The 62185-nt window shown below is 38.6% G+C and overlaps 4 protein-coding genes across 8 annotated transcripts in view; all 4 read right to left on the bottom strand.

Annotated features, from left to right (window-relative positions):
• Window positions 1-15292: 15292 nt before the first annotated feature.
• On the bottom strand, window positions 15293-28495 carry LOC141613923 (disease resistance protein At4g27190-like). 4 transcript variants are annotated; one of them, XM_074432673.1, is made up of 6 exons: window positions 27596-28495; window positions 25300-25326; window positions 18348-19632; window positions 17498-17935; window positions 16205-17409; window positions 15293-15920 (listed from the first exon to the last, which is right to left on the bottom strand). In XM_074432673.1, exons 3-6 carry the CDS (start codon window positions 19617-19619, stop codon window positions 15797-15799), a joined length of 3039 nt encoding a protein of 1012 aa, XP_074288774.1. In that variant the 5' UTR covers window positions 19620-19632; window positions 25300-25326; window positions 27596-28495; the 3' UTR covers window positions 15293-15796. The 4 variants fall into 4 exon arrangements, with proteins under 4 accessions (XP_074288774.1, XP_074288770.1, XP_074288768.1 ...); XM_074432676.1 differs by lacking the exon at window positions 15293-15920 and having other exon boundaries at window positions 16205-16634; window positions 17243-17409; window positions 27596-28324; XM_074432669.1 differs by lacking the exons at window positions 25300-25326; window positions 27596-28495 and having other exon boundaries at window positions 15293-15691; window positions 15814-15920; window positions 18348-20457.
• Window positions 24537-30300, bottom strand: LOC141589708 (putative disease resistance protein At4g27220). Its single transcript, XM_074410338.1, has 4 exons — window positions 30198-30300; window positions 29734-29799; window positions 27596-28495; window positions 24537-24616 (listed from the first exon to the last, which is right to left on the bottom strand). Exons 1-4 carry the CDS (start codon window positions 30298-30300, stop codon window positions 24537-24539), a joined length of 1149 nt encoding a protein of 382 aa, XP_074266439.1.
• On the bottom strand, window positions 30244-33077 carry LOC141613938 (uncharacterized). Of its 2 annotated transcripts, XM_074432686.1 has the most exons (3): window positions 32864-33077; window positions 32160-32259; window positions 30317-31242 (listed from the first exon to the last, which is right to left on the bottom strand). In XM_074432686.1, exon 3 carries the CDS (start codon window positions 31195-31197, stop codon window positions 30460-30462), a length of 738 nt encoding a protein of 245 aa, XP_074288787.1. In that variant the 5' UTR covers window positions 31198-31242; window positions 32160-32259; window positions 32864-33077; the 3' UTR covers window positions 30317-30459. The 2 variants fall into 2 exon arrangements, with proteins under 2 accessions (XP_074288781.1, XP_074288787.1); XM_074432680.1 differs by lacking the exons at window positions 32160-32259; window positions 32864-33077 and having other exon boundaries at window positions 30244-30356; window positions 30473-32134.
• Window positions 33078-59712: 26635 nt separating this feature from the next.
• The window catches only part of LOC141589690 (sucrose transport protein SUC2-like), a 2783-nt gene continuing 310 nt past the window's right edge, over window positions 59713-62185 (bottom strand). Inside the window, exons 1-6 of the mRNA XM_074410324.1 lie at window positions 62046-62185; window positions 61159-61611; window positions 60350-60655; window positions 60130-60193; window positions 59978-60021; window positions 59713-59856 (exon numbers count right to left, since the gene is read on the bottom strand). The exon at window positions 62046-62185 is cut by the window's right edge and continues 310 nt beyond it. Coding sequence (XP_074266425.1) covers window positions 59713-59856; window positions 59978-60021; window positions 60130-60193; window positions 60350-60655; window positions 61159-61611; window positions 62046-62185 — 1151 coding nt within the window. The remainder of the gene's footprint in view (window positions 59857-59977; window positions 60022-60129; window positions 60194-60349; window positions 60656-61158; window positions 61612-62045) is intronic.

The raw sequence follows: 62185 nt of genomic DNA, 5'->3' as shown, positions 1-62185 counted from the left end.
TGACAATGGTATAGACCATAACTTCTCGGCTCCTAGAACCCCACAACAAAATGGTGTGGTTGAAAGGATGAATAGAACCCTTGAAGGAATGGCTAGAACAATGTTATTAACTAGTAAGTTGCCTAAGAACTTTTGGGCCGAAGCGGTAAATACCGCTTGCTACATTTATAATCGTGTCATGATAAGAAGTATTTTAAATAAAACTCCCTATGAATCATTACGTGGAAGAAAACCCAATATTTCATATTTTAGATGTTTTGGAAGCAAATGTTTTGTTCACAACAATGGTAAAAACAATTTGGGTAAGTTCGATCCACGAAGTGATGAAGGAGTATTTATTGGGTACTCCGATCATAGCAAGGCCTATAAAGTTTACAATAAACGAACCTTGTTAATTGAAGAAAGCATCCATGTCATTTTTGATGAATCTAGTGTGCTTGGACAGGTACAAAACATGGATGATGATGATGAGGATGAGGATGATGAATTTGAGATTGGTCTTGTTCGAAAAGACTTCGTGTTCACGGATGAAGAAGCTCCCAGCACTGAATTGCAACAGACACAGAGACTGTCGCCATCAAAGGAGAGCAACAACTCAGGGGGAACACGTAGTACTTCTGATTCCTCTCTGGAAGCAACAGACCCAACGACTGTTGCTTCTACCTCCAGAACTGAAGAAAACCAAAACAGTGAGGATGAAGAACCTTCCGGGCCAATGGAAACAATCCACGTGGATGATGCGGTGAGGGGGAACAAGAAACCTTTGTTCCAAAGAAGTGGAAACATCAAAGCTCTCATCCACTCACTAATCTCACAAGTGATCTCAACTCGGGAATTCGAACAAGATCATCCGTCAACCATCTCGCTCACCTCAATGAGTATTGTGCCCATAATGCCTTCCTATCTCAAATTGAGCCTTCAAATGTAACGTCGCCTTGACTGATGCGATGCAGATTGGGTGCTTGCCATGCAAGATGAGCTCAATCAATTCAAAAGAAATGAGGTATGGCACCTAGTCCCTAGACCGCCTAATCGTACCGTCATTGGTACTAGGTGGGTCTTTCGCAACAAGCTTGATGACTCGGGTGAAATCGTAAGGAACAAGGCTAGACTAGTGGTGCAAGGCTATAACCAACAAGAGGGTATTGATTACGATGAAACCTATGCACCGGTAGCTAGACTTGAGGCCATACGATTGCTTATAGCTTTTGCGGCTCACAAAGGTATTAAACTCTTCCAAATGGATGTCAAAACCGCTTTCTTAAATGGATATTTGGAAGAAGATGTCTTTGTAGAGCAACCACCGGGTTTTGAGAACAATGATTTGCCTAACCATGTTTTTAAATTAGACAAAGCTCTTTATGGTTTAAAACAAGCACCAAGATGTTGGTATGATAGATTGTCTAAATTCCTTATTGAAAATGGTTTTAAAAGAGGCTCCGTTGACAAAACATTGTTCTTGAAGCAACAGTCAGACGAACTGTTGGTTGTACAAGTATATGTTGATGACATTATATTTGGTGCAACAAATGAACTCCTTTACTTATATTTTTCGGAACTAATGAAATCGGAGTTTGAAATGAGCATGATGGGTGAGCTAGGATTCTTCCTTGGGCTCCAAATTAAGCAATCAAAGGATGGAATCATGATCCATCAACAAAAGTATATCAAAGAAATGCTTAAGAAATTTGGGATGACTAATGGTAAGCCTCATGATACACCTATGGTAGCCGGGTCCAAATTGGACAAAGATGAACTCGGTAAGAATGTTAGTGATAAGGTGTATGTTGGGGTTGGTGTCCTTAACAGTTAGTGCAAGGACTTATAAACCTCTAAAAGGATCAAAGGGCATACTTTGGTATTATTATCAGTTGATCCACGTTTATCAATAACGGTTGGCTTGCTAGATAAGTTTGACGTTATTGTCATACAGATGGCGGTGATCAACTGGTCCCTAAAAGTCACACCTATAGGATACGTTCGAGAGATGTGACGGTATGAAAATACTGTCATGTAGATGCCAAAATTGACTAACCAGTTAGTCCGAGTTATTTGACTAGTAATTAGTCAAATATGTGATGTTGAGATATTATATTTAATACGGATTAAATATCATGGGCTAAGGCGAATTAACCAGTTAATTCGTAAAATTAAATATAAGCGATTTATATTTAATTAAATGTATATTGAATGTAATTATACAATACTGTTTTTGTCGGACACGTATTAATAATTCAGCTAACCCGTATTATTAGCTGATGCCTTAATTTCCGATAACCGATAGCAGTTTATAATCAGACCGCGTCATATACATTTAGTCATTTGGGTACGGACTACGAGGTAAAATTAAGAGGAAGTGGAAGCCCACTTCCCCATGCATGCACTCGGTCCAGCCGAACCAAACAAAAGGAGAGGCTCCCTCTCCTTTTGACGGGATCATTCATTTGAAACAGAAATTAGGGTTTTGAAGAGTATTCTCCTCTGAAAAACCTGAGATCTCTCATCTCGACAAAACTCACATCAGTTCTCCCAATATTGCAAGGCAATCGGAGAACACTGTTCTAGCACAAGGGCATATCTCGGACAAGGTCTTGGGTGCAACAATTAGGAGGGGATCTGGTTTGATTCCTGTTCTTTACGCCGTTCATCAAGGACCCGAGGTTGATTTCTTGTTCCTTATCGTTTTTATGTTTTATGACAATATTCACATGTAAATTTTACGTTATAGTCCTACAATTAAAGGGGTAGTATACGGATATTAACCCACAAGTGGTATCAGAGCGAGGCCACGTAAATTTTTATATGTGTTTTTCATCAAACGATTGTTGAAAACGATGAATTTTGGTTAAAAAAAAAAAAAAATTGTCTCGGCAGCCATATTTTTACTCGGCAGAAATTTTTTTTTTATTGCTGCGTTTTTGGTTGTTTTGGGAACCGTGTCTTGTTTACACGATTGCTCTTGTTGTTGTTTTGTCTCGAAAACCAAACCGTGCCATGTTTTACACGGCTGTTTTGTTTCAAATTTCTTGTTGTTTTTACATGTTGTTATTTTATACGGAGATTATAGCAACATGTCAAGATTTTGTCAATTGTTAGATATTGTTTTCAATCAGTTTTGATCAAAATTGCGTTCATTTTGTCTCGCCAAAACTGTTTCACGAGGGTTTTGAAGTTTCAGCCATATAAGCATTCGATCGAGCGTATTTCTACTCGATCGAGTGCTGTTCTGTCTTGTTTTTGCTCGATCGAGTCCCTGTTGTACTCGATCGACCCTGTTTTAAAAAACTTTTGCTCGATCGAGTCCCCGTTGTACTCGATCGACCCTTTCAAAACCCTCCGCTCGATCGAGTTGTCCTCGTACTCGATCGAGTAGATTTGCTGATATAGGTACTCGATCGACCTCCAGGTTAGTCGATCGAGCACCTCTGATTAGCATACCTCTCGATCGACTTGCGATTCGATCGATCGAGCCCTCTGTCCCCCGTCCTCGATCGAGCACTTATGTCCCTGGATCGAGGGATTTAAATCTTTAACACTTTGAAAATTTGTTTCTTTTGATTTAAATTTTCTTTTGGCTTAAATATGTACTTTATACGGATATAGTACACTCGCTTAATAGTGAATTGATTCACTCACGTACCATATAGTTGTTTTAAAGCGTCTTTAAAATGACGGATTATAATGGATTAAAATTAAATGATAGAAGCGGTTTTATCACATGAATTTTAATCATTAAAAGGTGGTTTGGATAAATTTAACATAATTACGGAATTATGTCACGAATGAATTTGTTTTTAGTTGATGCATTTTATTTATCGTTATTTATGAATGCCGTGAATGCCTTTTTATTACGTATTTAATTTTTACAATTGATTGTAACTTAGTGTGGCCTTAGTAGAACGTGTTACCGTAATGATGGAACACGGTCTTGGTTGTATTTTGAGATCTCGCATCTCCGTTTTGGATTTTTCACTTGTAATTACAGTTTTAATTAGAATGTAAATAGGTTTATATTTGTAATTTTAAATTGTAATTTTTGAGAAGACCAAAGATGGAGACCAGATGCTCACTCCCGCTACTTGGATCAAGATGGAACATCAAGACAAGCTTTTCGGGTCCAACGGTGGATTCCAAAGTTGTATTTTGTTCTTTTACTAGGATAGGCCACACTAGGAAATTTTTATTTACGTATTGCATTCCTTTATTTATTTTTCGCAACGATTATTTGCATCATATTCCGCCTAAAAACCAAACCACCTATAATTTATTGCATGAAAACTGACACATGTAGAGGTCACGAGTTAGTTTTCATTGACATTCTCATGTCACACGTTTTAAGCCATCATCCAAATAAATTCATTCACGACAGACGCTAGTTATTCGTTCACTTAAAATGAATTATAATTTTGTTGATGGGATCTTCCTCGTATAAACTAAAATTGAGAACGGTCTTTATAGGTCAAACTCCAATAAGTCCCTTCTTCGTCGGTAGGCATACTATGACCCCTTCTACGTCGGGTAAGTTGGAACCGATTGACCTATTTTATCTCAACACTATGGTCACTCGTACGATCCTGTGATCATGGTGGACTATAGATAGGATTTACGGAAATCTATCGACCAAGAGTTCTTCCGGAAGAATTAGCTAAACAGTTGGCTTATCAATTTACAGAAATTGAGTCTTGGGATCACTTGTATCATTCTTGAGGGAGATCAATTATGCAAGTGCGAGAGTCTACATGTTTAAAATGAATTTTAAAATAGACTTAAATCACCTCGATGAGTTGCTTATTTCGTTTTGTTTTTATTCTTTTTCAGTGTAGATCACGATTTTAAACTGCTAAACATCAAATGGCTGGTTCAAGTGATAACCCAATGCCAAGTGCCACATTGGACCGTGAGTCCTGGCTTAGGATCTTCATGAGTCGGATGAATCGGTCTACTCGATCAAGAATGACGGATCCAACTTCGCGGGATCGGGAGGCGGATTACGGAATCTGCCGCTGCGACGGAAGCTCGGATATCTGCTTGAGCCCATGCCGTTAAACCCAGGCCCCACGGCTGGAATAAACGAGATCGACAAGTATAACGATTTCGCTTTAGAAGCGGGTGCGGTAAAGAACGTACTTATTTTTGCAATGGAACCCAATTTGCAGAAACGCTTCATAGCCCAAGGTGCAAACAAGATTTTCACCACGCTCACTAAGGAATTCTCGAAAGCACCGAGAATCGTGACCTATGAGCATACCACTCGCTTCTTTGATGCGAGACTCCGGAAGGGCCAACCGGTTAGCCCACACATTCTCGGCATGATTGAGAATGTCGAGAAACTGGAGACCTTTAATCGTAACATCGGCGAGAATATTGTTATCGACCGTATTCTTCACTCACTCCACGATGGTTATTCGCAATTCAGAGCGAATTACTATATGAATGATTTGAAGAAAACTCCCCATGAATTGCACTCCCTCCTCGTACGGACGAGAAGGACATGAAGTCCGGTGGGAGTTCGAAACAGGATGTTCTCGTTGTGTCAAACAAAGGGAAAGGTAAGGGCAAAGCTCCGGCAAACCTAACAAGAGGTAAGGCGAAGTTCAAGAAGTCGGGTTCGGGGAAGAGTGGTCCTGGTGAGGCGAGCAACTCATCGGGCATGACAAAGAGCAAGAGTGAAAACATGGAATGCCATCATTGCCACAAGTCTGGGCATTGGAGACGCACATGTCCTGTTTATCATGAGGACTTAAAGGCAGGTCGTGTTAAACCCGTTGGTATGTCTTCTCTCTCTTCTACTTTTATTCATATGATTGAGATTAACCACGCAAGTTACGGAACTTGGGTACTTGATACTTGTTGTGGTTCTCATCTGTGTAATCATGTGCGGGGGCTCCGAAACATCGAACCCCTCGTAAAGGGTGAGGTGGACCTGCGTGTTGGGAATGGAGCAAGAGTAGCTGCCATCTCCAAGGGGACATATGTGATCCAGCTTCCAAGCGGATTTGAGTTGTCATTATATGATTGCTATTATGTACCTAGTCTTTCCAAAAACATTATTTCGGTTTAAGCGCTTGATAAACTTGGTTTTTCATTTGTAATAGAAAACAATGCTTGCATTTTCTCATTACACGATATGATTTACTGACAAGGCGCTTTCCATGAACGGAATTTATGTTTTAGATCAGACCTCGGAAATATTACACGTAATGAATAAAAAGTTAAAGGTTGGTGACAAAGATCAAACGTATCTATGGCACTCGCCGTATGGGACACATTAATGAGAAACGCGTAAAACACTCATCAAACATGGAGCTATCTCGGCCTTTGATTTTCAATCATTTGGCACGTGTGAATCATGTCTCATCGGTAAGATGACTCGGATTTCCTTCAAAGGTGTTGGAATGCGCGCTGCTGACCTATTAGGGATCATACACACGGATGTATGTGGTCCTATGTCAATCACCGCACGAGAAGGCTATAGGTATTTCATCACTTTCACGGACGATTTGAGTAGATATGGCTATGTCTACTTAATGAAGCACAAAAGTGAATCCTTTGAGAAATTCAAGGAATACCAAAATAGGGGTATGAGAACCTATTAGGTAGAAAGATTAAAACACTGCGTTCGGATCGTGGTGGCGAGTATCTTTCTCACGAATTTGATCAACACCTAAAGGACTTGTGGGATTGCCCTACGCTTAACTCCACCTGGAACACCTCAGCTGAATGGTGTGTCCGAACGGAGAAATCGAACACTACTTGATATGGTTCGATCCATGATGAGTCACACGGTTTTACTTGATTCATTATGGGGTTATGCTCTTTTGTCGGCCGCTCTAATACTTAACAAAGTCCGTCTAAATCTGTTGACAAGACTCCATATGAACTATGGAAGGGAACGGTCCCTAACTTGTCCTTTATACGGGTTTGGGGCTGCGAGGCTTATGTCAAGTGGAGACCTGAAGATAAGCTCGGCCCGCGATCGGTCAAGACATACTTTATAGGTTATCCTAAAGGATCACGTGGTCATTACTTCTTTTCGCCAACCGAACAACGTGTTTTTGTTGCGGCTAGTGCGACATTCTTAGAGAAAGAATTTCTCGAGAATGCAAAGAGTGATAGAACCTTCGACCTGTCGGAGATTCCAGAACCAAACACCGAGCAACCATTGGAGGAACCTATTCCTTCAATCCCGGCTGCGGTGAACATTCCTGAGGAACCTAGGAGGTCGGGTAGAGTCTCTATTCCTCCAGACAGATACATTGGTATGGTCGAGGAACATGATATAGATGACGTTCTACTCTTAACGAGTAGTGAACCCGCAACCTATAAAGGTGCCATGACCGATTCGACTCAAAGCTATGGCTTGAGGCCATGCAATCCGAGATGGACTCCATGTATGAGAACAACGTGTGGGATCTTGTTGACTTACCCGCTAAGGTTCGTCCCCTTCAATGCAAATGGCTTTACAAGATAAAGCATTCTGTGGAAGGTCAACAAGATATCTACAAAGCACGACTAGTTGCTAAAGGTTTCACCCAAGTGCCAGGTTTGCACTACGATGAGATTTTTGCACCCGTAGTCATGTTGCGTTCCATCCGGATTATCTTAGCGATTGCCGCTTTTCATGACTATGAAATTTGGCAAATGGACGTGAAAACCGCCTTCTTAAACGGCTTTTTGGAGGAAGAGTTGTACATGGTACAACCCGAAGGGTTCATCGATCCAAAGACATCCTAAGAAAGTGTGCAAGCTTAAGCGTTCCATTTATGGACTTAAGCAAGCATCAAGGAGTTGGAATCATCGCTTCGACCAAGTGATAAAAGAAAATGGATTCACTCGATCGATTCGAGGAACCATGTCTATATATCAAGTCGAGTGGGAGCAAGATTGTCTTCCTAATATTGTATGTTGACGACATACTCCCGATTGGGAATGACATACCTCTCTTAACTTCGGTGAAAGTATGGTTGAAAAACCATTTCCGGATGAAAGATCTGGGAGAGGCGCAAAGAATTCTGGGCATCCGTATCTATCGAGATAGATCACGTCGGATGTTATCTCTCGGTCGAGTCTTACATAGACAAAGTCCTAGAGAGATTCAAAGATGACTAACTCCAAGAAGGGGTTCCTTCCTATGGCTCCAGGGGTGCATTTGAGCAAGTCTCAGGCACCAGAGACACCGGAAGAGAAAGAGCGCATGACACGGATTCCTTATGCTTCGGCTATAGGATCAATCATGTATGCCATGATATGCACACGTCCGGACGTGGCATATGCATTGAGTATGACAAGTCGATTCCAACAAAGAACCAGGTGAACCACATTGGTTGGCTGTCAAGAACATTCTTAAGTACCTCCGGAGGACTAAAGATTGGGCATTGACTTATGGAGGCGATCAAAAGCTATGCGCAACCGGTTACGCATATGCTAGCTTCCAAACGGATCGAGATGACTCGAAATCTCAGTCTGGATTCGTTTTTACTCTTAATGGCGCCGATCAGTGGAAGAGTTCGAAACAAACTGTTACATGAGAGATTCTACGACCGAGTCCGAGTACTATGCCGCGTCTGAAGCTACAAAGGAAGCGATATGGATGCGTCAATTCTTACATGGGCTCTCTGTAGTGCCTAGTTCGAATGACCCGATCACCATCTATTGCGATAATAGTGGTGCCATCTTCCAAGCTAAGGAGCCAAAGTCTAGCAACAAGTCTAGACATGTACAACGGAAAGCTCATCTAATCCGGGATTACGTGGAGCAAAAGACAGTAGTGATAGAAAAGATTGCTACAGATGACAACATAGCAGATCCTCTCACTAAAGCATTACGACAAGATAAGCATGAAGGGCACGTTAATTCCATGGGAATTAAACGTGTTCCTAAGTTGTAGTACTCTTTTATGGATCAGATTCATTCTCCTTTGTACTCTATACGACATCATCGTTTTGATATTTTATATATATATATTTTGTTTTTCATGTGGAATTGTACGACGATTTTGAACACCACAAAGTGAACTGAACAAACATCATATATTGTTAGTCCTTAATTGCCCACATGAGCTGATAACTCTGGCAATTATTTTGTGACGTTGGTTGATGGTGGGTTCAACGAGCCATAAGTCAACCGGTTGACTGACCAATCACAGAGGCGATTTATACGGATATTTCGTAGGACACCATTGTGACATCGACGTGGAGTCCTAAATGTTTTATAACATTCGTTGCCCGATCGTGGATAGGACTTCCATGGTGATCCTTAGAGTCGATTCTTTTGACTATCGACTGTCTCTTGAGACTAAGGCAGATTTTGGGTGACTTTGGTTTTTTTCTCACGGTCATCCGTAACAGGGGGCCAAGTAGATTTTTTCTGGGTCATTTCATGCTGTGCTTAGATCGGAAGGAGTTCGAGTTGAAGGAAATATTCAGCCTTTATCAGGTACTCGATATTTCTCGGGGCCACTCGAGGAGTCAGAATCGAAATGCATGGCCATGCTCGGATACGGATTCGTTTTATCAGTTAAGTTACTCTCTAGTCGGGGAAACCACTCTAGATACAGATCGATTGTAAAATACGACCTTTGCGGATCCAGATCTGCAAATTGTTTTACATTGAGTGGGAGAAATTTTTAAATGAATATGAGAATCGGTTATCGCACATACACTTGTACGGACAAGTGGGAGTTTGTTGGAGCTTGTGTCCTCCGGTTAGTGCGGATAACGTCATTGCACATGCACTTGTACGGACAAGTGGGAGCTTGTTGGGGTTGGTGTCCTTAACAATTAGTGCAAGGACTTATAAACCTCTAAAAGGATCAAAGGGCATACTTTGGTATTATTATCCGTTGATCCACGTTTATCAATAACGGTTGGCTTGCTAGATAAGTTTGACGTTATTGTCATACGGATGGCGGTGATCAACTGGTCCCTAAAAGTCACACCTATAGGATACGTTCGAGAGATGTGACGGTATGAAAATACTGTCATGTAGATGCCAAAATTGACTAACCAATTAGTCCGAGTTATTTGACTAGTAATTAGTCAAATATGTGATGTTGAGATATTATATTTAATACGGATTAAATATCATGGGCTAAGGCGAATTAACTAGTTAATTCGTAAAATTAAATATAAGCGATTTATATTTAATTAAATGTATATTGAATGTAATTATACAATACTGTTTTTTGTCGGACACGTATTAATAATTCACTAACCCGTATTATTAGCGATGCCTTAATTTCCGATAACCGATAGCGATTTATAATCGGACCGCGTCATATACATTTAGTCATTTGGGTACGGACTACGAGGTAAAATTAAGAGGAAGTGGAAGCCCACTTCCCCATGCATGCACTCGGTCCAGCCGAACCAAACAAAAGGAGAGGCTCCCTCTCCTTTTGACGGGATCATTCATTTGAAACAGAAATTAGGGTTTTGAAGAGTATTCTCCTCTGAAAAACCTGAGATCTCTCATCTCGACAAAACTCACATCAGTTCTCCCAATATTGCAAGGCAATCGGAGAACACTGTTCTAGCACAAGGGCATATCTCGGACAAGGTCTTGGGTGCAACAATTAGGAGGGGATCTGGTTTGATTCCTGTTCTTTACGCCGTTCATCAAGGACCCGAGGTTGATTTCTTGTTCCTTATCGTTTTTATGTTTTATGACAATATTCACATGTAAATTTTACGTTATAGTCCTACAATTAAAGGGGTAGTATACGGATATTAACCCACAGTGTATAGAGGTATGATAGGCTCACTTCTTTACTTGACCGCAAGTCGTCCCGACATTCTCTTTAGTGTATGCTTATGTGCTAGGTTCCAAGCAAATCCGAAAGAATCACATTTCAAAGCCGTTAAACGAATTCTTCGGTATTTGATTGGAACCCAAAATCTTTACCTATGGTACCCCTTATATTGTCCTTTTGATCTTATAGGCTTTTCGGATGCGGACTATGCGGGGTGCACGGTGGATAGAAAGAGTACCTCCGGAATTGCAACGTTCTTGGGTCCTTGCTTGACTTCTTGGGCCTCAAAGAAACAAAACACGGTAGCTCTTTCTACGGCCGAAAGTGAGTACGTTAGCGCGGCACATTGTTGTTCTCAACTCCTTTGGGTAAAACAACAACTCTTGGATTTTGGTATTATTTTTGACTCCATTCCTTTAATGTGTGATAATACGAGTGCAATAAATATTTCCAAAAATCCTATTCAACACTCTAAAACCAAGCATATTGATATTCGTCACCATTTTATTCGTGATCATGTGGAAAAAGGACATATTAAACTTATCTTTTGCAAAACCGAAAATCAAATTGCCGATATTTTTACTAAGCCACTTGCAAGAGAACATTTTGAGAAATTTAGACTTGAAATTGGGTTAATTAATAGCTTGTGATTTTTAGTATGAGTTTTACAAAATTCCTTAATTGATTAAATTAAAATTGGATATATGTTATTAAGTGTTCTAAGTGCATTGACATCATGTTTGGACCAAAAATTGACACCGTATTTGTGAGTCGGTAATCACTCAACCTCATATCTAAATTTACGTTTATTATATGCTACCTTGCGTTTTTATTTCGAGTGATTGAATTTGTCTAGATGGGCCAACTACCTCACTTACCTCATTAAATGGGCCATTAAACTCCCTCAACCCATCGCCTATGCCTACCCGTCCAAACCTTCCAACCCAAAATCCATTCATCTCTTCATCTCCCTACACTTACCATATCACCTACTTTAACCCACCATGGTCAAGACGTCATTCAATACCCCTATACCCATCAAACCCGTGAAAATGACCTCTCACCACTGTCCCAAGCTCCTCCACCGAGACCGTGACTGTGAATGTCGATGAAATTAAAGAAACTCCAATTGATTTGAATGAGAATCCGACTAAGTCTACCGATTCCGTTCCGATTCCGGCAAGGAAAGCTAACTAAAGAAAGGAGAAAGCTACTTCATCGTCGCAAAGGTCTATGTTCTACATATGTATCAAGAAATGATCGGGAAGTTGGTTAGAAAACGGAGATAGATGAAATTAAAAATTGAAGTTGGTTGAAAAAAAAAAAAAAAAAAAAAAAAAAAAAAAAAAAAAAAAAAAAAAAAAAACGGGAAGGCAATATGTGAAATGTCAAAGTGATTATTGGAAACGAGATAGATGAAATTGAAAAATGCGACGGTCTTGAGAAAAGAAGGAAAGCAAAAATTTGGAAGAAATTGAAAGGAAGTCACAGTGTATGCCACTGTTGCTATGCTCAAAGGTCAAGATCAAATTTGTCAAGAATTTTCATGAAATGAGAGCAACATATAAGAAGTTGATGTTCCCCCATCACATGTCGTGTACTAAGGAAAATATGAGAAGTTGATGCTCTTTCATCATATGTTGAGAAGGTATATCGATGCATACCTTGGTGGTTTCAATATAACAAAATCCAATGCAACAGTTGAGATGACTGTGACTCGGCCCTTCATTGTCAAACCTCCACCTTTTTCAATCCTCTTCATTATCCTCCAAAATGATGACCAAACTTCCGCACCCTAAATTTGCCCATTATCACACTTGTCTTTTGCCTTACATTTTTTGTCCCACCTCGTTGTGCCCTCCTAAGACTATTTTCTTTACTTGTTATTTTGATGCTTGGTGGTGTACTTTAAACTTTATTTAGCCGTGGTGAACTTTGATTAACTTATGTTTAATCTTTGTTTATGTTGACCTTGTTACCTTGTTACAATTACATGTGTCTTTTTGTGTTTTCTTGTGAAATATCTGCACTCTAATGCCTTTGACATCCCTATCCGTTTGATGATGTCAAGAGGGGGAAAAAGGTAAACTCATGCTTTGAATCTCTTTGCTTATTGATTAAACTAATGTCTTGTCTAACCTTCTTAGCTTGATTCTTGTTTTGGGGCAATGTAAAATTGTCATAGTAGTTTGATTCTAGCTTTTGCCTTAGGTAAGGTAATATTGTCCCTTCTCTATCATTTGATCTTGCTTGCTTAAAATCTTGAATTAAGGTGTTTACATTGCTTATACATTCGTTTGGGGCTTGTCATCATCAAAGGGGGAATTTGTTGGGTTCCTTATGTTGATGATAACATGCCCACTTGATTTGTGTATTCTTAGTTTACCTTTTCAGGATTAATGATGTAATCAAGCTTGGATTAAGAAGTGTTGAAGTTGTTAATCATCCATTGTAATAAGTCATGTGTCATCTAATGTACAAGCAAGAAAGTAGAGTATATTAGAGTAATAGAAACAGTCCAGACGACTGTTGCTTTCACACGCAAAACAAATTTGTTTGGATTATGCCACAACTCGAGAAACTTGAAGTCCCTTTTATCTTTCAAAAGCTTTCACGTGATTATCATTTTTCAAAGATAAAAATCAGATTTTTATTAAGGAGGTAGTATTCTTTAAAGAGTGGTTTGAATTATTTCAAAATGTTTCCTCTTTATGCAAATTCAATCCTTTGGTCTTTAAGAAAAGAAGAAATGCTTTTTGCCATATTTGTGTTTACTTGTCATCATGTGACTTGTCTCACATCCTTTGTTTTCTGATTTTGCATGAGCATTTAAGGTTATCCTTCAAACCTTCTTTCTCTTTTCTTACCTTTGCAAAAGACCCCTTTTTGGTGCAAGTTTTGGGTGGTTGCAAATGGTCTTCACATGTGAGGTCTTTGACCCTTCAAAACCCTAGCAACCCCCTCACTCACCTCCTCTATATAAACCGTGTGCCTCCTTCATAAATCCCCAAGACTTTTCTGAATTAATTCTTCCAACTTTGCAAATCATTTTCAAAGCTTTAAAATCGTGTTTGTTTGCAAAATCCTTTAAAAGTCTTCAAGTGTCTTTCGGTTTCTACGATCGTGGCTATCTTGTTGCTTTTCTATACTAAACTCTCTTGCTTAAAAGTGTTGATCTTGTAAAAGTTGTCCACCTCTATTCTTTGTTAAGAATGTGTTAGTGGAAACTTGATCCTTTACATTTTAAGTGTGTTAGTAGAGTTTAGGACGGAGTAGTCTTTAACTCTTGACAACCGGAGTAGGTTGTGAGTTGGCAACCGGAGTAGGTTGTGAGTATTGAGTTCTAGGACGGAGTAGTCCTTTAAACTCTTGGCAATCGGAGTAGATTGCGAGTTAGCTTGTCATAAGAACGGAGTAGTTCTTGTACTAGCTTTGCAACCGGAGTAGGTTGGCGTCTTTTATTACAAGGGTCTTTTAGTTGTCGGAGTAGATCACTAAAGGAAAGTAATAAAAAGGTAGATTGGACGTAGGCACTTGAGTATTTGCCGAACCAATTCAAAAATCTCGTGTTCATTGCTTTCTCTTTATTTCCGCTGCTTTTACTTTGTTTGTTTTGTTTCGCTTAAACTTAGAAGTAACAGTTCATCATACTGTCGCATTTGGTCTCAGTCATACTTCACAAATCGAGACAAATAGATACGATCGAAACGATTGTTGCTTTCATACTTGAAAGAAACATTCATCGTGATACTTGTTCAATCTTTCAATATTATTCTAAGTATCCTCTAAATCTCTTTTGTTCACTTAACTTACTTTAATTCAATAAAGTTGAAGTTAAAATTTTTTAAAAGAGTACCTAATTCACCCCCTCCCCCTCTTAGGTACTTGAATCCATAAACTCAACAACTTGATTTATAGTACCCTACTGACTAGGGCTGAGTAAAAAGTTCGCTTATCTGAACAAATTTGATATCCGATCTGAATTCAATCCAAACTTTTGAATATTCGATCCGAAATCTTTAGTTTTTGGATCGGATATTGATATTAGAATTAAAACATTTGAATATCTGATTCGATTCTAAACTATATTTTTTTACTAGTATTAACCAAATGGTAAGTTCTACTGTAAAACATTTGATTTAACTTTTGATAATTATTAATTAGACTCGACGAGTTACAAAATGTGAGATCTTAATGTCACAGTAATAAATTTTATAGACTTCTACTTGAGACGATCTCTCATGTTAAAAGCCTAAAAGCATTCTACAAGTCGAAAACTATATTCCATCATCAGTTATTATTGTTTGTGACGAAAAGCTACTTATGACATCTATAGGAGGGCCTAAGGCAGTCATAAGCAGCAGACAGTAATTTTCATATACTGCACACATAGGTAAAGCAATTTTTACATCAGGAATGCAACCTACCTTCTCCAACCAATAATACGGCATAAGTGCATAACTGATAGACTAGTCTTGCTATTTGGTCGCAAACAAGACGGGCATGATTTATGGCACTGCAAACTCTTTACAACCAGACTACTAGAAACCTGGTTTATAACGACACTTTACTATGGCAATTGCAGTGCTAAATAGAACGGTATTTGCCTATGCCGCTAAACCCCTTGTGACGCTTATTATTTACGTCGGTAGGAGTAAAACAAAAGCAAAGTTTGCCTTATGGTATTGATAAAAAGCGAAGTTTTGAAAGCATAATTGAACAGAAATTAAAAGAGCATGCTAGTAATTACGGAGTATATTCTTCCTTGGATATTACGAGTTCATTCCTGAATTTATTCACTGTCTTCACAATCTTCTTCCTATTTTGAGTATTTTCCTTGGCTTTTTTTACCCCTTCGACGAAGAATCTCCTTCAGTTATTCCATGCTTTGTTCTTCTTGCGCAGCTCCTCCAGCTCTTCATCTCCATCATGGTTTGCGTCCTGGGATCAACGGCAGATTTAGGGGGGCTAGCAAGGGCGCTCGTCCCCATTGGCAAATGAAAATGTCGCAAGCTTCACTTAAAATTTTCGATATTTTTTTCGAGTTTATTCTATTGCATTACTTATTCGTTCCAGCTGGAATTTTTCGCCCTTCTTCAACTCAACTCCCGACACCACCACTGCTTGGGATTCATCACTCAAGTTATATAATACTCCAGCTTGGTAATATCTGTTTGAGATATGAGACAAATGAACATGCTAATTAACATGAGACTTTAATATGTATTGATAGGAAAACAAAATTTCTAGACTTTTTCATGGCAATCAATTTAATTAAGTACTCATAATATTAAGTTTTAAACTATTTATTGACTTTTGATTATTGGATTAGCTTAGACTTTAATTGAGATGGTCAATAACAATATAAGGAGTGTTCTACGTAGTGTATCTAGAGAGTGTAAAAATATAAGCCTGGAATTTGAAAGAAATATAAATAATAATAAGAAAATATACCCTATGGAGTGGGGCAGGTTCGCCAACATATATTGGAGCTCCTCATTTGCACACTTAGAATAGTCCTTGTAGTCAACTTCCAATTCACATAGTTGGGGAGCTTCCGTTCCTCCTAATGAGAAGGATTTCATCCCATCACACCGGTTAATAGAAACAATATCCAAGGACGGCAATTCCACCATATCATTATTGTTTGGATCTCCGCGTAAAAACCACTTCATTTCGGGGCAATTGTATAGAGTCACGTGATGCAATTTGGGCACAACTAAAGGCTCGGAGGAAAATGACAACAACCTCGAACAATTACTAATCACCACCATCTCTAAAAATGGCAGTTCTCGAACTTCATTCCTTTTTTCATAGAGAAAACACTGTATACTTGGACACTCTTCTAGCTTCACTTCTTTTAGTTTTGGAGCTATAAAGAATCCTGACCAAAATGATTCGATATTACCGCAAGAGCACAATTCAATACTTTCAAGTGATGGAAATTGTATTCCAATGTTTGGTTTGGAGGCAAACTTGGTGATATTCAATGAATCTAACTTTAGGATCTTAAGGCAAGGGAAACTATAAACCCTTTCTTCTCCGTCACCAACTAGCTCATCCTTGATTATTACTTCTATGTTTGCACATGATCTAATCTCGAGACTTTTGAGTAGTTGTAGTTGTTCTTTACCCTTGACGAATAAATCAGCTGAAAATACATATTTCCAACTTAGTTTACTAATGGATAGGGTGTGAATATTTTTGAGTAAATGCAGGGGCAAAATCTTCAGTTTTGGCATACTATGTAATCTTATTTCTATTAGACGTTCACATAAGGATACACCAACACCATCGTCTTCGCTGTCAAACAATTGTTCCAATGACTCACAACCAACAACAGAAAGGTTTTTTATGTTTGGAAGTTGTGAATATGTGCAGAAGACCTCTCCATTTACTGCTAAAACTGAGAATAGGGATATGATATTATCGAAATCATTGACTTCCAAATGGGATAATTTATGAGACACGGAGTGAGGAATGGACACCAACCCCTGGACGTTACCAAGTCTTAATATTTGCAAGTTTGGAACAGGGTTTAATGAGATGCTACCGCTTTCACTTTCTCCTTGCACAACTGATGAAGACCAATTCCATAGCCTCAAAACTTTGTTTGACACACCCTGTACGTCCAGTTCCTCTAGGCATGGAAACTCGACCTGCACATTAATAAGGAGTAATTTTTAGTTTATCAGATATGAGTTTATATATATTTTCTCATTCATTTATCACTAATGAGAATACTACCTTATCAGAGAATAAGGTGGTTGAGTTTTCCGAACCGTCAAAATTAGTGAAATTACCGATTGCTGACAAACGCAATAATTTCAAATTAGGGAACTTAAGATTATAACTTCCTCTATAGAACCTTTCAATTGTCTTGGAATTCTTCAAAGAAAGCTGTTTCAATTTGGGAAAATCAATAGCTTTTTCAAGAATTCCGTCCCCTTCTGTCTCTTTGCTTATGACTTCTTGTAAACTGTCACAGTGATTTATCTCCAGCTCTTCAAGTTGGACAAGTGCAGCAAATATAGATGGAGACCCTAAGCTCCGCAACTCTCCACACACTTTAATATGTACAGCCTTCAAATTCTGAAAGCCAGAAACGTAACATGCCGGACTCCACAGCATCACAATTGTGTTATTAAACGTCAACTCCAAACTCTCAAGAGATGTATATTTGCTCTGTGGCACATGTTAAAGATCACTTGTTAGATTTAATAAGGAAAATCTTCTCTGTTTTTACAAACGGAGTACGACTACCGAATACCAGTTAAATTTTGTAAAATGAATTTGACTTAAAAAATATTGCATTTTTTTGGTTTATGCCATTTCTTATTTTCTAGCATATGTTTTTTTATATCAATAATACTTTTATCTAGATGATATAAATCAATAAATTCCATTCTCTTTTATGTACAAATCCGACCAATTAACTTGGATATGCAGTTTTTTGCAGCCAAAACATATTTTCCTCTTTACAAGTTACCTTGTTTTTCTTCAATATTATGTTCACTCATTGATCCTTTATTTTACAAGGAGTATATTTTTTTGTATGAAATAATTGTAATCTAATTTGCATATTTCATCGACTTACCTCTGCATTGAAGAGAGCAAACTCCTCATTGCCTGATTGCCCCAGCATGCTGGATAGACTATCAACCACGCGTAGGTGAAGTGATTTCAAACAAGGAAACATATCGACTTCTGTCTCGTTTTTTGCATCCTTATAAGCAACGAATTTCAATGATCGACATCCATTAACAGAAACCTCATTCAACTTGAGCAAAACGGAAGTCAAAGACAACCCACATTCCAACTTGGACAAACCAATTAAAGTGAGGCGACGGAGATTAGAGAATATTCTTACTGAAACTTTTCCATCCCATATCATCTCTAAGTTGTCCATATTTTGTAGCTCCAAGTTCTCCAGATTTTCAAAGGCCTTTGACTCCTTCTGTTCATCAAAGCCGATTAGAAATTTCACCTTACAACTGTCAACTTTCAAATACTTTAAGTCCTTAAAACCGTCCTCGTCCAACTCAGGGACAATATTCTTGGTGAGCCTACGACAATCACTTAGTACCAAACACTCGGCTTTTTTTAACAACGCTCTTAACCCGCAGTTTGGACTTGGATCTATATCAATCAGCTCCAAAACATAACGGAACACAGGTAATTCTTCATGACTTCTGTCATATTTGCGAATACGTAATTTGAACTTCCCCAGTTGCTCGATCAGCTCGCCATTATTTATGGTTAACAATTGTTTAGTCTTGGATACCTCCATTTCAAGAACATTCAAGTGAGACAAAGTGTCTAGCTCACTTCCACTTGCCTTATTAGACCCCCCTCCATCGTCAACTTCGGTATTTGAGGATGCCCAATCATCAAAACCATTGAGCATGTAAAGACCTTCTAAATTAGATAAACGAGATAAGATATTAGTAGGAATCCTTTTCATACCCTTGCACCCTTCTATATCCAGCAACCGAAGATTGTACAACTCCCCAATTTCAACAGCTAACTCCTCCAAACTTGATCCGCGCAAGCTCAAAACAAGAAGGTTTACCAACTTACCAATCAATTTAACATCCCTCAACTTGCAGTGGTGTAAATGCAATGTTTTGAGACGATGCAATTGTCCCATTGATTCTGGTAACCCCAGATTAAAGTTTATATTTGACAAACTTAAAACCTTCAGATTCTCCATTCCCTCAAAAAAATTAGAAAGTAGAGTTGTTAAGGATACATCGCCTTTCAATAACAAGATTTCAAGCATAGGAGCCTTCACTCCACTCAACCGAGAAAAATCATGGCCAGACATTAATGATATGGCTGTGATCTTTTCAAACGTCTCCTCACACATCCACCGAGGGATACTTTTGTAATGCACTTCAGGGAATAATTCCGGAAAATGATTACAAACAGCAAGATCACAGGAGCTCAAAACAGAGACTCGGATGAAGAAGACGAAGTTTTATTGAATTCTCTAGAAAACAGTTACAATGAAGATGGTTACAATGTAACAGAATTTCTAAGAATTACAGAGAGAGAAAATGTAATGTGAATTGTGTAAAAATTAGAAGTGATTTCCTAAAATGTAACAAACTCATTTATATACTATTTTCTTCTAACAAACTGTAACAAACTTTGACTTTATTAAACCGCCTTTGACTGCTGACGTGGACAGCTTCCCAAACGAGTCTGTTGCAATTCACTCCCCTTATTCAGAAACTTGTCCTCAAGTTTCATTCAAATTAAAATCAGGAAATTTCTTCACAAAATCGTCATACAATTCCCAGGTAGCATCTTCTTTGCTGCCATTTGACCAGTGTATGAGCAGGTAGACTTCATAACCCATTCCCTTTTTAGTCATCTTCCTTTCCAGCACAGCTAGAGGCTCAGCCCTTAACTGCAAGTTATCATCTAGTACAGGCAAGGTGGTTGCAGTAGGGTTAGGACCAAAATGTTTCCTTAATTGAGAAATGTGAAACACAGGGTGAACTTTGGCTTGCTCAGGGAGATCAAGTTTATAGGCTACCTCCCCAATTCTAGCCGTTACTTGAAAGGGTCCAAAGTACCTTGGTGCAAGTTTGTGACAAGATCTGTACACTACTGATTGTTGTCTGTAGGGTTGCAACTTAACATATACCCAATCCCCTACTGTAAACACAACATCAGTTCTCCTCCTGTCACTCTGAGCCTTCATACGATCCTGAGCCCTTTGTAAGTGAAATTTCAGCATACTGATGCATTCCTCTCTAGCCTTCAAACTTCTCACAAACCGCCACATTGCTATCCCCAGTAATGTAAGGAATATGCAGATGTGGGGGTTGCCCAAACACCACCTCAAAAGGAGTAGTCCCAATGGAAGTGTGAAAGTTGCTATTGTACCACCACTGTGCTAATGGAATCCATCGAGCCCGGTTCTTAGGATTCTCACCGTCATGCATCCGAGGTAAGTTTCCAAACATTTGTTGACCACTTCAGACTGCCCATCAGTCTGTGGATGGTAGGCAGTGGACATCAACAACCCAACTTGCTGGCATTTGAAAAGCTCCTTCCAAAAATTACTCAAGAAGATTTTATCTCTATCACTTACTATAGTCTTAGGAGTTCCATGTATCTTGAACACCTGCTCGAAGTATACTTTGGCTACAGTCTTGGCATCAAAAGGATGGCTCAACAATAAGAAATGAGCATACTTGCTTAATCTGTCCACCACTACTAAAATGGTATCTTTTCCCTGAGATTTTGGCAATCCTTCTATGAAATCCATAGAGATGTCCATCCAAATAGCTTTGTGGTATGGGTAGAGGTTGCAGCAACCTGCTGGAGCCCTCGTAGTGGCTTGTTTCTCTGGCATACTCCACATTGTCTAACCCAATTCCTCACATCTTTTTTTAAATTCTTCCAATAAAATAATGCAGATATCCTCTTCTGAGTTACATGTACTCCAGAGTGTCCTCCCATAGAAGTCTCATGCATTAAAGACAAAATTTCTTGCCTCACTGTTACATCAGGTCCCACTACCAATTTTCCCTTCCTGGTCAACTGCTCATTTTGCCAACTGAATTTAGAACCAGAGACTGGATTGTCTTTCAATTCCTGGATCAACTGTTGGCAAAGCGGTTTCTCGCCAACTACCATACACTTTATGCAATAAATCGCCCTTATCTCGTGTGATGGTAATGGCCATCAATTCTCCACCAGAAATCCTAGACAAAGAATCTGCCACTGTGTTCTCCTTCCCTTTCCTATAAGTGACTTCATAATCCAATCCAAGTAGTTTAGGCAAACATTTGCTTTGGAATGGTGTAGTGATTTTTTGCTCTAACAAGTATTTAAGGCTAAAGTGATCTGTTTTGATCACAAAGTGCCTGCCCAACAAGTAAGGCCTCCATTTCTCTACTGCCAAGATTACAGCAAGTAGCTCCTTCTCATAGGTAGATAGTGCTATATGCTTTTCAGATAGAGATTTGCTCAGAAAAGCAATGGGATGCCCTTTTTGTGACAGTACTGCTCCAATGCCTTTATCACTTGCATCTGTCTCTACCTCAAATGGCTCCTGAAAGTTAGGTAAGGCCAGTACAGGGGCCTGACTCATAGCCTTCTGCAGGTCCTGGAAAGCTTTAGTGGTCTGTTCACTCCACTTGAATCCATTTTTTCTCAACAAATTTGTTAGAGGTTTGCTAATGACCCCATAATGTTTAATGAACTTCCTGTAATAACCTGTCAGTCCCAAAAAACCCCTTAATTCTTTCACATTCTTGGGTATAGGCCACTCCATCATAGCCCTTACTTTAGATGGATCAGTTGCTACTCCTTTCTCAGAAATTACATGGCCAAGATAATCAATTTCTGATACTCCAAAAACACACTTACTCCTCTTAGCAAATAAGGTGTGCTTCCTCAGGATTTGTAAGGCTACTTTCACATGCTCCTTATGACTTTCCACAGTAGGACTATATATGAGAATATCATCAAAGAATACCAAAATAAATTTCCTCAAATATTCCCTAAATATAGAATTCATCAAACTTTGAAAAGTGGAGGGGGCATTGGTTAACCCAAATGGCATTACCAAAAACTCATAATGCCCTTCATGAGTTCTAAAGGCAGTTTTATTCACATCTGCTTCATTCATTCTGATTTGCCAGTAACCCGCCCTAAGATCAATTTTGGAGAAGATTACTGACCCTTGTAATTCATCTAAAAGCTCATCAATTATGGGTATGGGAAATTTGTCTTTAATAGTATGTTTATTTAGCTCCCTATAGTCTACACACAGCCTCCATGATCCATCTTTTTTCTTTACCAACACCACAGGGGAAGAGAAAGGGCTCTGACTGTGCTGAACTACCCCATTCTCCAGCATTTCCTTAGTAATTTGTTCTATTGCATCCTTCTGAATCACAGGGTACCTATATGGTCTTACATTAATGGGAGAAGTACCAGGTTTCAGATGTATGTTGTGATCATGAGCTCTATGGGGTGGAAGGGTTTTAGGTTCTTCAAACACATCACTGAATTCATTCAGAACTCCTTCTAATACTTCTGAACTGTTCAGCTGACATATATCAGAGTGTTCTTTATCTGCTGAGAGAACTTGTAAGGCAAAAATTTGACCACCCTTGCACCCTTTCTTCATTCTTTCTCCTCTCATCCAAAAACAATTCCCTCCTTTTAATCCTCTCAATACTACCTTTTTCCCTTTATAATAAAAATCCATCCTTAATTCTTTGAAATCCCAGTTCACTGTCCCAAGAGAAGCTAGCCATTGCACTCCTAACACCATTTCACACGCACCCAAGGGTACCACCATGACATCAGCATTAAACTCAACCCCATGTAACTGCCACTTAAAACTTTTGCACACCTTAGTGGTGAGAATCTTCTCACCATTAGCTACTGAGACCTCTAAGGGGTAAGAGGTAGACATCCTACACCCTAACCTCCTAGCCACCTCTTCATCAATAAAATTGTGGGTGCTACCAGAGTCAATCAAAACATGAATTTCCTGATTCCTGACCTTCCCTGTCACCCTCATGGTTTGAAAAGAATTGTGTCCAGCCATTGCATTCAAAGAAATTAATGGTTGTTCCTCCACAGACTGCTCTTCACTACCTTCACTGCCTGCCTGGACTACTTCCAACACCTCCTCGTCCTCAATTTCACTTTCACCAACAACTTCTTCCCCTTCTTCTAAGGGAATTACCTGAATTCTATAAAGTTTCCCTTTACACACATGTCCTGCAGAATATTGCTCATCACAGTAAAAACATAAATTCTTCTTCCTCCTTTCCTCCACATCCACGGGTAAAGGGCCTCTATTTCTACTGTTTCCCCTAAATGGCACAAAATTACTATTGTTTTTCTGGGGAAACTGAAGGTTCTGTGTGTTTCTGTAATTATTCCTATTGTCATTTCTCTGGTAGTCATAATTTGTAGGTCGAAATGGTGCCTGGTATGAGCTGTACCCAGATTTGGTCACCACATTTCTCTCAGCAGTTTTATCCACTACCATTTTAGACACATTTTTATTAGCAGAAATGGACTCCTCCTGCAGTCTAGCATACTCTACTGCTTCTGCTAGTGACACGGGTTTAAAAGCTTTAACAAAGGGCTTCACAGTAGCCTTCAAACCTCCAATGAAACTATCCAAAAAGTATTGGTCTGGCAACAACCTATTTCTTTGCAACATTAACCCTTTAAGGTTTTCAAAACTGTCAAGATAATTCTCCAAAGATCCTACTTGGGTTAGTTTATTAAACTCCTCAACTATGTTACTGTCAATGGCCTCCTTGAATCTGATGCAAAGATCCATAGAAAAATCATCCCATTCAACATTTGCTCTTACTGCCATATAACTTTGCACCCATGATTCAGCTTTGCCCACAACATATAATGAAGCTAAATCCGCTTTCTTATCATTAGGTACTTTGCACAATTCGAAATACCTATTGCATTTCTTGACCCATAACCTAGCATTATTACCATCAAATTGGGGAAATTCAATCTTAGGGTTGAAATTGAAATTTCTAGGGTTTTGAGGTATACCTTCCCGATTTCCAGGTTCTTCTGTCCTACGATTAGTAGTGACAGTAGCTTGAAGAGTCTGTAACAGTTGTTCAATCCTCGTGTTTTGTTCTTTCATCAAACCCATGGAATCTTCAATTACCCTGATACGCTCCTCCATTTGCGACTGTAATTGATTAATGGTGAGTTTAGCCAGCTTCTTGAACTTCCTCGAACCCAAACCTCAAGCTTTAATGGTGAAATCTCAAGCTTCATCCAGGTCAACAATGGCGGAAAGTTTCTCAGAAGACAGGATTAACCGTCTCTGATACCACTTGTAATGCACTTCAGGGAATAATTCCGGAAAATGATTACAAACAGCAAGATCACAGGAGCTCAAAACAGAGACTCGGATGAAGAAGACGAAGTTTTATTGAATTCTCTAGAAAACAGTTACAATGAAGATGGTTACAATGTAATGAATTTCTAAGAATTACGAGAGAGAAAAATGTAATGTGAATTGTGTAAAAATTAGAAGTGATTTCCTAAAATGTAACAAACTCATTTATATACTATTTTCTTCTAACAAACTGTAACAAACTTTGACTTTATTAAACCGCCTTTGACTGCTGACGTGGACAGCTTCCCAAACGAGTCTGTTGCAATTCGATCAAATGGGGGGTTGATGTGGGATTTATATAGGGCAAGGGCTCTACCACCCTTTGAGCTAGCTTTTGGGGTGGGTTCTCCTTTGTCCTATATCAGTGGTATCAGAGCCGACCTCGGAGTGGGTGGCCTACGGAGTGGGTGGCCTGGAAAAGCCAGCCGTGACCCAACGTAGCCGTGACCCAACGAGGACGTTGGTCCTGAAGAAGGGACGAATGTTACAGGACTGTGCCATTGCATGGTATGGGACATGAGTCCCACATCGATCAAATGGGGGGTTGATGTGGGATTTATATAGGGCAAGGGCTCTACCACCCTTTGAGCTAGCTTTTGGGGTGGGTTCTCCTTTGTCCTATATCAACTTTCAACTATGGTTCTGCGGTCTTTGCCTGCCAAGTGGTAGGAAAAATAGTATGCATAAGTGTAGGGATAGCAACACAATTCTCACATTATAAGAAACCCACTACACCATTAATATGAGGTCTTTTGAAAAGAAGCCCAGAAACAAAACCACGCAGGGTTGACCCAAAGCGTATCATACTAATGAAAACAATAATAATGAAGGACAATGCATGATAAGGTGTTAGTCGACGATGTACTGTAATTCAGAACACACTACCGAAAATGTAAAAGAAAAATCATAAATTATATTTAGAATTTACGCCAACCCCTTTGGGAAAGAAATGTAAAATGTCGAGTAAAATTTTAACCAAAACTAAATCATTTAATATAATACGTGATCAATAGATTCTACTCGTATATGGCATCTGATTTAATGACACTTTGCACTTGAGAAAAAGGATAAAAATATAATATTGAAGGATGTATAAAATATAAATCATGATTTGTAGGACATCAAGATGATGACATAAAATTGAGCGAGTAATCAAATTTATCCATATAGACGTTGTATTACTAATGACCTTCGTAATGTATGCACGATATGGATAGAGTCCCAATTATTATTATCGTCTTACTTTTATCTAGACCTGGCAAACAATCAGGTCGTGTCGTGTTAGTGTCACATGTAAACAGGTCACGAACCCTTCAACCTAAACCCGACCCAATTAAATCTCGTGTCATGTTCCACTTAGATAAATGGGTCATCAATCCTCACCGTAACCCAAACCCGTTAATTTTGTGTCGGGTTCGTATCGGGTCATTGTTTGCCAGCTCTATTCTTATCACATACTCCGTAATATTTTTCATTACGCTTTTGTATAAATATACTCTATTCTTTACAAAGAAAAACATTTTAAAAAACTAATTTGATCATACAAAAACATGTGCATACAATGACCGGAATATAAACATATGTATACTAATTTGATTATAAAGAGGTTAAGTAACAAAGACTTATTTGTTCAATAGTTTATCTTTTTACTTTTACTAGTCTCCAGGAGATAACTCTCCAATCCTATGAATTAAGGTTTGTCTATGTACTCTCTCAAATGATCTAAAAGTGATTAAATTTGAAATACCCAGGGTTAAAAAAATTGTTATACAAGATCTAATATAAAGAGCACGAGTAGTTTATATCAAGAGTTCCACAATTAGAAATTTCACCATTTCAGCCGTAACCAAATCTTGTGCGTGAAGAACCATGATTAACCAAGCGTTTAATTGTAAATTTAAGAGCTTTGTTGTAAAGTTTTCAAGTTTCTTTAAATAATTTTTTCTCTCAAAAAATTACTTCCTCCGTCCCGGTTAATATTAATCAATTTCCTTTTTTTTGGTTTATCCGTCAATTGTTATCTATTTCCGTTTTTGGCCTATTGGTCTCCCTTTAGACGAGCCATTTTGTTTTGAAACAATAAGAACGGATTTTAAAATCATTTTATAGCTAAATGTGACCACTTTAAAAAAATAAGTTACCATGTGTAACATTACTTGGACCATTGTGGTTAAATTTTAACCTAAAGTCACAAAACCGGTCTTATTTGTTTGAGACGGAATCAGTTGTATGGAACATAATTTGCGCTTTTTGTGGGTCTCTTCATGTGGAAGTGGAGGTGAGTATTTTGTGTGGTCCAAAAGCATTCTCACAATATTTCCTTCATCTTTGTGTCAAAAAGGGTCCTACGATACTTAGGGTGTGTTTGGATTGAGGGACTTGGAGGGAAAGGGAGGGGAGGAAATTGGAAGGATGAGAAATCCATTGTTTGGTTAGCAAAATGAAGGTAGAGGGATTTGGAAGTGAGGGAAAATAGATCCCTCCATTTCCCTCCTACAAGGCAAATTATTTCCCCACCAACATAGGCAAGATTTGGAGAGAAAATCATCTCCTCCATTCTCCCTCCCCTCCCCTTCCCTTCCTTTCTCTTTCCTCCTTCCCCCTCCCTTTCCTTTCCCTCCTTTTTTCCTATCCAAACAAGGCCTTAAGAGGCACTAGTGACTACGGTATCTTGTACCAGCCATGCTCAACCCCACGCTGGTTGCTTACTCGGACAGCGATTAGGGAGGTTCTGCTCATGATATAAAAAGTACTTCATAATATGCTTTTACTCTAGGATCGGTAGTGCTTTAGGGATTTCAAAAAAGCAAGAAGTCGTAGCGTAATCTACTGCAAAGGTCGAATATGTCTGTTAATCAAGCCAAATGGTTGAGAAAGATACTTTAAAAACATAGAAATTAAGTTGGTAGTAAATGTAAGGTTACCTTTATCAATATATGAGATAGCAGATGCACGAACAAGATCATGAATCTTCATTTCCCCATCTGAATCACCTTTTGATAACAATGACGATGAAATAAGTTCATTAGCCCATGTATTTGCTTGCTCTATGGCTTCTGAAAGGCCGTTGAAACTTTGAAATAAATCCAACCCAATGCCATATCTCATCAAGTCGTCCACTGTAACAGCTGAATCCAATGGAGATAAACAAGCAAGAGACAAAAATATTTTTTTTTCTTCAATATCTATAAGCTTGTAACTTGTTTCGAGAATTGAGTACGTCTCACGATACTCACTGCTAACTTGAGATGAGATAGGCTTTTCTGTCGTCTCTGCAAAATGACACCACATTGCCATATTTTTACCCCTTAATGCACTTGCTGTTGTGGCAATTGCAAGAGGTAACCCACCACACTTCCTCAATAATCTATCCGCGACGGGTTTAAACTCTCCACCATCAACTTTCTTTTCAATTTGGTTTTCAAAGAGATTTAAAGCTTCTCTTTCGTTTAATAAACCCACCTTAAATATATTAACTTCTAGGACATCCATGAACCTACACACCTGTTTTTCTCTTGTTATAATCAAGAGTTTACAATAGAAATCTTTAGTACTTTCGCGAGGAATCCCGACTTCATCTAACTTAAGTTTTTTCCATACGTTGTCAAGGATTATGAGTATATTCTCTGATTTCAGTTTATTGTAAAGAATGCGGGCTCTTTGAGCAACAGTGTGCATATCATTCAACGTTAAGCCAATTCCTACAGCAATTTGATTTTGAATGCCTTTCATATTTGGAGCATCAGAAACTTCTACGATTACCCTTTTGTCAAATAAATCACTAGCTCTTTTATGGGCAACTTCTTTTGCTAACGTTGTTTTTCCTGCATCACCCACCCATATTAGCTGAGATTAGTTACCACTGAAATACAAAATTTAAACACTGTAACTAAGTGCACAAAGTGCCAAAATTGTATCAGTACAAACTACAAACTTAAACACACCTAGAATTTTACTAAGCGCATGGACTCTAATCCGTTCAATTTTACCTCCTATATTGATCATGAAAATTGAAAAGTGGAAAAAAATTCGACAACCGGAGATCTTTTGGGTGGCTAATTCTTCCGACTATTACTTTTGAGCCTCATTTTGGAATCTCATGGCTTAAAGGTAGCCGTGGATTCACTATTTTGGGAGTGTTAAGAGAAATGACATCCTTTTGGTTATGTTGAAAGAATGAGAGGTAGTATTTTCTTTTGGGTTTTTTTGGTTAAAAACTACCTTATATTTATGGGTATTTGTAAAAAGACTACCTTATGTTATTTTTTTTTGTTTTAGACTATCTTTGTTTTCTCATTTTTTTGGTCAAAAACTACCTGTGCTGAAAATATGGTGAGTTTTGGCCGATTTAGCGACATTAACCTATCTCATATGACTTTGCTAACATCAAACAACAATGATCAACCGCGCCCAAACCCACAATTTAATCTCACATAAGCAAAATTATGTTTTCACATTTCAATATATAATAACTACAAACATGCTAAAGTTAACTGTAAGCACATTACGACTTCCCAAAATTGTGCCTAAGCAAGATTAAAACCATAAAAGAGTTAAGGGAGATAGGTTTAAGCCGTCAAACTCACCAAATTTGTTTAGATTCTTAGCGTAGGTAGTTATTGACCAAGAATAAAGAAAACAAAGTAGTAGAAAACAAAAAAAATAAAGTAAGGTAGTCTTTTTACAATTACCCTAGTTTTAGAAAAAGAAAAACCTTTTCTTTAAGGAGAAAGAAACACGGAAAAAAAAACATGGTTTCGGCAATAAAATGAGAAATCTTTTTGATACATTTTTACTTTCTTTAACATAATTATTATTTTTAAAAACCGAAAACCGAAAATAAAAAGGGTATGATGGAATCTCAGCCAAAGAATTCACATCCATGTTCGGCTCTCTACACCAATGGATTCATATACAGATCCGCAAAATCAATATATTGAGATCCTGGATCGAATTTGGATCTAGGGATACTAGATCCATTGGTTCTGACTTATTGCCATACCTAACCATCATACTAGCCCTACCTCAACCCCTCCGAGCCACCACACCTACTCAACCTTACCTGAGTTGGATTCCCTCCGAACAAGCACCCACCACCCACCACTATTCAACATGGCACCTCTTGAATCTAAAAACAAATTCCAATCCAATCTATAACAAAAGTAAAGGTAGAGGGTGGTGACGCGTACGAGGAGAGATCAAAGTAGGAGGGACATAAAAAAGGAGCGGCGAAAGTGCAACTATGTTATTGTCGGAGAAACTAAAGAAACAATGACAACCACAAGCGATCATCAAAATGTATGGGCTTAGGACAACTCTCTATTTTATCATCTATAAAAATTGACCCATGATCGGAACCTAAAATCAAACGTAAAACTAGCCGCCTAAGTTGGACCAAGATCTACCGGACCCTTGAACCGGTCTATAAATCTAAAAAAAATAGCGGAAAATGTATACTTGAAGCATATTAAATAAATTTTAAATTAAAAAAAAAAAATTAAAAAAGAAAATCAAAACTTGACTTACCGCAACCGCCCATGCCATATACACCAACAAAGTTAATTTGACCATCTTTTAAAGCAACCAATATTTTCCTCATAACTGCTTCTCTTGATTCCAAGCCCTCCATGAAGTCCCCAGGAATATTTTCGAGTTCATCGTCTCTTACATTTCTAGTCACAGGATCTGGAAAACATTCATGAATCAAATACTTGATAGCCTTGACCATAGTTAGAGCCATTACACTCATATCATGCCGATGATGGTAAACTTGGAATCGAACGACACACTAGCCACAGTACCTGTGTGATTTGTCGTTCTTTTCAACCTGCTCCGACACGATACTCTTGCTCAAAGCATCCATGACTTCCAACCCCAACATTGCACCATCTGGGAGACCCTTTTTGAAGTTCTCATCATCCAGAAAGGCCGTCAAGCTCCCCATACATTTACGCCAACTTGCAACTTTCTCTTTGATGAAACTTTCATTAACTGGTTGGACATCCTCATTATGTTTAGGGAGCAGTAATTCCTCTTCACCATGATCACTATGATCAGCCTCCTTCCGAACGATACCCTCCGCTTTACTCAAAATCTTGGCCATCTCCTCGCCGTCTTTCCTGAGCTTCTCGAGATCATCAGTGTTCAACACTTTAATAACAACAACAGCCGTGTCATCCCTTTTTACAAACTTCTTAAATTCCTCAGCAATATCCCGCATAACATCGCTGGCTATCTTGGCGACTTTCTTGAAATCAGCATCCTCTTCCTCATCACCTTCTCCAGCATCAACGACCTCTTGATTGCACTTCTTCTTCACCACACGGACAACAATGTCGAAAATCTCTCTATCATTATCCCACAACTTCTTCAAAACACGATGTTCTAACATTTTCACCACAATTGCAGCCACCCTTTCCTCTTTCATGAGCTTTTTCATTTCTTCCCTCTCAATCAACTTTATCAAACTATTCCGCCAATTTGCAGTTTCTCTTGTCATCACCTCCAAATTCTGCTTGCCTTTCATCACTTTTGCATCAATGTCCAGCTTCTTCGCACATAAAATTTTCAGCTGATCCAGCAGACCATCCATGTTATCATCATAACTATTGATGAACTTCACATAGTTTGTTATTTTATCAATAACCAAAGTCTTAACAGGCCCTGCCACAACTTTTACGGCTTCTACTATCACCCCCGACATTGTTATTGTTACTCTCCTGACACACGCGCGCACACACACACACACACACTATTTGTTTGTTTTTTATTTGTATTTAGCTGAAATAACTTCCAAGATTAGAAAATACAATGCACAACACACTCGAGGAACTAAAAGCTAAAATTTCAAAGAATCGACAAAGATTTAAACTTATAAAAGCAATTAGGTTGAAAAAAATTAAGAATCATAGGACTAGAACAAAAGCAATTAATTTCTCTCACTCTCTTTCAACTTTTCAAATTCTTTATGTCTAGAGAGTTGGTGTTGCAAGATTTAAATAGAGTACAGAATGCCCATTTGTTAGTATATACTCATATTAAAAATCTCAAGTGGCTGGAAATTTATACTATATGACCAGATTGAATCTACTTTACTTATGATTGACACAGCTGATTGTCAGTAACTGGAGACATGTGCATTGTGGAGTATTCACACGAAACGAACAGTTAATTAATCAAATAAGTACATACTCCGTAGTTGTCATCGTTAAGGAAGATGCATTTGCTCCAGTTAGATCCAACGATTAATATAGTACATTAGTACGCATTCATATTGACTTCTGAAGCGAAGGGATAAACAAGTAAGTACTCATGTGACGGAGCATTAATTAGCATTGTTGACTTTACGAAACTCATGTAACGGTGGATTAAAATAATAAAAATTGCAGATAATTTAATAGGAAGTATTGATCAGAAAGGACGAAAATCATGTAACAAGGAAATGTAGACTGTAATTTAAAAACCAATTAAAAGCAGTAGAGTTGGTACCTAGAAGCAAACAAGATTAATCATGGAAGCTTAATTCCACCTTAATCGGCATTGATTGAAGTAGCCAAATATACACATGGTTCCTGCTGTTAGGTCAGTCCTGCACGTAAAGTAATTCATCGGAGACTTCTGAGTGCAGACTAATACACGAAGTCCACTGAAACAGTAACATAACAGCCCAGTTAAACCCTCAATCATAAGATTTTTGAAGGTAGATCATGTTAGGACGACCTCGGATATACAAAGCACAGGTGGTCACAGTTCGGTAATAAAGAGACTTGTACTCCGTATTAGAGACCGGGTTAAACAGTCAGTCAGTCGGACAAATCGTGGTTGCCTACCATGACGCGTTGGTGAGTCCAATATCGCGACTTGTTATTTACCAGTCCTATAAGCTTTATCAGTAAAATACTGGCCAGGCTATATTTGACAACCGTTACATTGGACAGTATCGATGAATTGATGTGACCGTCGATCATTTGTTTACCTTTTATTACAATAACCGCACAATCATTTGTTTAACTTTTATTACAATAACCGCACAATAGAGGTAAACTGAGATGGAGCAAACGCCAATTCATGGGACGGGGGGTTAAAGTAATGGAAGTTGTAGATAATTAAACAATGCGACAATGATCAAATAAAATAAAAAATTGTAGACTAATTCAACTTAAAAAAGCAATAATTGAAAACATTAGAATTACCTAAAAGTGATTAAGATTAATCATGGAAGCTTAACTCCGCCATAACCGGCGTTGATTGAGAGAAGTGACGTCTTTCCATTGAAGTAGCCATTGAAAACATTGCAACGGAGGATTCATGATTGAAAATGATAAATTAGGGATTTTTGAAGAAGCCATTGCAGAATTTTCTCTCGCGGAAATGGAGTTGGAACTTGGAACACTCGGAAGTGTTGGACTTGGAACCTTGAAGAAATATAATTGAACCGATTCTTCTTTTAAGACCGGTTATGTCCGAATTAATTCAGAGACCACTTAATTTAATGGTCCTACTTTTTCACATATGAATTTTACTCTTTTACATACGATTTTTACGATTTGACCCTTGTTTTTTTTTTTTTTTTTTTTCTCATCTCCCTCATTCAATACCAAATACAACTCATCCACCCACCCATCAACAACCACCCACGCCCTCCCTCCCAACCTCACTCTCCCCTCCCCGCTCAACGTTAACAACCTTCATCGTAAAATTGATTAAATTCCTTGGAGTTATTAGGGTTTTTTGGGTAAAATTTTTCACTTCAACCATGAATTCAATCAACCAATTTTCCGTAAAATCCTACATTACAATGGAAATAAAACGTTGACATCAATATCGATAGATTTGTGAAAGTGTTGAACATTATTGAATTGGATACGAGGTATAATGTCAATGAACATTACTGAATGAGAATTGGTAGTCTCCTTGCTCCTTGTGATCCAATCCTTAAAAGTACAACGAATCTTGTTCACTTGGAAGGTAATTAAACTTACATCAATTATATAATTATGTTGATAATTGATGTTGATGTGAAGTTTAGCCTCCTTGCCTTAAAACTTGAAACTTTTGACTTTCGTAACTTTTGATTTGATTTTTTCGATGTTTATCAATGTTCGATTGTTGGATTATGGTGGAATTTCTTTTAGTTGTGAATTAACATGAAATATAGTAAATCTAAGTTGATTGTTCTCCTTTAACTGTGACCTAGAAGTTAGATGATGCAATTCTTGACACTGAAAGAGTATTGAAAGGTTCCGAGGGAAAAGAGGAAAAACTTTCTTTACTCTAAAACTCGAGGATCGAAAAGTGTAGTGTACATTATGTTAATAATATTACTGTATCTTCGTAGTTTATACTCCGTATCTTGTATATTCTATAATGTCTACGCCTTTCCTAATTCGTGTTTATTTGTATTTCCTTAGGTTGTTATATTCGTTTCTTGTATCTTAGGTTTTCCTAAATAGCATTGTTTGTATTTGTATAAATACCTTGATAATTCATCAATAATATTCAAGCTTTTCTAAACCTTACATGGTATCGAGCCTCACGATCGCAAACAAACCTCTCTTCTGCCCTAATTTTTTCGGCCTCCATGGCACCTCATGATCAAGTTATCCCTAATGCCAATAATCCAAACACACCGTTTATCCTCGTCAACTTTGCTAGTTGCGATAAGCTTACCCCTCTCAACTACATGTCCTGGAAGATTCAAATTGAATCTCTTCTGTTTGGGTACGATTTGCTCAAATACCTCGATGGCACATACTCTTGCCCACCCGAAACCATTGAAAACACTACCACCAAGAAAACCACTGCCAATCCCGCCTTTCTCACCTGGAAAAGACAAGACAAACTACTGTTTGGAGCCCTTGTCGGCACAATTTCCCCTGACATCTCCTCCCTCATTATTCTGGCTACCTCTACCCGTGAAGCTTGGACCGTCCTAGCCAAGACTTATGCCAACCCGTCCCGTGGCCACATCCTTCAAATCAAAGACAACCTCAATAACCTCTCCAAAGGTGACAAGACCGTCACATAATATATGCAATCCATCAAAGTTTACACCGACAAACTATCCCTCCTTGGTAAGCCCATGGACCCTGAAGACATTATTGCCAAAGTACTTCGCGGCCTCGACTTCAACACCTATCGCCCCGTCATTGAAGCCGTCAAAGCCCGTGATGAACTCATCTCTTTTGACTCCCTTCATGAAAAATTACTCAATCATGAACTCACTGAGACTCAAAACCCACCCCCTACTTCCCCTGCTTACTCCCCTGCCTCTGCCTATGCTGCTAATTACCGAGGCAGTTGACACGTCTGTCGCGTACCTGTCAAAAATACCAACTGGCTCTAACTAATATAGCTAGGGAAGTCGGGTCGAATCCACAGAGAGGTAGGAATATGTCAGCTAAATCTAAGTTCGTCAAGGTAACCAAATTGGGGTTTATAAATGTGATTGTCTAAACTAACAGGAAATAAGGGAAAGAGAAAAGAGGGAAGGAAATAAACAGATAAAGAGAGATAGCTAAGACAAACGGTTCACCATAATCATCCGGTCAAGTAATCTAGGTCTCAAGTCAATGCAAATGCGGTCTAAGGGGTAGTGAACGTCACCTTTCGGTCCTTAATTCACCCTAAAGTGTAAACAGCTTAACTTTCGCCCTCACTGCAATACTCTATTGTTCGCTACTAGTCTACCTTTTCCAACCTTTCGGTCCAGGTCAAGGATCACTAAGAATTATAGGTCTAATTGCGTCGACTCAATTAGAAAGATACAATTAATTGTAGCATTTAACCAACAAAGACCGTACCGGCATTAACCTAATAAATCGATTACTCTCCCTTCATATTATGGATCCCCTACAGCCTTAGCCAAGGGAAATTAGCTACTCATTGCCATTGAATTAACAATAACGATTAACAGATAATTGGAATTAAACATTATGACAACTAATTAAGATTGATTCAAGCAATTAATAAGGAGAAGAAGAATTAAAACAGTAAATAGAATTAAGAATAAAATTAGAATGATAATACCAATCGCGAGATCCAAATCCGAGTAGTAAAGTGTAAAGGAAGAGTAAATCCAAAGAACAGTCACAAGCACTAGAGTAGAAACGAATGTAGCAGTCGAAGAGAAGAGAACATAACGTAGTTCACTCTCTCTGTCTTATACTAGAAATCCATCCTAAACCTAATCTATGGACTAATTACAAAAGCCCATAATATGATTAGGCGGAAATCAGCTAAAGCACACGAAACCCCTCGATCGAGTAGGAGCAATCTACTCGATCGAACAAAATCATCATAAAATCACTCGATCGAGTGAGAACAACCTCTCGATCGAGCACTCCTTGCAAAAACTCCTCGATCGACCCCTCAAACTGCTCGATCGACCAATCTTGAGTGTGTAGAGCATTCGATCGAGTAGAAAACCACTCGATCGAGCTATTTAGGCACGTTAAACTTGAAATGCTTCCCGAACTCAGCTCACGTGTCTTCCAAGTGTTAGATTTCCAAGCTCCGGCTCCTTATTTCCCATGAATGCATACAATTAGGACAATTAAGGCTCGATTTAGCTCCTCTTCGGTCAATTCCTGCAGATTACAATAAACGGACCAAAGTAGAATATTCGGGGGTATTTGTAGCCAGATGCCACATAAAAAGTACAGAAATGCGTGTAAAAATGAGGTAAAAACCTTATATAAAAGACACGCATCAAATCTCCCCAAACCAAACCTTTGCTTGTCCCCAAGCAAATATGAATGCAACTAAGAAACAACAACGGAACGGGACCAACGCATCAGCTACAAATCACCAACTAAAACCAATTTAATGCAACAAAATGACAAAGTGGCAAATAAGAAGTGCAAACGAGTTAAATCAATGTTTCAAACTTACTGAACCGTCGACCTTGCAAGACTCAAAGATGTCGGACTCTCACGAGTCGCTCGTCACTCAAAATTAGGTACAAGGTGAGTATATATGTGAAAGATAGAAAGAAGTAGGACACTCACTTAACTAGACCTATAAGAACATGCATGCAGTTAACATGAATAAAGTCTCTACAACCATACATACGCATTCCAACCAAACTAGTGACCAAGACACATGCCGAGGACTTACATTTGGGTAAGTGAGGTAATGGGTAAGAAGGGGCTAAAATGAATTCGGATATGTGAAGTTAATAGCCAGGCTAGCAACAACGGATCCAAATATAAACTGCGTCCCAACTTCGTACTCAACAGCAAGATGAAACGGTGCAAAATCATGCACTAAGCTCACGAAACACCGAAAATCGTCAACTCCCCATAAAATATAGATAAGACATGGGAGTGTGAATCATTATACAATTCTCATTCTTTTTCATATGTGATTTTTCCTTCTTTTTCTTGTTCTTTTCGCCCCTTTTTTTTCATTCTTTTTTTTCGTTTCATTTTTCTTTTTCAATAATTCAACAATTTTTTTTCTTTTCCTTCAATTCTTCCACCATCTTCTAAAATCAGATGAAATAACCATATTGCAGCAAAACATTCCAAGAATTACTCGTTACTAGCTCAGCTAGGGTAGGAAGTATTATAGAAAGTAGTTGACAGGAGAAAAAGGCAATTTGGCTATGTGAGGCTCATGGGTAGAATGAAATAAAGGGGACTGCCTCTCCTAACATGTGTCACCATCCACAGACCGAATGCATACAGGTATTCAGAAGACTAGACTCATGCTTATGCAAATTGATGTTACATGCCTTAAAGAGAGTACTACTCACATCCTAAATGAAACCGGTCATGAATGTCACCAGTTTATAAAGCTCTAACCTCATAATGTAATGTAGCTTGCCGACATAAAGAATTAAGTCTATTCGTTCAGATAAGAGAGAAACAAAAACTCGTAGATTATGCACATAATCATGCCAACTAAGTGTCAAGAAAATGCAGGGCTCAAGTAAGGGTTTAAAGTAGCGTCGCAGTTCAAACGTTCCGACTCAAATTAAACATGAAATTTTTGAAATTTTTGAATTTTTGTGATTTTTATATGATTTTTGAATTAATTAAAACAACAATGCATGCGGAAATAAATAAACGTGCAAGTAAAAATGCAAGAAAACATGCAGAACAGATATGGATGCATACCTCCCCAAACCAAACCGTACAATTCCCTCATTGTACCAAGAATAGGGAAAGAGATGCAAACTAAGGGGAAAAGGATAAACGGAGTTGGAAAACTTACAAAACGTCATAAGGAGGGACCTCCCCAAACCGACCATGAACATGGGAGGTCAAGAAAAGTCAAGCAGTGGCTCCATAGACATAAAACAGCGGCTGGAGGTCATAACCTACTCGATCGAGCACTTGGAACAGCTCGATCGAGTGAACTGCTGCATGGAAGGGCTCGATCGAGTGAAAAACCACTCGATCGAGTAGGAGTGAATTTGGTTCTGGTCGATCGAGGAGAATATCACTCGATCGAGTGAAAGCTGCCTCAAAAAGTGCTCGATCGAGCACAATACCATTCGATCGAGTACTTTGACCTACAAAACACGCATAAAAAGCAAGAAAACAACGTAGCAAGTTCATAAAACAATGTCTAGAGTTCAACTTTAAGCTAAAGGAAAATAAATAGTTCAACAGAAGTGCAATAAAACAGTCCGGGCTGCCTCCCGGAGAGCGCTGGTTTAAGAGGTCCCGCACGACCTTTCTGTCATCAATTTACTGGCGCGTCGAGCTCGTCGAAGCGCAATACTTCGACACGATTGTCTGCTTCGCTGGCCTCGTGGTAATGTTTCACATAATGGCCATTCACCTTGATTCTGTGACCCTCGGAATCTTCAAGCTCCACGGATCCAAATTTGGTGACAGCTGTCACCGTATAAGGACCACTCCATCTGGACTTCACTTGCCAGAAATAATCTCAACCGGGCATTGAACAATGAAACCTTTTGCCCAACATGAAACTCACGAGGTAAGATTCTCTTGTCATGCCATCTCTTCGTCTTTTCTTTGTAAATCCGCGAGCTGTCATAGGCATTAAGCCTAAACTCTTCCAATTCATCTAGCTGCAAAAGACGATTCTCACCACACAACTTAGGATCATAATTAAGCTCACGAATTGCCCACCAGGCCTTACATTCCAATTCAACAGGCAAATGACACGATTTCCCATAAACTAGCCTATAAGGTGATGCACCAATAGGTGTCTTAAAGGCAGTTCTGTAAGCCCACAAGGTATCATCTAGCTTAAGACTCCAGTCTTTCCGTGATTTAGAAACTACCTTAGACAAGATCTCTTTCAACTCGCGATTAGAGACCTCTACCTGACCACTAGTTTGGGGGTGATACCCCAAGCCACGCCGGTGTTAGACACCAACTCTAGACAGTATGGAAGTTAGTTTCTTTTCTTTAAAATGCATCCCCCCTGATACTGTCGTTTTGTACCAAAAATAAAATACCTAGATTACTGCTAACAGAAGTCAGCGGTAAGTAGGGTCGATCTCCACAGGGAGGCTAAGTTGCTAAATATCTGTCTAATTTGGTCTGTCGGATGTCACAGTGTGGGGGTTTTGAAAGTGATATTCTAAACTAAAGACTAAAGCGAGGGAAATAAATAAGAGAAACTAACAGCAAGAGAGAAGGGAGTATGCTAGGAGTCGGTCTACCGTGGCAGCTATCAGATCTTATACTATCGGGAATATTAAGGCGATTAGACTGTTGATAAGAAGAGCTATGGTCGTCACCTTTCGGTCCTTAAACCGCCCTAGAGCGTAAACAGCTTAACTTTCGCCCTCACTGCAATACCCTATTGTAATTAAGCAAGCCTTCCCTTCCAATCTTTCGATCTAGGTCGGGGTTAACTAAATTTATTGGTCTCCTGCATGCATTCATTCGACCGGATAACAGTTAAATTGCCTAATACAATTCCTATCGCAAGGCTAATCTATTTAATACAATTAAAGCATGCTACCACGGCTTCCCTAATCCTAACATACTAGGGGGAATTAGCTATGCATAATTAAAGGAAGAACAAGAAATAAAGGAGAAACAATAAATAACATTAAGAAATTAAGGAGAAAAAGGGAGAGAAATTACTGAATTAAATAGTCCGGGAATGGAAGAACAAAGTAACAATGTAAAAGTAACAGTCTCGAGAGAAGAGAAGAGAAGAGAAGAGCGTGATCACCCGATGATTACAAATGACAACCTTTACTCCTATTTATAAGAAATTAGGAGTAAAGTTAAACCTAATGACGGAATATAACTAAAAAGCCCAGCCCGTCAACAATATCCACTCGATCGAGTAACTAAATCACTCGATCGAGAAGAAGTGTCTCTCGATCGAGCAAATGGGCTCTCGATCGAATAGAAATAGTTCTCGATCGAGCACTTCTCAGCGCGTAATTCCTGCTTCGCGCACTGAACTTCAAACGGCTGCCATTTCTTCGTTACTTGGTCAAACAAGGTGATTCCGGTGGCATTGGAAAGCTAAAAGGACAAAATTTCATCTCCAATTGGAATCACCTGAATATATATTGTAGAACTCGAGATATGGCTCTTACAAGCAGGAACTAGCAAATTGAAGCACTCTCTTGGCTCGCCTAACTTCCTTACTCCAAAGCGCATCTCAAAATAGCACTTTCCAAGCTCCAACTCAACTCTTCCTCCAAATGCATGCTAAAAGGATGGTAAAAGGCTTGATTTTACTACTTTCGGGTTCATTCCTGCAAATAAGACATAATAACCCAAAGTAGCATATTCGGGGCATTTCGTAGCAATAAACCACGATAAAGGCATAGAAATACGTGCATAAAACAGGCTAAAAAGACTATATAAAATGCACGTATCAAATCTCCCCAAACCAAACCTTTACTCGTCCCCGAGTAAACTAAAATGCAACTAAAGGAACGGAAAAAGATAATTCAGAGCTAGCTACAAATGCCCACTTAAGCCAATTTAATGCAAGCAAACTAACACTTATAGCTAAACAGTCAAATGCAAACGAGTTATAGGATGTTTATAATAAAGCTGAACCGTCGACCTTGCAAGACCTTTAAAATCGGACTCTCACGGGTCATTCTTCTCTCATGAAGCAAAGGGTGAACAAATATATGTAAGAGAGAAAGAAAAAATAGCCGCTCACCTAAACTACGACCCACATAAACATGCATGCAACTAATATGATAGACAATTCTAGCTACCGTACATACATTCCAACCAACAAGGTCCTGTCACAGCCGAGGGCTTACAAAAATATGGTAAAGTGAGGCAATGGGTAAGAAAAGGCAAAACAATTATGGGAATGTGGAGGTATAGGTGATCAAGCTAGTACCTAAACAGAACCATATATCAACATCCATTTCCAACTCAATTATGAAATACGCACATGCCCTTCATTTGGCATAAAACTCACCAAACCAAACTGAACTAACTCCTCGTATGATATAAGATAGAACATAGGAGCAGAAACCGTCTCATCAAACAACATCTTTTTTTTCATAATTTTCTTTCCTTTTTCTATTTAATTTTTTCTCGGTTTCTTCTTTTCTTTTCTTCACGTTTTTTCTGTTTTTTTTCATTTCTTTTTTCAACTTTTTTTTTCTTTTTTCACGTCATTTTTTCATCATCCTCCTCTCCTTCATAAATTACCAACTCCAAGTCAACAGGATATGCGCCAAAATTTGATACAATAGACAATATACCGCAAAACAATCTAAACTAGCTTGACAAGGCAGGCTAAATTTGGATGTAGCTAAGGGTCAACAGGCAAATTTGGCTAATGTGGAGTTTATGGGTAAAAACGAAAGAAAAGGAATTTGTAAGCACCTCCCTGCATGTGACACCAACCACTAACCCGAATGTATGACGGCAAAAAGCAATTGAATTTCATATATTTGCAAATTAATAATACATGTTATGCAAGGAGTAACTACTCACAATCCTACATGAAACTGGTCACAATTGACACCAGTTTATAAGGCTCTAAATCTTAGAAATTATAAGTAGGTTGCCAAAATTTCAGGTCAAGTCTATTCGTTCAGCTAAATTAAACATTAACTCGTAGATTATGCGATAAGACAATGCTAAAAGATAACAGTTCAATGCAAGGCTTAAGCAAAAAGACATTTATAGAGCAATATCATCATGGAAATCTACCGTTCCGACTCAACCTATATGCTAAAATAAACGTGAATTTTTTTTGAATTTTTAACAATTTTTTTTTAATTTTTTATGGGATTTTGAATTTTTTTTGAAATAAATAACAATGCAAACAGAAAATTAAACGTGATAACTGAAATGCAATAAAAACAATATGCAGACGCGGATATGGATGCATAACCTCCCCAAACCAAACCGTACAATGCCCCCATTGTACCAAAACATGGAAAGGAAATGCAAACTGAAAGGAGAAAGAGAGAGTAAAAAGCGGAAAACTCACAAAATGCGCGCGTAAGGGGGCCTCCCCAAACCGACCATGAAATGGGAGATTGCTAAGGGCCCGGAAAACCGTCTCAGGAAGCTAATCCAAGTCAATACGTGAATGGGCATGCAAAAACTGCTCGATCGACTGGAATAGTGGTCGATCGAGTGGTTCTCATCTTGCAGGTGGTCGATCGAGTGGGTTAATCACTCGATCGAGTGAATCCATCAGCTACAGTGCTCGATCGAGTAGAAAAACCACTCGATCGAGTAATGCTCAATGTAATTCCTGCAAACGTAATGAAAACAGCCCGCAAACCAACAAGACAAGCATACTGAGAAAGTTTTATGGTATAAGAACCATTTATTACAACTGAAATTGAAATAAAAACAAAATAAAATCTCCGGGTTGCCTCCCGGGTAGCGCTAGCTTCAGTCAGGTCCCAGCTCGACCTTCCTTTCTTCGAGCCTCTCTAATAGTCACAATCAAAACAGCTCAAAGCGCGCAGCAACCTGTCAAATAGCTGCGCATGTGCTACACAACAGCATAAGTAGCACCAAAGTGGAATACAGAAATAGGAAATAAAAATATGCAAACATTTAAGTCTAACAAATTTCCTATGTGAGCTCCTAAATTTATCCACATAATAAAGGAGCGCGGGAGCAACTGTCAAAATATAGGGGTCCCGATTCAGATTAGCAATTTTGAGATGACATGTACGGTGAGAATTTGCTAATTTAATCGTCCACTTGAGAGGGGGTATAACTTTAAAAGGAATTGCGCAAGTCAAACGAGGCAAAATACTATTAGAACAAACAATAATAAAATTATCGTTTACTACCTCAGATTGGTCGCTCTCAATGGCGGAATCATAGGTAAAAGGGTTTATTACCTCTTCCGTGCTAGGAGCAATTACCGACTCACTGTTTCTTCATCAATCTCCTCGATGGAATCCATCCCGTAGATCGCACTTCAAGTGTATCCGACTCGGCTGTGAATAAGGGAGGTTCACCGTAACCTTCATCATCGTCAAACTCGTCATCCAAAATGAACCCAAGTGACGAATTTAAGCTCCCAATGGCCAACTCAGTCGATCGAGCAGAGTAATCACTCGATCGACCGCTTTCCTCCCGCATCTCACTCGATCGAGTAATAAAATCACTCGATCGAGCACTTCCCTCATGCATGTCACTCGATCGAGTAAATATACTACTCGATCGAGGGCTTCCTTCTGAAATTTCACTCGATCGACTAGTTTTAGTCACTCGATCGAGTGATTCTTCCTGCATAGGGCTGAAATCTTCGCGTGGGGCGGTGAAATATGATAGGAACTCGTCGTCTGAGTCATAGAAGTCATCCTCATCATTGGGCAACACGGTTTCCTCAGGAGAAGAACCGCTCTCAGCGAGATAAACCTCTTCTTCTTGCATCTCACCGCTAACCGAGCTATTTGTGACTTCAGCGCATGGATTCGAGTGTCCATATATCTATCACTCTCTTGCATTTGGGATACAAGGGTCCCCATTAAATATGTCGACTCCGCGATTTCTTCTTTCTCCATCTCACCGCTAATCGAGCAACTACGAGACTCGAGATTATCAACTCGCGAGACATACTCTTGCGCTTGGAATGCAAGTGTCTCCATCAAGGATTTCAGCTCCGCAATCTCTTCTTCTTGTATATCGGGAGGATCTCGTTGCGGTGGCCATTGATAGGATGGATGTGGCGGCACAACTACGGCTGCATTGTGCTCAGCAGTACCACATCCCCAAGATTTTTTCCTTTCCCAACTAGCAGGTGGCTCAGCTTGGGCTTCAAACTGAGCAATTAGTCGGGAGACAGATGTCATCTTGGCAAGAGGGATCGAAGGTACTCAAGCCTTACCTTCGATAATCTCCCTCGTGCTGTCTAATAAACCTGTAGGCCTATCAAAACAAAGACTAAAGAAAAAGATAAGAACAACCTCAAGGTACTTAGTCTTCCCTTGAGGCAAAAGGACAAACAAAATAAAACAGATAAAAAGCGTCGCCTCCCCGGCAACGGCGCCAAAATTTGATACTGTCGTTTCGTACCAAAAATAAAATACCTAGATTACTGCTAACAGAAGTCAGCGGTAAGTAGGGTCGATCTCCACAGGGAGGCTAAGTTGCTAAATATCTGTCTAATTTGGTCTGTCGGATGTCACAGTGTGGGGGTTTTGAAAGTGATATTCTAAACTAAAGACTAAAGCGAGGGAAATAAATAAGAGAAACTAACAGCAAGAGAGAAGGGAGTATGCTAGGAGTCGGTCTACCGTGGCAGCTATCAGATCTTATACTATCGGGAATATTAAGGCGATTAGACTGTTGATAAGAAGAGCTATGGTCGTCACCTTTCGGTCCTTAAACCGCCCTAGAGCGTAAACAGCTTAAATTTCGCCCTCACTGCAATACCCTATTGTAATTAAGCAAGCCTTCCCTTCCAATCTTTCGATCTAGGTCGGGGTTAACTAAATTTATTGGTCTCCTGCATGCATTCATTCGACCGGATAACAGTTAAATTGCCTAATACAATTCCTATCGCAAGGCTAATCTATTTAATACAATTAAAGCATGCTACCACGGCTTCCCTAATCCTAACATACTAGGGGGAATTAGCTATGCATAATTAAAGGAAGAACAAGAAATAAAGGAGAAACAATAAATAACATTAAGAAATTAAGGAGAAAAAGGGAGAGAAATTACTGAATTAAATAGTCCGGGAATGGAAGAACAAAGTAACAGTGTAAAAGTAACAGTCTCAGAGAGAAGAGAAGAGAAGAGAAGAGCGTGATCACCCGGATGATTACAAATGACAACCTTTACTCCTATTTATAAGAAATTAGGAGTAAAGTTAAACCTAATGACGGAATATAACTAAAAAGCCCAGCCCGTCAACAATATCCACTCGATCGAGTAACTAAATCACTCGATCGAGAAGAAGTGTCTCTCGATCGAGCAAATGGGCTCTCGATCGAATAGAAATAGTTCTCGATCGAGCACTTCTCAGCGCGTAATTCCTGCTTCGCGCACTGAACTTCAAACGGCTGCCATTTCTTCGTTACTTGGTCAAACAAGGTGATTCCGGTGGCATTGGAAAGCTAAAAGGACAAACTTTCATATCCAATTGGAATCACCTGAATATATATTGTAGAACTCGAGATATGGCTCTTACAAGCAGGAACTAGCAAATTGAAGCACTCTCTTGGCTCGCCTAACTTCCTTACTCCAAAGCGCATCTCAAAATAGCACTTTCCAAGCTCCAACTCAACTCTTCCTCCAAATGCATGCTAAAAGGATGGTAAAAGGCTTGATTTTACTACTTTCGGGTTCATTCCTGCAAATAAGACATAATAACCCAAAGTAGCATATTCGGGGCATTTCGTAGCAATAAACCACGATAAAGGCATAGAAATACGTGCATAAAACAGGCTAAAAAGACTATATAAAATGCACGTATCACCCCCATCACTAATGACGACCCTAGGGACACCAAATCGGGGGAATATTATCTTTTTTAACATCTTTATCACGGTCTTAGCATCACAATTGGGTGAGGCAATTGCCTCAACCCATTTCGACACATAGTCTACAGCCACTAAGATATACCTGTTACCTTTACTGGAGGGGAACGGTCCTTGGAAATCAATGCCCCAGACATCGAAAACCTCAACCTCTAAGATACCGTTCTGTGGCATCTCATGTCTCTTTGAAATGTTCCATGATCGTTGGCAAGCATCACAAGCTGAAACAAAAGATTTAGCGTCAGCAAACAAAGAAGGCCAGTAAAAACCAGACTGAAGTACCTTAGCCACGGTGCGCGATGGACCGTGGTGACCACCATATGAAGAGGAGTGACAGCCTTCCAGGACTATTTTGGTCTCCCATTGCGGAATACACCGTCTGTAGAGACCGTCTGCACATTCCTTAAACAAGTAAGGATCATCCCGTATCTTGCTTAGCGTTATACTGAAACGCTTCTTCCTGGCGAGGAGAAAGGTCGGCGGCAGCTTGCCACCGACAACGTTAGTCAGATCTGCATACCAAGGTTCTTGGTCAACAATAGACGATATAACAGCAATTAAAGTATCGTCAGAAAAAGAATCATCAATGGGTAGAGAATCCTCCCCTTCTTGTCGCATCAGCCGCGACAAGTGATCAGCTACAACGTTCTCAGCTCCTTTCTTATCCTTAATCTGCAAATCAAACTCCTGAAGAAGGAGTATCCATCTCAGTAGCCGTGGTTTGGCCTCCTTCTTAGCAAGGAGATGCCTCAAAGCTGCATGGTCAGTAAAAACAGTGACTTCTGACCCAACTAAATAAGTACGAAACTTCTCTAAGGCATAAACTACAGCTAACAGCTCCTTCTCAGTGGTAGTGTACTTCACTTGAGCCTCATCCAGAGTTCGGCTCGCATAGTAGATAACATTCAAAGCTTTGTCTTTCCTCTGGCCTAGCACCGCTCCTAGTGCATAGTCACTCGTGTCACACATAATCTCAAACGGCAAGTCCCAGTTGGGAGGCTGTATGATTGGCGCAGAGACTAAGGCTTGCTTTAACCTGTTAAAAGCAGAAAGACAAGCGTCAGTAAACACAAAAGCATCCTTAAGCAACAACTGTGTAAGTGGTTTAGCAATTTTGGAGAAATCCTTGATAAACCGGCGATAAAAGCCGGCGTGACCAAGGAAGCTCCTCACCCCCTTAACATTAACAGGAGGTGGTAATTGCTGAATCACTTCCACCTTTGCTTTGTCAACTTCTATTCCCCTATCAGAAACTAAGTGCCCTAACACAACTCCCTCGTTGACCATAAAGTGGCACTTCTCCCGATTCAAGACAAGATTAACCTCGATCAAATACTAACACTTTCTCAAGGTTAGACAGACAGTTAGAAAAATCACTTCCGTATACACTAAAATCATCCATAAAAACTTCCATGATAGACTCAATATACTATGAAAATATCCCCATCATACACCTTTGGAAGGTGGCAAGGGCATTGCACAAACCAAAAGGCATTCTGCGATACGCAAAAACGCCCTTAGGACAGGTAAATGTAGTCTTAGCCGATCGTGCGGGTGGATAGGGATCCGAAAGAACCACGAATACCCGTCTAAATAGGAGAAAAATTTATGAGAAGCTAACCTTTCTACCATTTGATCAATAAAAGGAAGGGGAAAGTGATCTTTCTTAGTGGCGGCATTCAGCTGTCTGTAGTCTATGCACATCCGCCAACCAGTCACTACTCGAGTAGGTATTAATTCATTCTTCTCATTCTTAACTACATTTGTCCCTCATTTCTTCGGGACTACCTGTACTGGACTCACCCATTTAGAATTACCGACAGAATAAATAATACCTGCATCCAGCAGCTTCATTACCTCAGCCATCACGACATCCTGCATCTTCGGTTCACCACGCCGACCCCCGTCTCGCAAGGTTTGTGATCCTCCTCCAACTCTATCCTGTGCATACAAATATCGGGACTAATCCCCGTGATATCGTCCAGTGAATAGCCCATTGCTTTCCTGTTTTTCTTAAGTACATCTAACAAAGAGGTCAGCTGATCATCACTAAGCTTGGCACTAACAATGACTGGATATTGCTCTGTATCGTCTAAGAAAGCATATTTAAGGTGAGAGGGAAGAGGCTTACGTTCCGGTACCTTTACCTCAATGGAGCAAAGAGTGTTAATCATTTGTTCCACCTGCTCTCCCTCATGCTCATCTAAATCATCAAGAAGCAATTCCAACGCAGCGTCATCGTCGTCTGGGCTATCTGCACACTCATAAAAAAGCATAAGAGCTTCTAGCGGGTCCTTCATAAAAGAACCCGACCAGAAGTCATAAATAGACTCGTCAATAATATCGACCGAATAGCAGGTGTCCTCTATCATTGGGTGGGCTAAAGTACTGGGCAAACTGAATGTGATAGCGTCATCCTCTACTGCAAGAGTCGACGCCCTTGTCGACATCAATAACGGCCCCACCAGTAAAAGGAATGGTCTTCCTAAGATAATTTGGGTCCGAGTATCCTCAGCTATATCCAAAACAATGAAGTCTACTGGGATGTAAAGCTTGCCTATTTTCACAGGCACGTCTTCTAAGACACCTAAGGGCCTCCTAACAGATCTATCAGCCATCTGTAGGGTAATGTTAGTCACTTTGAAATGACTCATCTTCAGTTTCTTGCAGACAAGAAGGGGCATGACACTGACACTGGCACCTAAATCGCAAATGGCCTTATCAATAACCATATTGCCTATGACACAGGTAATAGAAAAGCTGCCCGGGTCTTTCATTTTTGGAGGGGCCTTATTCAACAGCAAATTACTAGACTCTTTCATAAAAGAAATCGTCTCAAATTCACTCAAATTTCTCTTACGCGTCAAAATGTCCTTCATAAACTTGGCGTAAGTGGGTACCTGAGTAACAAGTTCGGAAAAAGGGACAGTTACTTGGAGGTTCTTCACGACGTCCACAAACTTACCGTACTGCTTCTCGATCTTTGCGTCCTTCAGACGACTTGGGAAGGGCACCCTGGTAGCGATGAGTGGCCCCACAACTTTTTCTTTACCCTTATCAATGCGTGTCGTCTCCACAGCAGGGGAAGACGACACGGTGGCGGTTTTAGATAGTAATTTAGGATCCCCGCCGCTTAAAGTACTGGATCGAGTACTTTTATCACTCGATCGACCATTTGCTTCTTCTGTTTCACTCGATCGACCATGTTTATCACTCGATCGAGTGATTTCTTCAGCATAGTTACTCGATCGAGTAAGGTAATCACTCGATCGACCAACATTGACTTCTGCACCTCTCGATCGACCACTATTGTTACTCGATCGAGTGGAAGGGTGAGTTAAACTGCTCGATCGAGCAGAAAAGTCACTCGATCGAGTGGTTACAGCGCACGCAGCAAGTATTTCCTCCAAAAACTCGTTTAAGTCATCATCCGAGTTATCGTCAACTATCAAAACCTCGCCTTCTTCATGAGTAAGGTCATTTTGAGAATTCATTGCACTGACTGGATCGCATATTGGTAGAAGCTTGGCTTGGTCTGTCGCGAGTGTTAACTGCGCGACCTGTTCTTTCAATTCCGATATAACCGTTTCGGATTGCCGTGACATGCTCATCATAATGGATTTTAATTCGGCTATTTCTTCGTTCGCAGAAGGAGGAATCGGTAGCGGAGCTGGCGTGGAAGGGGTAGAGACGCTCTTTATCTCTTCATATAGCTGAGAGAAAGGAACTCCTTGCTTGTACTTCTTATAAGCAAGGGCGTGCTCTACACTTGCCATACATTCATAAAGGTCGTGACCGTCCTCGCCACATCTACCACATGGCTCTGTATGCTCTGTAATCGTAGGCATCTTGGCAAGTAAACTTCCAAAGCAACAACTAACCTGCAAAACTAATCAAAACCTTGCAGAAATGAGATCAGCCTCAAAGAATAAATTCCTTGAGACGAGAGACAAACTTAATTAAAGCAACAAAATTGCACCACCTCCCCGGCAACGGCGCCAAAATTGACACGTCTGTCGCGTACCTGTCAAAAATACCAACTGGCTCTAACTAATATAGCTAGGGAAGTCGGGTCGAATCCACAGAGAGGTAGGAATATGTCAGCTAAATCTAAGTTCGTCAAGGTAACCAAATTGGGGTTTATAAATGTGATTGTCTAAACTAACAGGAAATAAGGGAAAGAGAAAAGAGGGAAGGAAATAAACAGATAAAGAGAGATAGCTAAGACAAACGGTTCACCATAATCATCCGGTCAAGTAATCTAGGTCTCAAGTCAATGCAAATGCGGTCTAAGGGGTAGTGAACGTCACCTTTCGGTCCTTAATTCACCCTAAAGTGTAAACAGCTTAACTTTCGCCCTCACTGCAATACTCTATTATTCGCTACTAGTCTACCTTTTCCAACCTTTCGGTCCAGGTCAAGGATCACTAAGAATTATAGGTCTAATTGCGTCGACTCAATTAGAAAGATACAATTAATTGTAGCATTTAACCAACAAAGACCGTACCGGCATTAACCTAATAAATCGATTACTCTCCCTTCATATTATGGATCCCCTACAGCCTTAGCCAAGGGAAATTAGCTACGCATTGCCATTGAATTAACAATAACGATTAACAGATAATTGGAATTAAACATTATGACAACTAATTAAGATCGATTCAAGCAATTAATAAGGAGAAGAAGAATTAAAACAGTAAATAGAATTAAGAATAAAATTAGAATGATAATACCAATCGCGAGATCCAAATCCGAGTAGTAAAGTGTAAAGGAAGAGTAAATCCAAAGAACAGTCACAAGCACTAGAGTAGAAACGAATGTAGCAGTCGAAGAGAAGAGAACATAACGTAGTTCACTCTCTCTGTCTTATACTAGAAATCCATCCTAAACCTAATCTATGGACTAATTACAAAAGCCCATAATATGATTAGGCGGAAATCAGCTAAAGCACACGAAAACCCTCGATCGAGTAGGAGCAATCTACTCGATCGAACAAAATCATCATCAAATCACTCGATCGAGTGAGAACAACCTCTCGATCGAGCACTCCTTGCAAAAACTCCTCGATCGACCCCTCAAACTGCTCGATCGACCAATCTTGAGTGTGTAGAGCATTCGATCGAGTAGAAAACCACTCAATCGAGCTATTTAGGCACGTTAAACTTGAAATGCTTCCCGAACTCAGCTCACGTGTCTTCCAAGTGTTAGATTTCCAAGCTCCGACTCCTTATTTCCCATGAATGCATACAATTAGGACAATTAAGGCTCGAATCAGCAGTACCTCCTATACCCGCAACCAGCCACGCACACAACCTCCCCTCCTTTCCACACCCCTGCCTGCATCACCCACCACTACCCCGTTCAAAGGCAAGTGCCAATGGTGTCATGCCATTGGACACTTCCTTGAACAATGTCCTATATTCAAGAAGCTCTTCCCTAATGTTACTATCCCTCCTTACACACCCCCTGCTCGTAATCAACGACCACCACAAACCCCAAAAGCCTACACCGCCACTGCATCCAATACGGCCTCCCCATCCTCCTATCTCATTGACAGTGGAGCCACTCACCACATTACTAATGACCTCAACACTCTTGCCATTTATTCTCCCTATGATGGGTCGGATGAACTTCTTATAGGAGACGGTTCCTCTCTTCCTATTGCGAATATTGGTTATTTCTCAATCCTTGTTTCCTCTTTTCAATTTCGTTTCAATAATGTTCTCCATGTTCCGTCTATTTCCCGTAATATACTTTCTGTTTCACAATTTTGTCATGATAATGATGCAATTGTTAAATTCTCACACTCGTCTTTCTGTTTTAAGGCACGATTGACGGGCACAATTCTTCTCCAAGGACCTAGCTCTGGCGGCATCTATGAATGGTGTCCCTCCTTTCCTCGTCTTCATCACAGCAGCCTCACCTCCATCTCCAGCTGGCACCATCGCCTTGGCCACCCTTCATCTCGAGTCATTAGTTTAATTAATAGTGTTTTTCCAATTCAAGAGTCTGTTAGCTCTAAGCATAATTGTAACTCTTGCTCTATCAATAAAAGTCACAAATTGCCATTTAATTCTTCTACTCTTAATTCTAAAGCTCCTCTTGAATTAATCTTTTCTGATTTATGGACATCTCCAGTTGTGTTGTATTATAGTTACAAATATTACGTTATATTTGTTGATCATTATACGAAGTATACTTGGCTCTATCCTCTCAAACAAAAATCCGACACTGCTCAAACTTTTCTTCGGTTCAAAGCCCTTGTGGAAAAATACTTTCAACGACCTATAATTCAATTCTTTTCTGACAACGGTGGTGAATTCGTTAAATTCACTCCCGATCTGCTAAACACTGGCATCGCTCACCTTACCTCGCCCCCTCACACACCAGAACACAACGGTTATGCCGAACGACGTCATCGTCATATTGTTGAGACTGGTCTTACCCTCCTCACTCACGCCTCTCTCCCTCTTATTTTCTGGCCTCACGCCTTCGCAACAGCCGTTTACCTTATCAATCGCATGCCCACTCCAAATCTCCACAAAATTTCACCGTTTCACAAGCTATTTAATTCCGTCCCTAATTATGCCAAGCTTTGGAATTTTGGTTGCTTGTGTTATCCTTGGCTTCGGCCTTACTCTGAACACAAACTGTCACCAAAGTCTGTCCCTTGTATTTTTATAGGCTACTCACCCACTCAAAGTGCTTACCACTGTCTCAATCCCGTCACCAACCGTATCTATACCTCCCGTCATGTTCGCTTTGTTGAACACGATTTCCCATACTCTCGTCTTGTATCCTCCCCGTCGAATTCTTCTGTGTCTTCCTCACAATGGTGTGAATTTAATATTCCCATCTTAACTCCCTCCACTGTATCCCCCTCTTCTATAACTCAGGAACAATCTCCTGATCAGCCTTCTCCCACGACTCCTCTGGTTACACCATCTACCACCACCACGCCTTCATCTGCTGCTTCTTCTACTACACCCGTTTCTTCAACAATTATTCCTACTGTTACGACTACTCCCTCCCATTCTCCCCCACCACCACCTCCTCCTCCTCCCCCTCCTCTGCGCAATGTCACAACTCGTCTATCGAACAACATACGTAAGCCAAATCCCAAATATGCCAAAGTTGCTACTCTTTCTACCCCTTTTACTCCCACCACCTTTCGTCAGGCCAACACTGACCCCCGCTGGCAGGCTGCCATGGCCGAGGAACACGCAGCTCTCCTAAAAAATAATACATGGCAACTTGTTCCTCCTTCTTCAAATTATAATGTCATCGGTTTTAAGTGGGTATATCGTATTAAATATAACTCCGACAACACAGTTCAAAAGTATAAAGCACGACTTGTTGCTAAGGGCTTTCATCAACAAGTTGGCATTGACTATTCTGACACATTTAGTCCGGTTGTTAAGCCGACAACCGTTCGTCTCCTTCTCACTCTCGCTGTTCATCATAATTGGCCTCTTCGTCAATTAGACATTAATAATGCCTTTTTACAGGGTACCTTGAGTGAGACCGTCTACATGAGCCAACCTCCTGGCTTCGTCAATACGGACTGCCCCACTCATGTGTGTCATCTAAACAAAGCCATCTATGGGCTAAAACAGGCCCCTCGGGCTTGGTATACGGAACTCAAAGTTTTTCTTCTTTCCTATGGCTTTACGCCTACTGTCTCTGACTCGTCTCTATTTGTCCTTACTCGTGGCTCATCTATTCTTTTTCTTATTGTTTATGTTGATGATATCATCATCACCGGCTCTTCCTCATCTCTTCTTGCTCAGTTTATTCAAGCAATCTCTTCTCGTTTCTCGCTTAAGGATTTGGGACCGCTCTCTTATTTTCTGGGTGTTGAGGTCACCCCTAATTCACGTGGTTTGCTCCTTACCCAAACCAAGTATATTCATGATCTCCTTATCCGTTTTTCCATGACTGATGCTAAACCAACACCTACCCCTCTCGCCACTTACCCTCCCCTTACTGTCGGGTCTGGATCGTCCCTTTCTAACCCAAGTGAATATCGTGCCATCGTTGGTAGTTTGCAGTATTTGTCCCTTACACGTCCCGATATTGCTTTTTCTGTCAACCGTTTTGCTCAGTTTCTGCAGGATCCTCAAGAATCTCATTGTCTCGCTTTGAAGCGCCTGATTCGTTATCTCAAAGGTACTATGACTCTCGGCTTACAACTTTATCGTGATTCCCCGCTTAGTCTTCATGCGTTCTGTGATGCGGATTGGGCGGGTGACAAGGATAATTTTGTTTCTACATCTGGTTATCTTGTTTTCCTTGGTCGTACTCCAATTTCGTGGTCATCAAAGAAACAAAAGGCTCTTGCTTGCTCATCGACAGAAGCTGAATTTCGCGCTATTGCTGCTACTACTGCGGAGTTGTTATGGCTTCGTAATCTTTTAACTGAAATTCAATTTCCTATTCGAGCCTCGCCGACTATTTTTTGTGATAATTTGAGTGCTACGAGCTATTCTGCTAACCCGACATTTCATTCTCGTATGAAGCACCTTGCTATTGCCTTTCATTTTGTCCGTGAGCATGTTCAAAATGGTTCTATTCGTGTAGCTCATGTCTCCAACCGTGATCAGCTAGCAGATGGTCTTACTAAACCTCTTGCCCGTGCGCCATTTCAGTCTCTTATTTCCAAGATTGGTCTTCTCGAAGGATCGTCCAATTTGCGGGAGCATGTTAATAATATTACTGTATCTTCGTAGTTTATACTCCGTATCTTGTATATTCTATAATGTCTACGCCTTTCCTAATTCGTGTTTATTTGTATTTTCTTAGGTTGTTATATTCGTTTCTTGTATCTTAGGTTTTCCTAAATAGCATTGTTTGTATTTGTATAAATACCTTGATAATTCATCAATAATATTCAAGCTTTTCTAAACCTTACACATTACTCACGATTCCTCCGGGTAAAGAGAGCGTTAATGGAATTTAATTTTGCTTTCCATCTAGGCTAGGATTAATTTTTGCTTTGTTTAAAATTTGTGTCATTCCATCGAATGACATTTGAGTATTATCTTATTCTATTTCTGTTTGAGTAGGATTGCTACCATGAGAATGGTCTTCTTGTCTCTATATAAACAGAAAATTGTACATGCGAAACTAGCTAGGTTTCCTATTAAGAAATTCAATGAAGATATTTTGAAATCAGGGTGCCTTTTGTAAGCTGGTTAAATGTTTGGTTGTTTGTGTCTATCATAATTGAATTTGAGGATCTGCTAAATATCAGCTCTTGGGAGCACTCTCTTCAATCTTCAATTGACCTCTTTTATCTTTTTGCATGTTTGTCCATTTATTGATGTCATGTGGATATGGCTTTGAGATTTCCCAATGTTTCGAGATAAGAAGATCAACTTTTTTCCTTCCATTTAGGTTCACTAATAAAACGAAATCAATTGTAAGTAGTTACGGTTTGTTAGAGTTCATAGGCGGTCGCACACCTATGCAAAGATAATATTTATACCCTAGGCAACAAATGAATGTAGTACTTAGGGGTCGAACCCAAAGGAGACGGGAGTTATTAATTAATTGTTATGGATTGAATTTTACCTTGGTAGATTATCGATTGATTGATTGGGTTGTATTGATAAAACAATAATAAATAAAATGTCTAGGGAGGTCGGGTCACACATGCCAATTGCGTAAATGCTCATGTCAAGTTAGGAAGTTGATTTTACGATAAATGTTTAGGCTTAAAGACACCCACTTTACGATATTAGTGTCAACCATAGACCGGGTCCTAGAGAAACTCTCGTCCATGATTAGGTCGTCTTACTACACATGTTTAGTCTAATACAATTCCGTGCCTCTCGACTTATAGAATGAATTAACAAACTTAATCTACGATTACGGCCAATAACCAAAGATTAAACGTTGTGGCGCAAACATGTGATAGAAACAATTATACAATATTAACTTATCCTCATTTTGACATTTACATATTACTTAATCATGCATGACTTCCTTTATTCACTAGACAAATGCAACTACTCTAACATGGTGGAAATGTAAATTAAACTAATGCTAAATGAAATGATAAATAACATAATTAAAATAAAGATAGAATTACCTTGAATGAAAATAGAAGAACAATTGCAAATGGAAATAACTTGGAATAAATCTTGAACTTGATAATAGAAATGTTGTAACAAACTAATATAAGCTAAACTAAATTAAACTAAACTATTAATATTTAGAGAGAATTTTGGAATAAGAATATATATAAGAATCGCCCTTGAAGTCGTAGCATAAGCCTCATATTTATAGGAAAACAAGGAGGTAACGGATGTGACTAAAGGGTGCCAACCCCGATCGGGGACGTGATGTCATAGCTCGGGCAACTTTAATCCTCTAGTTAATGCTCAAGGTATCCAAAGTTGGTGCTTTAATGCCTTGTTTATGAGTGCGATTAAGAGCATTAAGGAGGGCATCTTAAGTATTTTGGCATCCTAAGCTCTTCTTTAGCATCCAAATTTTCCACCACATTTTGGACTTGAATTCTTGGGCTTTGACTTGCACATTGACTTTGCTTGCATTTTCATTTTGATCCAACACTTTCTTCATGCAAAATCCATGCACTTCCAACACTTAGTCCAATCTTGTTCTCATACTTAGCCTTGCTTCTAGTGTTAGCACATTTTATAGTACTTTAGCTCATTTAGCTCATTTTCCTACAAAACACACTTGAACACACAATTGCACTAGAAACACAATATTAGCTTTAAAATACTTTGATAAGTGCTAAATGATATGTAAAATCAAACTAATACAAGGGGTTAAAATGTATCAAATATGCACTTATCAAGAGTGGACTCAGTAAAAGAGGAGTTGTGTTGAAATGATGGTTGCTAACTTTTGAATGTAAAAAAGAACAGATAAGCAACTTCTAATTTGACATGTTTGTAGTCTTTTAGGTGAGGACTTGAAATTAAATACTCCCTCTTATTCTAAATAACCTTTCCTATTTCTTTTTCGTCTATTTACAATACCTTCCGTATTTCCTTGTTTGATACACTTTTATGCTTATTTTAATCACATCACCCCACAACAATAACCCACAATACCCATATTTTATACTTATTTTAATCACCTCACCCCAAAACAATACCCCACAATACCTTATGTCTCTCTAATCACATCACCCCACAACAATACTTTATGCTTATTTTAATCAAACCCTTAAATTTTGTGCCAAAGTCGAATATGGAAGGTTATCCCGAATAGGAGGGAGTATTATTTATGATTCTTATGATGGCAGGATTTTACCATTATTGTAAACGATCACACTTTGTGTGTTGGTTGTCTCATGAGATTCAATGATGTGATCCAATAAGTGAAATACTCAGGATTTTGGTGAATATTTTTGTGATTCAGCTTTGATTTTAGAAATATGTGCAAATGAGCTTATGAGAACCTAGAAGAGGGTTGTGTCAAGTTGTATGCAATAAAGAATATAAATGAGAGCCAACGAGAGGAAAAAATGTATACTGATTGCATTCTCTTGCAACCTACAGAGTAATTTTTTATAAGCTTGTTAATAACAGGATGTGTTTATGAATGATAGATAATGAGCTTGTGCCATTAAAAAGTCATTTGAAAATGTCATGTCTGACATACTTATAAGTACAACAAAATTTTAAAAAAAATATTAGTTGCAAGCAAAAAAAATTAATACAAAGTTTTTATTATCACATTTATTTAACCTATATTTATTTTATTTAATAAGATGATAATTTAGTTTTTCATCACCATTATTATTCTTTGTATTTATGCTATCATAATTTTTAATCTTCGTTTATATTTACAAAATCTTTTTTCTTACCTCAAATAAATTGTTGAAATTAATGCGAGAATTAATTGAAAAAAATGTTCTTATATAACTATCACAATAATCCTAATTTTCGTTTGTATTCAAAAAATTGGTAGTATACATAGAAAACTAAATGAATTACTTCGCTTTTTTATCCTTATTATGTTTTGAATTAATAGTTAGAATCTTATTTACTTATTTTTTTTGTGTTTATATTGAAATTGCAGGAGGATGACATGCATACTCACGTATCAACATTGCATGAATTTGGAAAATAATGGTTATGAATTTTCTTTACACTTTTCTTTAAGTTTGAATATTTGTCGGTTTTCCCCTTTTATTATGGTTTGTATGCAAATTTAAATGTAGTATGAATCTCTTATATGTGATACATAATATATTCTAACCTTGAAATATTAATTAGAAAATTTTCTTTCAATCTTTCGCTCAATTAACTTTTCGTGTAACATTTCTCTTCCATTTGTACTTTATCAAACAGGTAATAAATCAAATGTCTTAGTAGAATTGTTGAAATATGATGCAAGGATGTTAATTTGACCTTTTAATACTGTTAATGTAGAGGAAATATTTTGCATGGTTATTGGTTGGAAACCAATGTTCATTCTCGAATTCGTTGTTCGAATTTTGAATGTTTTCAAGCCTTTAAATCAGTTTTTCTGTTTTCCATCAAATATGTTCTTCTAGCACTCACAATATATCTTTGAGAAATGTTTTTTGTTGTATTGATTTGTGTTTATTTTCTTTTTTCATGAATTAAAAAAACGCGCTAAGAGTTCCTACAAGTTCAAATGGGTGTTTAAATCATATATGTTTAAATCTCTATTGATAATGTCAATTGGAAAATAAACATATGATATTCTTACTTCTATTCGCTGTTTTTATTCCCATAAAAAAAGTTGAGACAAGGGTATATAACATGTTGGTGACATGTATACACATATATACCAAATGACACAAATAATTAGAAAAACAAGCTTATAAAAAAAGTGGGTACAAAATAGACTATAGATATATTATTTGAACCACCAGTGAGTCGATAAGTTATATTAATACTTTCATCCAAGTAAAAGATATACAAAAGTCATTCTCTAATATTTTTGCCAGTACGTTGAAAATCCATCGAATTCACAACGAAAATGTCTCAAAGTTGACGAATTGCGAAAAATTATAAATGTATTTGTCAAAAAAGTTTAACAACCTTCATTGCATTTAAGAAGATAGACCTGTAATTTTAGCCTAATTAGTAAGATAAAATAAGCAGTATTTCAACATAGTGCTTTCTACGTATTATTCATATCGTCTCTAATTAACTAAAGACAATATGTAAAGTTCATAGATAAAATAATTACTATCTATTCATTTAGAGATTTTACATGTTTACATTTATTTAATACTCTTATCACTGGAATATGTTAAGTAAAAAGAAATAGAATTCGATGTCCACCTTTTCGTTCTTTACCGGATAAAAATAGGGTCAGGGTTTTAAGAACACACCAAAATTGACAATAAAAATAATAAATCTTCTTCTAAAAAATAAAAAAAAAATTCACTGTCCTGTGCATTGCACGGACACAAAAACTAGTTAACTATTAAAATGCAAACTAGCAAGCGAATATATAGAAAACAAAAGTTATTGTTGTGGAATTTAAAGAAGTCTAGCTGAATGTCGCTGAAGATAGTGTGCATTACATTTCAAATACTCCATCTCTCCCGGTCATTTCACATACTCCCTTCATCTTAGATATCATTTGTCGTGCATAACATGAGTGTAAAAATCTAAACACTTAAACATGTAAGGGTTTGTGTAGCAGTACATTGCTTGTACGTAAGTCAGGTCATCAATAGAATCAAAGAGACAATGAATCCACCAAAAGCTTAAATTGTTGAAATTGTTTATCACATGTACCACACTATATTTTGTCTATTTCGATAAACATTTAGTAGTTATATCTCAAAGATTGACAAATTATTCTTGAGACATTAAAAAATAAGAACCACGAAGTATATAAAAGAATATCAAAGTCAGCAACCGCTTATTAGTTTGATCAAATGACGCTTAGTATACAATAATTTGCGAAACAGTGCATGTAAACTTATACACAATCTGATGTGTTTGGTAATCTTAAGTATAATTTGCTTCATGTAAACAGGTACATGAGAACAACAAGTATGTACATACAATACGAGGCTTTAAAAATAACAAGTATGTTCATAACCCCAAGTCGTAAAAAATATTTGTGGTACTTTTAGGCATTGGCGCTCGATGGAGGAATAATCGTCAGAGCTAATATACCACTTATTACTGCAGAGCCAGCTCCAAGTAAAAATGTTGGTATGTTACCGCCTCCAAATAAGTTTTCCCATGGTCCACTAATCAATGACACCAACATCTACAAATAATTAAATAAATTATTTAAGTGAATAATAACATAAAATTAATAGAGTTTCTTAAGATACAACATAATGACAAATAATGAACACGATATTTAATGATACGGGATAAATACTTACTTGTGGTACACAAATTGCCAAATTCATGAGTCCTAGTGATAATCCTGATTAATAAAAAGAACAATATAAAAAAGCTTGATTAATAATTTTACGAAGTGATATATCCGAATTTGCAAAAGAAAATGAGTTAAGGAAGGTAAAAATAATCTTACCGTGGCCAGCTCCAGAGTCAGATGAGAACATTGATGCCATTGCAAATGGAATACTATAAGTAGCCTGTCAATACAACTATTTTTGTAAAAGTTGAAAATCTATGTATAAATAATTTGTTATGTAATACTCTTTACGTTACAATAATCATTGTTTGCCAACTGTTTTATTCTTTTTAAGATATATTTAATCAATACAATGAGCTTTGAGAGTCAAACTGACCGCTTGTGGAATTCCGGTGGCGGCAAAGAGAGCTAAAGTGGCTGATTTAATTCCGCTACTGGGCAGCGTGCCGGGAGGCGCATGTTCCCTAGCTTTCTCAGCTAACTTGGTTAGAGGCCATGTGCATGCTAAGGCAACAGCCAATACAAAATTAACAAGACCCCAAGTTATCCTTGCACCACCCAACAATTTTGATAATGGGTCAATGGCTATGGACATTAGACCTAATGTCGCTGCTGTTAACATTAGACCTAGTGCTCCTGATCTTACTCCCATGTCATACAATTTTATTTCTTCCGCGCTCCCCTATAATAATAAACACAACCATGTGATACGTTATAAACTTATAATCGAGTCTACACTCTTCAAATTAAACATGGTTTCATGTTGGGTTTTTTAGTGATTCGATCAACTCGTAATGGTTATTTAAAATTAACGAGGTCGTTCTATATTAACTGGAAAGGTAACTTGATTATTCGGGATTTTCGATCATATACTAACAAATTCGAAAATAATTCTAATACAAATTAAATGAGTTTTTGAACCAATATCATATGAACTAAATTTTCATTGCTTTTAGTGGCTAAGTTAGCTAACATGACATGAGAAATAAATAAGTAACATTCTTTTTGTATCACTATCAACGTTGCATTTTTATAATGCATAAAATGACTTCGGTAAATATAACAAATCTAGTAACATTCTTTTTGTATCACTATCAACGTACAAATTAAGATGCACATTGTTGTAAATATTATGTAACAAACTTTCTTTACTCAAGAAGACAACAAAAAGAATAAGAAATTTACCTTAGGGTTACCGCCGTAGATTTCAAGGCCTACCCAATCAGTGTTAAACATAGTGAAAGGAAACCAAGCAATCCAATTAAAAGCAGTAACAATGAAAAGAAGCCACATTGGCCTTCCAAGGTTCTTAAAAGAGGTCTTCACTTGTGCAAAAAAAGGAACACCGTCATCGTGAACAGTCTCGACCGCGGGTTCGACCACGACAAATAGTGGAACCGCAACCACTAAGATAAGGAAGACAATGTCTATAAGAAAACATGTTTTAAGGTTCGCACAATATGTGTCACAAGCATTTGTTCTTGTGAAAGGAAGGATCTTATATAGTGTCGGACCCGACCCAGCCGCGTAACCAAGGATATTTCCTACTGCCATGAAAAACGAGAAAAATCCGTTGGCTAATCTCATTCTTCCATGGTTATCTTTTGAGAGATCCGCCAAGAATGCCCTACTAGGATCCTGAATATAATAGCATGCAACATGGATATTTATATTACGAATTGAGTTATATAGCAACTATTACCAAGACAAGAAATTAAATTTATGTTATAAAACGGTCATATATGAGAACATTTCATATAATCTAATGTTATCAAACAACTTAGGTTCTATTCATACATACAACAATTATGGGGGTAAGACGAGGTGAAGTTTCAAATATTTCAACATGATTATTTAGATTTTAAGTTCAAAAAAGGAGTATTATATTAATTTCTTAATTCTAGAACATGTGGTAAGATCAACATAGTATAATTTTTTCATATTATAAAACGGTCTTTTCTTTTTCTTTCATTCTTAAGTTGATATATGGACTCATTTTAAATACACCCGTTTAATTATTTATTCTTTCGATAACAAAAATAATTTGATAGGAGAGTTACTAGAATACTAACCTGGACCATGTTATTAGCAACATCAAGGATCCAAAACCCCACAACAAAAATGGCCACGGCTCTAGGCTTAGTCTTTTTACTAAGATCATCACCAAACCTATAGCCAACGTCCGCAGCAAACCCAATCAAAAGAACTGCAA

This window comes from Silene latifolia, chromosome 1 (assembly GCF_048544455.1).
Source record: "Silene latifolia isolate original U9 population chromosome 1, ASM4854445v1, whole genome shotgun sequence".
NCBI classification, from domain to species: Eukaryota; Viridiplantae; Streptophyta; class Magnoliopsida; order Caryophyllales; family Caryophyllaceae; genus Silene; species Silene latifolia.
This window is presented reverse-complemented; position numbering and strand designations above follow the sequence as displayed.

Excerpts from the sequence above, each read along its gene's own strand:
- LOC141589708 (XM_074410338.1), bottom strand. The coding sequence starts at position 30,300 with ATGGAGGGCTTGGAATCAAGAGAAGCAGTTATGAGGAAAATATTGGTT. Across the intron at positions 29,800-30,197 it reads ATATGGCATGGGCGGTTGCG|ATTCAAGAGGTGCCATGTTG; the intron begins GTAAGTCAAGTT and ends ATTTGTTTTTAG. Across the intron at positions 28,496-29,733 it reads TCGGAGGGAATCCAACTCAG|GAAAAACAACGTTAGCAAAA; the intron begins GTAAGGTTGAGT and ends TGGGTGATGCAG.
- LOC141613923 (XM_074432673.1), bottom strand. The coding sequence starts at position 19,619 with ATGTGTGAGGAGACGTTTGAAAAGATCACAGCCATATCATTAATGTCT. Across the intron at positions 17,936-18,347 it reads TTGCTCTCTTCAATGCAGAG|AGCAAATATACATCTCTTGA; the intron begins GTAAGTCGATGA and ends CATGTGCCACAG. Across the intron at positions 17,410-17,497 it reads CCACCTTATTCTCTGATAAG|GTCGAGTTTCCATGCCTAGA; the intron begins GTAGTATTCTCA and ends ATTAATGTGCAG.
- LOC141613938 (XM_074432680.1), bottom strand. The coding sequence starts at position 31,374 with ATGTCGGGGGTGATAGTAGAAGCCGTAAAAGTTGTGGCAGGGCCTGTT.